Source organism: Budorcas taxicolor, chromosome 19 (genome assembly GCF_023091745.1).
Source record: "Budorcas taxicolor isolate Tak-1 chromosome 19, Takin1.1, whole genome shotgun sequence".
NCBI classification, from domain to species: domain Eukaryota; kingdom Metazoa; phylum Chordata; class Mammalia; order Artiodactyla; family Bovidae; genus Budorcas; species Budorcas taxicolor.
This window is the reverse complement of record NC_068928.1, coordinates 15,334,740-15,405,067: the sequence shown is the minus strand read 5'-3', so window position 1 is coordinate 15,405,067 and position 70,328 is coordinate 15,334,740. Positions and strand designations below refer to the sequence as shown.

Here is a 70,328-nt window from a genome sequence, read left to right as displayed (position 1 = left end):
CGGATGTCACTAGGTCCACCATGGTGGCAAGTCAGGCAGAAGAGGAAGTGGGGGCCAGATTCTGTGTGGGTCCCTGGTGGGCATCCATGCAGGGCACCGGGACCATCCTCAGCCCAGGTGCCTGGCAGGAGGCTGGGACTATTCCTGGGCCCATGAAGGTGGATCCACGTAGAAAGTAACTGGAAGAATCTGAGGCTGAAGTTACATTCTCTGATGACAGCAAGTTGCCTCCCCACAACACTTCCTGACTCTGGGCCTCAGTCTTCTCCGTAAGATGAGCAAGAAATGCTCACGTTTTTATGCAGCATATCTTATCACAGCTGTAATCAATCCCATGCTTAGTGTCTGCCTTCCCCCTACCCCCAGAATGGAAGTTCCATGAGGACAGGCTAGGTCTGTCTTGCTCACTGTTTTGAGCAGGGGCTTGACATCATAAATATGCACCATCTCTTGTAGGGACACAGGGAGGGAAGGAGGGAGGAGGGGAAACTGAGCGGACCAAGGAAGACGAGCTTCTTGTTACCTAAGGGCTGTAGGTGGCAGGGAGTGGAGAGAAGAACCAGAATACCGAGCTCAGTGCCCAGTCTCCAGAGGAGGCCAGGAGAGTGGGCTAAGGTTGCTGATCCACATCCTGGGGAAAGTGGGTCCTCAGCTCAGAAAAGCAAATGTGTCTGTCCTCTGGACTGGGCCCCTTCCTTAAGGAGAGGTGGGCAGAGGTGGGAGACCTCCCTACCCCCCAGTTCCTCTACCCCAGCAGGGTCTCAGGAGGTAGTTTGTTTCCCCCTTTCTCCCACACAGAGCCTGATTGCTGGCTTGCCTCTCAGTGGGATGGTTAATAAGCCCTTGGGTGACATTAATTGCCAGCAGGCATTAGGGGCCTAATGAGAATCATCTGCCTTGACGACTCCAGCACCTTCCATCCCCAGGGCCTCCAAGGGCCAGGCCAGCCGGCCCTAGGCTGCACCTCGGAGCTCCAGACAGATGTTGGGTGTTGGGAGGGCAGTGTGGAGCCGCTCTCTGCAGGCCCCAGTACTGAGCTGAGGAGCCACAGCCAGCAGGCTGGGAGGAGGGAGGCTTCTGAGAATGATCCAAGCCTATTTTCCAAACAGGAGATGTCACTTTTCTAGATGAAAAGGAAACTCACCGTATCGGAGATCTAGGACCAGTCAAGCAGACTGAGGGATGGAGAGGAAGCACCCCAGGGGGCCTTGCTCTGACCTGCCTCTACCCACATTCTCAGTCAGGATGGGTGAAGAAGTTTGGGGGTGTGACCCTAAAGGTCCATACACCACCGGCCCACCCCCAAAAGAGCTATGTCCATAGGACTAAAGACCCTCTTCCTCCAAATTAGAGTGGGATTGAGACCCAGTCCTTGGAGTGTTGGGGCTTGATACCCAACGAGGCTGTAAAATCATTTCTATTGATCCGATGCCTGGCTGACAGCTGACGGTTGACTTGTCTGGTCTGATCTGGGTTGCGCTCTAATGGAACGGGCCTGACGGTGGGAGAGAACGCCACCCCAGCCCCTCTCCCCACCCACCATCAGCAGATGCCTGGGTGAGTGTGCAGGAGGGCAGTTCCCCACCCCCACGCCACGTCCCTTTAAAGGTTTGCAAAACAACTTGTGGGAAGGCACATTCCCTCCTCTCCGCGCCCCCTCCATCCCCAGCAACCTAGAGGTTTTCCGGGGACCGGCGCCCCAGACCCCATCCCCAAACGAAGCTGGGCGCGGCCAGGCTGATTGCCATCCGGAGCTCTGGAGAGACCCCACAGCCAGACTCTGGGGGTGTGGATAGGGTACCCTCGCCCCGCGCCTCTGGCCGAGAGGCTGCAAAACGGCTCTGACGCCCGGTGAAGAGCGAGCATCCTTTGAAAAGGAACAGCGGGAGGCTGCGGTTGGCGTCTACCCGGGGCGAAACGCGGCCGCCGCAGCCGGCCGGCGGGCCCCACTCGGGCCCCAGCGCTAGCCTACACTGGGGAGGAAAAAAACAGGGGCTCGCGGAATCGCGAGGTCGGCCCTCGCCCAAGTCTCATTAAGGAACCGCGCGCGCCCCCAGGCTGGGAATGCGGAATGGACACGTGGACTGGGGAGGGGGAGTCCGGGCGGGGGAGGTGGGTCTCCGTGGCGCGCGAGTCGTGGGCCGCGCGCTCCGAGGCCACGTGACCACGGGGAATCTGGGAGGGGAGGGCAGCAGAGCGAGCGCGCCCGGCTCGGCGCCCGCTGCCGCCGCCGGGGTGGGCGCTCGATCCCGGACGGGGGAGGAGGGCGGGCGAGCGCTAGTGTGTGTGTCTCTCTCGAGTCATTTACGGCGGAGCAGCCGGCGCGATCTCCGAGGAGGTGGCGGCGGCGGCGGCGGCGGCTGCTTCGTGCAACTGTGCCCCCCCCCACCTCCTCTTCCTTTTTGCTCCTTGATTTTTCTTCTCCCCCCCCGCCACATTCGTCCATGGGGAGCCGGCCCTCCTGCCGGCACCTCCTCTCCGCTTGGCCCGGTAGGCACCAGCTGCCGCCTCCCCGGCCGCGGGCTGCGCCGGCGCCCGGTGCCCCGGCCCCTGGCGCGGCGCCCGGGTCTCGCCGCCCGCAGCCCAGGCTGGCGCGGCGCTCCGCTCACCCAAACTGACTCCGCGAGAGGAAGAGAGAGCACGAGCGGATGCCCGGCTGCACCGAGACCTCGGGCGTCCGGGGGCAGGGCGGGGGCGGCGGGGAGAAGGAGGCGTCGAAGACTCTGAACCCCGGAAAAGTTCAAGGTTTGTGCAGGCTCCCGCGGGGAAGGCGAGGAGCGCGGCGGAGCAGCGCGCCCCTCGGCTGAGACAGCGAGACCCGGGAGGAGAGGGAGGCTTCCCGGGGTTGCCGCGGGCTGACCGAACCCCTCTCCATCCCACTACTCTCGCGGCCAGGAGGCTGGAGTCGGCGCCCGGGGCAGGAAAGGATAGGCTCGGGCGATGTAGCCCGCCTTCCCGCTCCGTAGCTTCTCCAAACCCCATCTTCATGGGGCAGCTCGTTCCGGCCGCCCCACCCTCGCCCCAGCCGCGGTGCCGCTGCCCGGGCAGGCGGCGCTGAGCCTGCCCGTTTGGAGCCCGGGCCCTGGTCGAGACTGGAGAGCGAGCCAAGCAAGGGAGCTCGGCGAGGGGACCAGCCACTGGCCGCCCACCCCGGGGCCCTCGGTGCGGGCGTTGTCTAGGGTCGTGGCGACCCGCGCCGCCGGTCTCAGCACTGCACGGAAACTTTTCCTTCTCTAGATGGATTAAAGTTGCTTGGATTTTCTCTTTCATTGCGAAAGAAATTATTCATTTGCGCCTAACCTGGGATTTTTATGCTGGAGCTCCTGCTGCTGTTGCAGGCTGTTCGGGAGGAAGAAAGCCGCGCTATCCATGTGGGGTTACTACCGAAGCCGAAGAAACTGGGGCTTGCTTTGGAAATCTACACCCTCCAGCGAGTTCGGATTCGAGCTGGGCCGCGGGGCTGGGGAAACGGACACTGGGCTTTAGGCAAGCCTGCGAGACGCTAGTGGCCACCCGGCCCGGGGACCGCACGTGCGACTCCCCCCTCTACTAGCCGCACTGATCCTGCAGGGGGCACCAGACAGGGGGAGTTAGAGGCTCCTCCCGCCCCGAGCGGCGCCCCCACCAGCTCTGAGGGTGTAGCCGGCGGCGCCTGGGACGCCCCCTCCCCTCAAAGTGCCCCCGAATCGCACTCCCTGGCCCCCGGAGCCTCAGCAGAGACAGCCGGGCGCCCACGGCCACCTGAAGTTGCATGTGAACAAGCCCAGCCTGGGACCAAGTCGTCGTCGACCGCTGCCCCCTGCCGCCCCCTCCTCGGCCGGCCATGGCCCCAGGGATGCCGGGCCGCGGCGGCGCCGCCCTGCTCTGCCTCTCGGCGCTGCTCGCCCACGGTAAGTGTCGCGGCGCGGACTCGGGAGTGAAGATGCGGCGGGTACCGCTGGAGCCGGCAGACCGGAGCCTGGAGAAGACGCACCCCCACCCCCTGGACTCGCAGCCGCCGCTCCCGGCTTAGCATCTCGGGCTGCAGCTCGAGTTACCTCTGGCCCCCCGCAAACCCTTTGGCTGCGAGCCCCGCCCTGGGGAGCCGAATACGGCCCCGGAAAAGGGCGGGAGGGTGGGGTGGGGGGGGGGGGTATCCCTTCAACCCTCCCCGGATTAGAAAGAAAGGTCCAAACCCGGGAGTCTTGGGGGCGTGTCCACCCACGGAAATCTAAAGGGACCCGAGGGATCCGGCGGATCGCGTCCGGGCCACCCCTCCTGTCGCTCCCGACCTGGCAACCGGCGGGGCCCCGGGGAGCTGCTGGGGTCCGCGGGGATCGTGTCTAGCCCGCCACTGCCGCGCCGCCCACTGCCTCGCTCCCTGCGGCGGTGTTGGAGAAGGGGAGTGGACTGACAGGGGCCCGGGGAGCCGCGGCGACTCGCCCGCCCGCCGTCCTGTGAGCTGCATCTAAATGGCCGGCTGAGCCCAGCCGGAGGGCGGGGGTCTGGGCCGCGGGCGCAGGCCGGGGCGGCGAGCGGAGGGAGCGGGTTCCGTGTTCTCTCTCTCGCTCGGGTTCTGCAATCTGTTGCGTCTGCTCCCCAGGCTCGCCTCGGGCTCCGCGGTAAAGCGGGTGGGAGAGGGAGGAGCCGGGGTTGGCGCGCTTTGGCAGTGGGACAGCAGGGATGCGGATGGGGACCCGAGGGTCGCGGAACAGCACCCCCCACCCCCGGAGTGGGAACTCAGATCCGACGGAAGGAGGCTGCAGCGGGCCTTACGCAAGCTGGAGGCGCTCCAGGGGGTCGGGGGCGCTGACCAAGCAGGGAGGGAGAGAGCTGGGGTTGGGGAGGAAGAAGGAAGAAAGAGAGCCTCCGACCCCTCCCAGCGGGAGACGAGCGGAGCTGGGACACCCTTAGCCAACCCTCAAAGGGGTGGGGGACCTGGTTGCCCCACACCGAGGGGTGAGCCTGGCCAGCCTGGAGGGGGGCTAGGATAGAGAGGGCAGAGGGCTCTCCGCATGGGCGGAGGAAAATCCATGTGCCACGTTCAGCTTTTGCCCACGTCGACCGGGTTCTTGGGAACCTGACCAGGGGGGCCGTGAGCGCGGTCAAGGTCTCTAACCGGCGGCCTCTCTTACCCTGAAAGAAAAACAGGAATAGGCTCTGGGAATCTAGGGTCCTGAGGCTAGGAGTGGGTGGGGAACGGTCGACTTCCCTCTACTAGTAGATTGATTCTCCCCGGCTTCAGGGGAAGGGGGTGGCTCAGGGTGGGGGGCTATTTTGCGTTCATTTCACCAAGAACAGCCAACCTCGGTGCTTTATCAGAAGAATGGGCTGGGGGAACGCAGGTGGGAACAAGAAATCCGGGGCTCTGCATGCAAGACTGCGGGTTGGGGGGGAGCTGGGGAGGGGGGCCTCTGGATGCCTGAGCACTGGACCCGCAGGGGCTGTGCTTGTGGCCCGTTCCCAGGGGCTTTGGGGTGCAGTAGGAAGGAAACACAGCTCAAGGCTGGGTCTAGGCATGGTTCTGCCCCCCACCCACTGTGTCGTGCTACCAGAATTCCCTTCCAAAAGCCAAGCGAGGGTCCCACCTCCAGGCAGCTCAGACATTCTCAATAGGTTCCCACGGTGCACCCTCCTACCTCTGAGCCTCCTATTAAGGATCCTTTGGCCTCCCTCACCAGCTAGAATCTCACCTGCTTCCTAAAACCCAGCTCCAGTAGGGCCTCGGTGTCCTGGCTTTGCTTCTCTTGGAGTAAATCTATCTACCTTGCCTTCTCCTTGGATATCGGTGTCTTCTCTGTGCTCAGTTAGTTCTGAGTAGTGCAGGCAGGTGGTGGCCTTTTTCTGCTCTGTCCCACACACCGCCAGGGCTTAGCACAGTGCCCGGGACCCTTGGGGCCCTGGGTGGACAGGTGACTTGCTGTTGTGCAGTCTCTGACTCCGCGCAACCCCATGGACTGCAGCCTGCCAGGCTCTTCTGCCCTTGGGATTCTCCAGGCAAGAATACTGGAGTGGAAACATATACACGAACATATGTAAAACAGATAGCCAGGGGAAACTTGCTGTGAGACTCAGGGAACTCAAACCTGGGCTCTGTGACAACCTAGAGGGGTGGGAGGGAGTGGGAGATGGGGCGCAAGGCTCAAGAGGGAGGGGACATATGTATACCTGTGGCTGATCCATGTTGATGTATGGCAGAAACTATCACAATATTGTAATTATCCGTCAACTAAAAATAGATTTTAAAAAAGAGAAAACTGTAACGTGGACACATTTTGCTATAAAAAGAAAAGAATACTGCAGTGGGTTCCCACTTCCTTCTCCAGGGCATCTTCCCAACCCGGGGATCAAACCCTAGCGTCCTGCCTTGGCAGGTGGGTTCTTTCCCACTGCCACCAGGGAGACCCTAGACGGGTGGTCAGAAGGAAGCAATTTGAGGAGATGGAGCAGGGTCCCCCCCCCCCACCCCCATCGAGCAGGCATTTCCCCCTCCTGGTTTTATGTCTCCCTTTCCAAGTTTCTTCCCTGAATCCCCATCCCATGCCTCAGTCTCCACTTCCCTAGGGGAAGGTACCAGCAGATGTTCAAAGCTTGGGAACCACCCCCAGATGGATAAGGCCAAAGCAGTTCCTCCCCCCAAAATATCATCTCCCCTGGGCCTTCCTTCTTCAGGAATACCTAACACCCACCCACCGGAAGCATGCCTCTATCAGGAAAAGGATACATGGATTTAGTCTCATTTCAAGCTCACTCTTCGTTGGGTTCTGGGCTCTTCGAAGATGCTGGGGTGGAGGTGGGGTGGGCGGGGGGGGGCAATTGCAGCTTTTCATGCCTGGCAGGCTCCTGAGGCCGCAGGGCTCTGACCACACAGCCAGACTGGGAGCCAAATAGCCTGGGTTTCTGACTCTGGTGCCATCGGGTGGGGTGACCTTGGGCTGCCTCCCTCATGTTCCCCATCTTTCCCAAGCAGTGTGGCCTCTGGCCCATCCCTCCTCACTGTCTGTCAAGACTCCTGGGCCAATGGCGTCCGGGAACAGAGTCCTGCTACCTTTCAGGGCCCAGCTCGCCCCGGGGGTGGCAGTCCCGACGCTGCTGTCACTGGCAAGGCTTCTGCCAGAAGCCGTCTGAGAAGGCCACTTCCCTGCATCTGGTCTCTGGGGAGGCCTTCTGCTCCATTTTTAGTTTGGATAGGAGTTTAGTGAGGCCTGGTGGTGGTTTAACCTATTCAAGGACTGATTATGTCAGCTTCCCACTGAGTAGCCCTCACTGGTTCCCCACTCCCTGTACGATCAAGGATATACCCTTTGCTTTCTTAACATACAAAGCCTTTTCTGTTTATGTCTCAATTTACATCTTCACTTCTGTGGTACTGTCCTCTCTTCATCCTCCGTGCATCTTATGAGATATCATTCTTCTCACCTTTCTGCCTTTCTGCTTTTGCACCCACCAGCCCCTCTCTATCTGGAATACCTTGCCTCCAGAAATCCTTACGTTGCCTTCAAAGCCCAGCTGAAATGTCACCTCCTCCAGGGAGTCTGCCTAGATTACTCCTTGGCTTCTCAGCAGCAGCATCAAACCCCCAACAGAAATAATTGGTCTCTTTCTGGTGCGGCTTTGGCCCCTCATGCTGCCTTCTCAGCACTCCTCAGGGACAGCAGTGTGTGTGTGAAGGGTATGTGTGGGCATATTTACAGTAATATTTATATATGTACCCCTCCAGATCCCCACATACCTGCATTTGGGACAGGAGCCATGTCTTGTTTTTGCCCCACTCTCCAGTTCTTGACACATAGTAGGCACTCAGAAGAGATGAATGGTGTGGGAAGACAACTCTATTGTGGGGCCCTCACAGTTTTAATTGAGAAGGGAGCTCTGGGGTGTGGAGCATAAGAGGGCAGAAGGAAGGGACAGAGACACCAGGAAGAGAGCAAGGGGGTGGGCCAGGGCTGTACCACACCCCTTAAGTGGCATACACAGGATACACGTGTCTGGGGTGACATGTTACATAACACAGACGTGAAGGTAATGTCTCATGATGCTCCGAGTACGTGCCCTCAAGTGTCTGTGTCCTCACCTTTGTGGTCACCAGCCTGGCTTCTCTTCCAGGCCTGTGCTCTCCCCACCCCACTGATCACCCAAGCTCTGGGCTCCTTTGGAGATGCAGGAAGGACGTGGCAGGAGGACAGGGTCACCGCTGGCCTTGGGAGGCTCCTTCGCTGCTGGAAGTGAGAAATGATGCTCCCCTGCACCCCCCAACACACACACCCATCTTCCAGGCCACATGGAGCCCTACACAACACAGCCTTGTTAATGTTTAAGACCAGTAGGTGGGGATGTGTTATAAACTTGGTGGCAGAAAATGAGCTTTATTGGAATCCATTCTGAAGATAGCTCAATGCTTGGCTGCGGGAGGTAAGGCCACTTTGGAATACCAGGGCAGGACCTGGGTGTCTCCTAGGTCCTCAGTGGGGGCCTGTTTGAAACCCCAAGATCCCCCAAGCCTGAGATCAGTCGTAAGTACTTGTGATGCTGCAGACTGAGACCCAGAGGGGCACCAGGGCAGAGGGATGGAGTGACCGGGGGAGAGGGGTCTCTCTTTGTTGCCCTGCCCACAGTGATGTCCATTCACAGCCCTGAACCTAAAAGAGATCACAGAAGCTGCAATCCAGCCCTCGTGTGGAGGTGGAAATGGACACTCGGGGAAGGACCAGCCAAGGTCATCCTGCCAGTTCATTCTGGAAGCGGAACTAGCACCAGAGTCCAGCTTTTGAGACTGGCAGTCTGCTCCTGGCCCCGCGGCAGAGCCCTCCTCTGTCATACCCTCTGTCCGCGGCTTCGGCTTCATGCAAAGATACACTTCCGGCCTCAAGCTAGCCTCGGGTCCCACACAGTCGAGATAATCAATCACCAGTAGTGTTAATAAACCTTGCCAAGTACTCCAGAGGGCACGTGGATGGGCTCAAAACCTAGTCGTCAACTCCTTTTCATGAACTTGAAGTCCAGTTGGGGAGAGGAGAAAAAAAACTCTGATTCTGATGTTTGAGGCAGTCTGGAATCAGAGTCCCCAGGATCCGACAGACAGGGCTTCAAATCCGGACTTGGTCATCACCTGCTGTGTGCCACAGGACAGTCACTCCCTCTCCAAGTCTTGTTTTTCTCCCCTGCCAAGTGAGAGCGGGTGATGCCCAGCCTGCCCCCTTCCAGTTCATAGGCTGTGCCACGGAGAAGCCTCTGGTCACCTCCCTGGTCTGCCCATCCTTGGAGACCAGCCACAGATGCTAATGACTGGATACGACTCTTCCTCTTTGTCTCCTCCCCAGGTCTTCTTTACTTCTTCTTTGCCAGTGCTCAGCACAGAATTTTAATAAGACATGAATGAACCAGTTGTGGGTTTGTTGTGTTGTTTTTTTTTTGAAAATAATTTTTTTTTCCTATTTTCCTGTTCTGTCTTTTTAAACGAAAAGTGGGCCTCCTTATCATCAGTTCAGCTGGCGATGCCATACTCCAGCAGTTCCCAAGGATGGGGCAGTGTATCAGGGAGAGCCAACGCTCTGTCAGCTACCGCATCCATCTCCAGAGGATCACGAGGCTGCCAGGGTGGGGAAGGGTGCCCTAAGACAGATGTGGCCTCGTGGGAGACAAGCTGAGGGTTCGAAAGTCATTATCTCCTTTCCTCTGATGTGTTCACTCCTTTCTGATCCACCACCACCTCCCAGCTCCGCCTTCCCACACCTCCACCCCAGGCCCTGCTGGCTGGCAGACAACCCAGCAGGATGAAGTGGAAAATGGAAGCAATTACCTGGATTATTCAATGCTTGTTACACAAATGAATGAATGCAAGAATGAATAATTCAGTGCAAAAAAAAAAAGATAGAAAAGGTAATTGAAGAAAAAAACATTTGTGTCCAAATTATCTAGATAATTATCTGCTTTTGCGAAGTTCTGCTTTTTATCAAACTTGAGTCCTTTCTGCTTCATTCTCGCCCACACTTTTTTTGGCCCATGAGGGTGGACAACTGGTTACTCTCTTCTCTTGTGTGACTTCCTGGGCCTTTCAAGCTGTAGGGCAGTGGGCAGGCTGTGTGCTTGCTGGAGGAATTTCTCAGTTTGTGTCTGTTTCCTGAGCCCACCATTTAGGATCCTTGGGGCTAGGAGAGTCACCTGGATAGAGGATGATGCTCAAAATGGTCCAGGTTCTCAGAGGCATCTCATCCAAGGATCCAGGTCTGAACATCATCAGACCCTATAGGACGGGCCCCTCACTCTGGGAGAGAACAGGCAGCCAGGGCACCCTTAAGCCTGACCTCCTTCCCAGGGACACTACCCCAGAGGTGGTCAGCCCTTAAACAGAATCAGCCAGAGTCACATTGAGTGACAACCTCACTGCTGTTCTGAGGGAAGAGGGGAAATGATTCCTGCCCACAGGGAGTGCCTCCTATGGCAAGGGAGGCAGTCTCATCTTCAGAGAGGCCCCAGTCTGACGAGGGAGGCCCCCGTATGACAGGAGAGGCACTGCCCCAGCCCTCAAGGGTGGCCTTTGTCCTCCTGTACGTTGGGGGTCCGATGGTGAGAAACAAGATGGCCTCGTTGGCCCAGCAGTTGTAGGACCTCACTCTTCAGGCCTCCCTTCTCTTTCCCCCCAGCCTCCAGGGCTGTTGAGGAGCCTGGCTTGGGGCCAGAAGCAAGTGTATTTTTGGCATCTTGGGACAGATGATGCCGCAGACTTGTCACGGCAGGAGAACGGTGTCGGTAGGAGCTGGCAGTACAATGCGCTCAAACGCGCGCCCACAGTCACGGGCACTCACCCAGTCGCTTGAGGGTCCCAACAGTCCTTTGGAGTTTAGCTTCGTGATCTCATTTGATTCTCCCAGCAGCCGCCAGGTAAAGGCACCAACTATGATCCTATTTTACAGAGGGCAAAGCTGAGGCCCAACGGAGTCCTGGCCATACCAGTTCTTGCCGTCAGGTTTTCTGACCCTGAATATGGAGGTCTTCTTGCCCTACCTCTCTGTTTCATGCATACAGGGAGTCAGCCCAGACAGGGACCGACAGCCACATGCCCACATACCTGAGTGAGGCCCACCTATCCCACCCCACTCAGCTCACCAGTCCTTTAAATGAATCACATTCTTTTTTATGTCAGAGCCTCTGTACATCCTGTTCCCTCTGACCAGAACACTCTCCCACCCCATCTCCTACTTAGCCTTCAGGCCCAAGTGTATCCACACTTCCTCCTGGAAGCCCGCCAGATTCTGAGTTGAACACACACCCACCATCCCCTGCCACCCTTTCACTTTGCCTTCTTTGTAAACTGCACAGCCTAGCCTCCCTTCTGGCTATAAACTTGGATGGACCTGGAAGATACGGACCACTTGCCTGCTGCTGTATCCCCTGGGGTCTATCAAGATGTTAGGAATAAAGTAGGCATTTAACAGTTTGTCAGATGAGTCAATGAACATACAGTCAGTCACTCAAACACATGTGGTAGAGACCTCTTCCTTGTCTGTCAGCAAGTATTCAGCTAGTGGCCACTGTTCTAGCTACTTGGTCTTAATCCATGAATATAGAAAAAGTCCTGTACTCCTGGAGCCTTATTCCTGTGCAGGTGGAAGGGAGCCAGATAGTAAGTAATACATGTGAAAGTGCTAGTCACTCAGTCGCGTTCGACTCTTTGTGACCCCATGGACTGTACAGTTCATGGAATTCCCAGGCCAAGATACTGGAGTTGTGGGTAGCCTTTCCCTTCTTCAGGGGATCTTCCCAACCCAGGGATTGAACCCAGATCTCCCACATTGCAGGCAGATTCTTTACCAGCTGAGCCACAAGGGAAACCCAAGTAATAAACACATACGATAAATGAATTATATGATGTGTTAGAAGGCAATGAGAACCAAGGAAAATAAGAAAAAGGTAGGGTATGGGAATTGGGGATTCCAGTGTGTGTGAGTCTGTGGGAAGGGGTTGTGCAGTATTTAAACGAATGGTCACTTGATTCAGTGTCATTAAGCAGACATGAATGAGGCAAGAGGACAAACTAAGCGAATGCCTGAATATCACACTGGGACCCGTCTTAGGGCAGGGCTGAGTACCATTGCAGACAGCAAGAAGCCAGAGGGACTGAGCACAGGGGAGGTGTTGTGGGCTGGGGAGGGTGCAGGGAGGTTAGGGGAGCGGGGAGGCCCTTGGGAGAAGATGAACTGGTAAGCTGAGTGAAATGGGGAGACATAGCAGGATTTGGAGCGGGAGTGACCTGAGCTGCTGGGAGCTGCAAGCTTGCAGAGCAAGGGTGGAGACCCTACCCCTGGCGCCACAGAGAGGGACCTTCCTCTGCTCTCTTTATAACCCCTTGCCCCTCACCATCCTGGCTGTGACTGTCTTTCCTGCCATCCTGCAGCCATCCTGTCAGAGGCAGGACCACGGTGTGCAGGGGGCAGGCTGCTGCAGAGACCACCCAACGATTGACAAGGCTGGCTTCCAGACACGTCCGGCCAAATTGGCAGCGGCCATACAGGCCTATTCTGTGGGCTCAGGCCTCCTGTCTGTAAAATGGGGCTGCAGCCAAACCCAGTCTGTCCAGATCTCTGAGAAGTCCCACGGGCGACTCCAGATTACCTGTTGCTTTGACCCCCTCTGCCTGTCCCTGTTGCATGTTTGCCAGGGTCCGGTTGGTCACCTCCTCCTCCCACGTCCAGCCCCCTGCCGCCGCAAGACCACAGCAGCCCACGCCTCTTAGCCAACACGGTGACCTGCCCCCGGGCTGACCTACACTCTCCCCTGCCCTGCCTCCCCTGGGAAGAGAGAGGCATGTGGGGCCTTTGTCCAATAGGAAGAAACTCTCGGATAGGAAATAGGAAAATTTGCCATTTTCTCAGCTGCCAACACAGCAGAGAAATGATCTCAAATTTTCTGTGGCTATTCTCTGCGGGAGAAAAACTGCCAGCCACCAGCTCCTTCCATGAGGCCTGATGCTGGGGAAAGGGGGCTGGAACTGGAGGGAGTGGTCAGATGAGAAGCAGGGGTAAGGGCCAGGCTTGCTTGGCACAAAGGACCGGGCTCTCCACTTCGCTGCAACCCTCCTGTCTGGGAAGCCCTTCCCCACCCAGCCCCGCTGACCACACACATGGGTCTGAGCAGCTATCAGACTATCTAGCTACCTTCACAGTCACTCACTTCTAGCAGAGCGCCTAATACGTGCCATGGCCTGTGCTGGGCACCCTTGGAGCCAGCAGTCGGCTGTCCGGTTTCTCCTGACACTCAAAATTCTCTTTTTCCACCCCCACCCTCTCCCTGTACTGAGCTCTCACACCAAACTGCCTGGCTTTGTCCATCCCCTTGTGATTTCTGGGCCAGTTGCTTAACCACTATGCCTGATTCCCTCATCTGAAAATGATTATAAAAACATCCAGCTTAGAGGGCTGTTGTGACGATTGAGTCATTGCTGGTAAGTCACTTCAGTCGTGTCCGACTCTATGCGACCCCACAGACGGCAGCCCACCAGGCTCCCCCATCCCTGGGATTCTCCAGGCAAGAACACTGGAGTGGGTCGCCATTTCCTTCTCCAATGCATGAAAGTGAAAAGTGAAAGTGAAGTCGCTCAGTCGTGTCCGACCCTCAGCGACCCCATGGACTGCAGCCTTCCAGGCTCCTCCGTCCATGGGATTTTCCAGGCTGGAGTGGGGTGCCATTGCCTTCTCCGATTGAGTCATTATTCCAAGCCAAATATTTAGAATAGTCCCTGGCACAGAGTGTCCGAAAATGATAGTTCTCAGTATTATTGTTACTGATATTATCAGCGCCTGCCAGGCACTGTGTTCAAAATGCAACAATGAAGACAAGATGAGGCCTGTCCCACGAGGAGCTTCTAAGGTGGTGTCCCGAGGAGATGAGCCGTTTCTGTGCAGGCTGTGATGAAATTCTGCCACGGATGTGCTGGAAGGGATACAGAGTGCGTGAAGGGAGAAATCTTGAATCTGCTGGAGAAATCGGAGGAGGCTTCAGGGAGGAGATGCCGCTGCAGATGGCTTTACCAAGTTCAGGAATCCTGCCTCTCAAGACTGATCGATCAGCACCCACTGTGTATTCAAGACCCTGAGGGAGACAGAAACATAGGACAAAAGTGGTCCCCGGCTTACCGGCTCTGAGTCCAGCATGGGAAGAGCCGCAGCTGCCTGTGAGGGAGCAGCAGGCCGGGGGCTAAGTGCAGGGTTACCTGGATGATCTCTTCAGATTTCTCGGAACTTTGACCCTGTGTTCCATGGAGCACTAGGGAGCTGTGGAGCTTTGTGGAGCGAGGGAGTGGCTTGATCAAAGCGGAACTCAAACAACAGTGACTTGACTGGGGGCAGTTTGCAGATGGTAGCAATGCTAAGGAAGGTATTCCAGGAGCCGATCTCTGGGGCTGAGAGTAAGGGCTCTTGGGATGGGGGATGACCACTGGAAGTCATCAGAGGTGCCACCACATGGCAGAAGGACCCCTCTGAGAAGCAGGGAGGTGGATCTGAGAGCTGGCTCTGCCTCTTAGCTTCAGCCTGACCTCTTTTCTACTCCTTGGTTTCTGCCTCTGTGAGACTGGACGGTGGGCTTCCCAGCTACTGTGAGTGGTGAAGAATCCACCTGCCAACGCAGGAAAAGTAAAAGATATTGATCCCTGGATTGGGGCAATCCCCTGGAGAAGGAAATGGCAACCCACTCCAGTATTCTTGCCTGGAGAATCCCACGGACAGAGGAGCCTGGCGGGCTACAGTCCATGGGGTCACAAAGAGTCAGACACGACTGAAGTGACTTAGCACATTGGATGGCAAATGGGGAGTCTAGCATGTGGCTCAGTAGTTGCAGCTTTTTTGTTTATTATTATTATTTTAGCAGCCAAAGTCCAGAGAGCAGAAGGGCTTCCCTTCCTAGAAAAGCAGTCTCCAGCCTCGCCCCACCTTCTCGGGACCTCTGCATCCCTGAGTGGAGGAGGCCTTCCTGGGAATGCAGCTAGCCCCTGCCCACGCAATGCCAAGGTGGTACCTGGCCCTCAAGGCCACGGCATCTTAATATTTGCATCTCCTCCACAGCAGCCCCAAGCTGGGCGTAAAAGCTGCCTGTATACCATCATAGCAGGCAGCCGGTGCCATTGCCAGAAATAAGATCTAGGGGTATAAGAAGTTTCTGACAGAGCCCAGGGGCCCCTGAACTTCTTCCTCTGGTGCCTCCTGCAGCCTGAAAGCTTGTGGAGACCCCGATCCCAGAGCTGACTCCTCCTGCTTTTCAGTCTCAAGATTCCTCATCTGCAAGCGGGAAGAAAAACAAAAGCATCCTGTACGGTTGCTGGGGCCTGGAAGCAAACATCACCTTGCTGACAAAGGTCCATATAGTCAAAGCTATGGTTTTCCAGTAGTCATGTACAGATGTGAGTGTTGGAACATAAAGAAGGCTGAGCACCAAAGAACTGATGCTTTCGAATTGTGGTGCTAGAGAAGATTCTTGAGAGTCCCTTGGACTGCAAGGAGAGCCAACCAGTCAATCTTAAAGGAAATCAACTCTGAATATTCATTAGAAGGACTAATGCTGAAGCTGAAGCTCCAGTACTTTGGACAGCTAATGTGAAGAGCCAACTCATTGGAAAAGACCCTGATGCTGGGGAAGATTGAAGGCAAAAGGAGAAGGGGGTGACAGAGGATGAGACGGTTAGATAGCAACACTGACTCAATGGACATGAATTTGAGCGAATTCTGGGAGACAGTGAAGGACAGAGGAGCCTGGCAGGCTGCAGTCCATGGGGTTGCAAAGAGTTGGACACAACTTAGTTATTGAATAACAAGAAAAAATAGTTAGAACTCAGTCTCTGTAACCATTTATAATTCATCATGAACCCTTAGGAGTCCTCAAATGTCCCGATACACCCAGCGGGCCCTGGTCTCCCCAGTGTCCTACCAGGTTCTTCCTCTGCCTCGGGTGTTCTCTCAGCCAATTACTTGCCTTTGGACAAGTCCTTCCCTCCTTTTGGAGTTTAGCTTCCCTGCCCATGAGACCAGGGTTGCCATGCTGGGCCGGTGCTGTTCAACAGAAATGTACCATGAGCCTCATATATAATTTCAATTTTTCTAGTTATCACATAAAAAAGTAAAAAGAAACAGGTGAAATGAATTTTAACAGTATATTTCAACCAAAATATTCAAAAGGTGATCATTTCAATATGCAAAGATTTTTACATTCTTTTTTTTTTCCCCTTTGTGTTACATCTTTGAAATCCCCCATGCCTTTTACACATTGCAATTCCAAATTGGCCCCGTTTCAGCTGCTCAGTAGCCACACGTGGCAAGTGGCTGCCATCATGGAAGTTGCAGGCCTGGGTGATCCCCAAGGGCCCTACCACCTTCTTTCCCTTGAGAAGTAATTTTGGGAGTGAGGATTCAGTGCTCTGGGGACCTGTGAGCCCTGGGGACTCTCTGCGGTCCTTCTCGGAGATTCCCTGCCCAGCCTGGAGCTCACTCAGCTCCTCCCCAGCCCTGGCATGGTGCCTGCTGGCCTTGGGGGCTCCCATTCAGGCAGGCAGCAGCTCTCAGCTGCTTCCCCTCCTACCAGGAGATTCTGTAGACCTGTAGACCATAGGTCTGATCAAGTCACCCTCCTGCTCAGAACCCTTGAGCTCACTGAGAGTGAAAGCTTGAGTCCCTCGGGGCAGACAAGGCCACTCGATTGTCCCTTTCCCCGACAATGCTTCTCTGCTGTATCTTCCTCTCCCCTCCTCAGCTCCAGCTGCACTGTCCCTTTTGCAGTCCATACCCATGCCAGGCACCAAGCCCCAGGTCCTTGCTACCCCTCCACCTGGCCTTTTGCCCCACAGAAGCATGACTCACCACCCCCTCCCTCTTTCAGGTGTGTGCTCGAGTGCATCTTACCAGAATGGCTCTCCCTGGCCACCCTCTATATAAAACAGCCCTGCTCACCCCTTCCTCTGCCCCGACCCTGCGCTATTTTCCTCATTCTGACATACGATACAGTTATGTCTCTGCTTGTTCATAACTGACACCCACTCCCCTTGGAATGGAAGCCCCCGAGAACAGGGCAACATCTGTTCACAGCTGTACTCCCACCACCTGGACTGGCGCCTCACCCAGAGGAGATGCTCAGCATCTATTGTGTGGAATGAATGAACAGAAAGGTTGCTCCTTCCCCTCCTCTCAGCGTTTCTTCCCAGGGGACCACCAGGAAGAAACATCTGGGTACTGAGTGGACGACAGGGACCAGAGGGGTGATGTTTACTTACTTCCCCCTGCTTGTGCTCACTCAGTCATGTCCAATGCTTTGGGATCCCGTGGACTGAAGCCCGCCAGGCTCCTCTCTACCCATGGAGTTTTCCAGGCAAGAATACTGGAGTGGGTTGCCATTCCCTACTACAGGGCATCTTCCTGACCCAGGGATCAAACCCTCATCTCTTGCATCTCCTGCATTGCAGACAAATTCTTTATTACTAGCACCACCTGGGAAGCACCCCCCGCCTCACCTGCCTGCCTTCAGTCAAACATTCAGCTGCCGTGTCTTGGCTTTGAGGTCTCACGAAAATGACTTTACAACGCCATGGCTTAGTTTCCACACCTATAAAGTGGGATAATAAGAGTTCTTTCCTCATAGGATTGTAGTAATGAACAAATAAATAATTCATGGAGTGTGCTTGGAGCGGAGCCTGGCTTGTAGTACGTGCTCAATAAAAAGTAGCTTCAGGTTGACTCAGCGTGGGTGTTTGAGTATCTGCTCCATGCCGAGCACTGTGACAAATACCAGTCACGTGGCAGGACGATATGGTTACCGGCTGATGTGGGTGGAGGATGCAAGTAACTCCAGTGCAAGCGGGGAGAGGCGAAGTCAACCAGAGACTGGCTAACCTGGACTTCAGAGAGATGCAACCAGTGCCAAAATCTCTGTGATCTGGTGTGATGAGTTCCAGCAGCCACATGGGGTGACCTTTGTCCACCTGCTACAGCAGTGAAAAGTCCACAGCATGGCAGCCAGGAACCCCCACTCTGCCACCAACCCAGAGGGAGTTGCTTCTGTTCCCTAAGCCTCAGGCTTCTTATCTGTAAAGTGGGGAAACAGCAAATACCACCTGCATCTCAGATCACGGGAATTCAATGAGCCGATGTGTGTAGAGTGCCCAGCACTGCCCAGAGGCTGGATAGACAGGAGGTGCTATCAGTCCCCTCCCTGCAGAAGTACTGGCCAAAGGGAAGAGAGTGTGTGAACCTCTGTGGGCAGCGCCTGCGTGCAGCTGGCCCTCCATCAGCGCCTGTTGGATGCACTAGAAGCTGGTTTGCACCCTGAAATCCTCTCTAGACTGTGGCACACAGGGGCTGCTCAGTGGTGGGGGGAGATAGATGGGAGCTTCCAGCACCTCTCGCCCTGGAAACATCCCTATTTGGAAGGTGGGGAAACCAAGGTTCAGAGAGGGGACTGATCTTAGCCCCACACACACAGCAGTCAGAAGTGGCAGAGCCAGACCTGAGGCCCAGGTCTCTTCTCCCAGCCAGTGTCTTCAGAGGTTTTACATGAGGGTGTTTGAGGTTGAGGAGTCAGCAGGGCCAGCCACCACTAGAGGAAACTGATTGGTCACAGATCAGAGCACCACCCCCTCCCCACCTTCCGCTTCCCCAGGGGCGTTTCCAAGGGATGAGCCAGCTGGGATGCTGTTTACATGGAGTAACCAGATTCCATAGCCAATAATCACATCACAAGCAGCCTGAATATAAACTGCAGGGAAGACTTTGATAAATGATTGGCCGGTTTTCTCACTTTCCCTCCGTCTCCCTCCCTAGGATCTCACTCCTCTTCCACATCACATGCGTGTGGACACACACACCCACACCCCTGCATTCCCAAGGCAGCCCCATCAGGCCTCTGATCCCGGCTCGGGGAAGGCCAGTTGTGTCCTAGTCCAGCCTAGAAGTGTGAGTTCTCCATCTTGGGGGTGGGCTCGAGGAGCAGGTATTTGACCTAGATTTCTAATTCAGGATGAAAGAAATGAGGTCCTCAACCCTGAAGTTTCCCCCTGTTCTCCACCATGACCAAGGCTCCTGGAGCCACTGGCAGTTGAAAAACTGGCTACACTTTACAACCTTATCACAGGTAAGCCTCACCTGTGAGGTTGACATGCCCATCATGTGAATGGATGAGGAAACTGCGGCTTCGAGAGGGGAAGTGATGGGCTCGGGTCTCAGAAGAGAGGAGGCGGAGAGACTGTCTCCCACGCCCCTTGGGCCCTAATCTCCTGAGTCTGCAGCTCTAGGTCCCAGGGCCCCTTCTCTGGGCCCCAATATCCTAGAAGTGACACACCCATTCAGCTTGGTCCCCGTGTGGTTCGTTCACACCTGCAGGTGTCCTGATTACAGAGGAGGAAACTGAGGCAGAGTGGCTGGCTCACCCACCTGTGACCCCCCTTCCCCCTCCTCCTGAGTCTCTGCTCAAGGCACCCTCCCCACTCATCTCTTTTCCTCAGTCCCTGGCAGCTGCCTAGGGCGGGGGCAGGGTGGGGTGGGGGTGGGGAGTGCTCCCAGCCAGATTTATCAGACTGGAGTCCTCCCCTCCTTCCCACACCTTTAAGAATCCAGACTCTCCTTCCTTCTCCATATCCCTGAAAAACCCATCTGCATAAAGCCATCCCCAGGCCCTGCCTTTAAAAGTCTTCATCTTTTCTCTTCTCCCTAAACGGCCCCTAAATGATTTCTGTAAATTGCTCTAAGTAGCTCCAAAAAAAAAAAAAAGAAAGAAAGAAATAATAATAACTCAGCCACTGGCTGCCTGACCGGAATGTTGATGGCTCCCCTCCTGCCTGGCCGCAGCTTCCAGCGCCTTGCTGCCAGGCACCCAGATGCATGCTCCTCCGCCCCAAACCCAGGAAGGGGTGCATGGCCTCTGAGCCCCAGCCTCACCTCCTCCCTGAGGCAGGAGGCTGCCCATGTGCGTCTCTCATTAGATGAGGAGCTCCCCCCAGGCAGCAGCATCTTTCTCTTCCTTTCCCTCACCCCCACCAGACTGCAGACTCTCCCAGGAGACAGCTGGGTTCCATCATCACTCTGGGGCACCTCCAGAGAATGCTGTGCCTCTCGCATCAGACTAGGGGCTTCCCCAGGAGAGACTGTGCCTGCCAGGGGATTCTCTCTGGGCAGGGCTGCGGGGGGCACTCAGCAGCCCCCCTGATTCTAACTTTCCTGTTTCTGCAGCCTGCTCCCTAACAGGGCCTTGTCTCTTTCATCCTGGATTAGAAATCTAGGTCTTGCTTCCTAGACTGAGATCTGCTTTGTTTATTCCTTCCTTCCTTCATTCATTCTGCAAAGCTTTCCTTAATACTTGCTGTGTTCCAAATGCTCACCAGACATATGTCCTTCTGTAGATGTGGCCCCTTTGAGGTGCTCCTGTGACCAGAGCCCCCAGACTTGACCTGGTTCTCCATGGAGTAGGGCATCCAGCCAAAGGGCCCTGTGGACATGAGTCCAGCCTCAGCCCCTGGTCACCACCCATGACCTCCTGGCCTCTTTTCAGGGTGGACCAGAGAGGGGTCCCTCTTGGAGGGCAGAGGCCAGAGGTGGGAGGTAGGCCCCAGCCTGGCTCACCCTTTCATCTGATCCCCATCTCACCTCCTGCCCCTGGAGCGCCACCATCTCCTGGCCACTAGGGAGTGAGATCAGGGCCAGCAGACCTTGATCCAAGCAGCCTAACCTCTAAAATGGTGGTGGTGTGTGGACATGAACAAGTCCCTTCCACTTTCTGGGTCTGTTTCCTTTTCTGAGATGTGATAGCATCGCACTCAATCATTGATTTTCTTTTTTTAACCAGAAAAATGCATAGTACATAGAACATATAATACATTATACTATACAACATATTGGGCTTCCCAGGTGGCTCAGCAGTAAAGAATCCACCTGCAATGCAGGAGACTCAGGTTCAATCCCTGGGTTGGGAGGATCCCCTGGAGGAGGGCAGAGCAACCCACTTCAGTATTCTTGCCTGGAAAATCCCATGGACAGAGAAGCCTGGAGGGCTACAGTCCGCAGGATCACAAAGGGTCTTTGTGATATAGGTGATATATAATGTAGATCAGAGCAGAGCCGCTGGTTGGATGGAGAGCAGCAGTGTCTCCCTATTATCTGTCCCACGCTGTCACCCTGTGGCAGCCCTGGAGACCACGGTGAGCCCAGCTGTAACCTGTCCCTGGGGCCCTGATGCTCTGCCGTTCAAGGAATCTGGATGGTGCTGCTTGATGGGGGGAGGTCCCTTCACTTTGGCCGCTGATTCTTTAGGACCCTACTCAGTTTGAGGGGCAGGGAGCCCATAAGAAGAATCGGCTCTTGCCTGGGCACCCAGCACCCGCTAGGACCGTTGAATGAGTCCAGCAACCAGTTAGAAATGCAGGCCTGAGAGTCTCTCAGCAAGGGGCAGGAGGCCCCACCCCAGGACAGCCCCGCCTACCCCAAAAGAAGGCAGGACTGTTTCAGATTCACGAAGCCCTGTTTGGCATCCTCCCTGCACCCTCTTTGATGTGCAGAAGGAGGAAGGAGGGGAACAAACACAGACATAGCCCTCCACTCCCTCTCTGATTTAATGGGAACCCAATTAAGTGAGTAATTGTTACAAATGTGAAATCACCTTCCAGCCACCTGAGGATGGAAGCCCATGCTCAGCGTGAGCCTGTGGGACCCAGGCTGGGACCCGGCCCTGGCCCAGCAGTTGAGGGTTTCCACGGGGTGACCTACAGAACTCCTGACCATACCACCCCATGGGAAGAGCTTCAGAGCAATCCAGTCCAGCCCCTGCTGCTGGAACACAGCCTTGGGCCCCCAGCCTCTGGTAACCACACTGAGCCACACGGTATTGACCCAAGGTGTGGACCTGCCCTCCCAGGTCCCAGCAGATGGAAATAGGGTCATGGTGGAGGCACAGACCTGAGCCCCAAGGGGAAACAGAGAGGTGGAGGGGAGTAGGGAGAGAGGGCAGGGATGAGTTTTGGTCATCTGTGGATGCGGAGGTAGGGAAGGGAAAGCTTCTGTGAAAAATAGAACAACCCAAGCAGTGATTCTCAGGGTTGCCTACACAGTCAGGTTTTGCCTTTTTTTGGAGTATAGTTGCTTTGGGCTTACCCTGGTCGCTCAGAGAGCAAAGAATCCTCCTGCGATGCAGGAGACCCGGACTCTATCCCTGGGTCAGGAAAACCCCCTGGAGAAGGGAATGGCAACCCACTCCAGTATTCTTGCGTGGAGAATTCCATGGACGGAGGAGCCAAGGAGCCATGAGTCGGACACAACTGAGCAACTAACGCTTTTGCTTTTTCATAGTTGCTTTATAAGGTTGTGTTAGTTTCTGCTGTACAACGAAGTGAATCAGCTAGTCTCTACATATTCCCCTCCCTCTGGGCCTCCCTCACACACCCCCATCCCCACTCTGGGCCATCACAGAACACCGAGCTGAGCTCCCTGTGCTCCACAGCGGCTTCCCACGAGCTATCCGTTTTGCATGTGGTAGCGTGTATATGTCAAGCCTAATCTCCCAATTTATCCTTCACTCTCTTTCCCCCAACGTGTCCACACTCTGTTCCTGCCCTGGAACTAGGCTCTGTACTATTGTTCTAGATTCCACACACATGTGTCAATATACAATATTCGGTTTTCTAATAAATGCATGTGCCTTGGATCCCAGCCCCAGGGATTCTGAATTCACTAGTCTGGGGTACAGTCTGGTCTCCTGGGTGATTCTAAAGGGAAGCCATGATTGAGGCTCGCTACTAGAGCTGAACAAGTGTAGGGGCAGAGGGTATATGGACTTCCCTTCCACTTGGTTTTGCTGTGAACTTAAAACTGGTCTAAAAACTAAAGCCTAGCAACATCCCTGGTGGTCCAGTGGCTAAGACTCTGCACTCCCAATGCAGGGGGCCCGGGTCTGATCCCTAGTCGGGGAACTAGATCCCACATGCCTCAACTAAAGGGCCCATGCCATAACGAAGACCAAAGAACCCTAGCGCCAAAACTAAGACCCAGCACAGCCAAATTAATTAATTTTTTAAAAATCCTAAAGTCTGTTTCAAAAAAATAGCTCTGTATTAGCAAGTTATTCAGGGTTTTTTTCCTCCCTAAATATGAAACTTTTAGAACTATTCCAAAGGACATGCACTTGGGCAAACTCCAGGAGATGGTAAAGGACAGGGAAGCCTGGCGTGCTGCAGTTCATGGGGTCTTGAATTGTCAGGCATGACTTGGCGACTGAGCAACAGCAACAGCTAGAGCAAGACCCTCCAAATGTGGTAGGGGGAGTGGAAATGGAGTAGGAGTCCCCTCTCAGGACCCCCCCCCCCCCAGAAATTCTGGATTAATTCGGCTGGGGAGGAGCTTGGGAACCTGCATTTTATAAAGCTCTCTGAAACTGGGATGATCCTAGAGGGGCCATCCCAACGCTGGGGGTTCCACCGGGGAGGGGAGACTGGGAAGCCCCAGAGGAGAGGGCCCTGGGAAGGAGGAGGCATGTGGAAAAGGTGTTGATGATTGGACTTGTCCTATTTTTAAACGATTTGCAGGGAAACTTCTTTCTCTCTCTTTCCCTTTCTCTCCCTCACTTAGGCCTCTGTCCTGGGACCCAGACCAGTGTAGAACCACTGTTCAGTCTCATGATAATGCATAGTAGGTGCTCCATAAATATTTATGGAATGGATGATAAGTAACAGCTCTTTGGTGGACTACCCTGGGAGGTAGCTGCTATTGATAATATTGTCTCTATAGAGAAAGGGGTGGAAATGTGTTTCCAAATTCTAACAGCCAGTTTTCAAGTGGCCCATGGACAAGCTGGAGAGAGGGCTTGAGAGAATGTTCTGGCCTCATTGAACCTAGCATGGACTCCACCCTTGGGGGTCTGTGCTTTGTAATACCGGCACCCACATTGAACCCGACAGTGTTTATGGAGATGAAAAGAGGAATACAGCCAGAGGGAGGTGGGCCTGAACGATGGCTGGGGAGGGAAGCATGAGGGAAGAGCCAGGGAAGGGTTGGTCCTTAAAGGAAGGCAGACCTGTGGAAGGGAGGGGCAGGGGCTAGAGTGGGAGCCCAGGAAGGATCTGTGAAGTGCAGAGTATCGGGGTACTTTCCACACAGCCTCTGCCAGCAATGCAAGGACAGTCCTGGCAGATCAGAGATTCCCAGCAAGAGAAAGACACGTGCAGCTGGAGAGGGCAGCTGTGAGCTGGAGGCCCTGAGGTCCCAAGACCAGTGACCCGGTCGTGGGGCCAGCTGAGCTCAGGCCCAGCCCCCAGTGGGTGCCGTGGGAAGGGAAGGGAGGAGGGACAGTCCCCACCAAGCAGCAGGTAGACACCAGGAGGGGTTTGGGGGAGAGGGGGAAGTGTCCTGCCGGCCTTCTCATGATATGGGACTTGGGCAGTAATAGCCAAAAGTGATCCTGGTGACAGTGTCACCAGAGGCCAAGGAGAGCTCCAGCTCTAAACCTTCTAAGGGTTTGCAGGAGACTCCGGTTTGATCATCGCCCCAGCATCACCCCGGCCATTATGGTGGAAAGCGGAAGGAGAGAAGCGAAGCCGGTCTGGAGGCCCCGGCCACCTGCCCTTCTGTGAGCTTCTGCAAGGAGCATGCATTGGGCAGCATCTCGGAGAAGGTGCGCTGGCCAGCTGGCCCCAGGGGAGCCCTCTCGCTCCAAGGGGTGGCCGTGGAGCTCAGAATGAGGGGTTTGGGAAGAAGCCCCAGCTCCCAGGGCTGCCCTGTCTCAGATCAGGCTCTCTCTCCTGAAGCCAGGCTCCGCTCTGCAGGGTGCGCCGACTGCTGGCCACTAAGGCTGTCTTTGTCCTCAAAGTCCCAGCCCTACTTCCTGTTGACGGAGGACACTCCAGAGAGGTGGCTTTCATTAGGGAAGATGACCCTGATGGCCTTGGGGGAGGGGGCCAGCCCCGACCACACAGGGTGACAGTGATTAAATGTACCGGCAGCTGGTCCATCGGGGCCCTCCCTGCTGCTAATTTGGGTCAATTAAGCCAATTTGTCTTTGTCGACTTGAAGTCCCTCCTCAAGTAATGGCTCTGTCCCCTCTGGGGCCTCCGAGAAGGGAAGGAGGGAAGGAGGGGGCAGTGCCCTGGCTACACGGCTGCCTCTCTCCCCCTTCCTGTCCCAAAGCCCTAGGTTCAGGGACATTCCTGAACCTGTGACCCCTTCCGTGACACTGCCCAGGAGACTCCACAGCTCTCCTCCCTGCAACCGCCCTGTAAGGCAGGTCAGGCAGGGTTAATCCTCCTCAGGCAGATGAGCAACTGAGGGTCCTCCAGGGAGGAAGCATCTCTAGGTTAGCGGACGAGAAAGGATCTGAGCCCGGCGCTCTGTGCCCTGGGTTAGTCCTCCCCTCGCTGCGTCATTTGGGCTCCAAGATCACCTCCAGGTGCTCCGTCTATGGTCCCTGGGGAGTCCTGGCCCCGGAGGGTTCCCAGGAACGCAGTTTGGGAACCACTCCCCTACCCCATCAGGTGGTGGGGTGAGGGGGAGAAGAGGCTAGGAAGTGAAGTGCCCCCTCTCTATGTCCATTCCCGACAGGTGTGAGCAGGGGGGACACGTGTCACCTTGGGAGACCGGCAGGCATGAAGAAGATCCAGAGCTTTCCAGTGTCCCTTTCAGGAGCCTGAGTTCAAGTTTCAGCCCCGTGGAACCAGTTAGAACCTAACTCTCATTGCAGAGGGAGGGCACGAACCAGGCAGTGGTTTCTGAGGAGGTCATCCAGGGAAGAGAGTCTGGGAACCGTGCACCAGCAGGGCCAGCATCCACTATGGAATTGGCTAAGCTTCCCTTTCAGACCCTGCCAGTTGGCTGCCTTTAACCCATCTTGCGACCAGAATCATGTACATCAAGGGCAGAAGGTGGGGAAGCAGGGTCTAAGCGGGATGGAAGTAATCGGACTGTCCGCAGAGAGAAAAGAGCCACCCCTCAGGAGATCTTCTGGGAAATGCTGGTGCAAAACACCAGCAGCAGCTGCAGGAGGCAGGGCGGGAGTACTGCCTCCCGGGGCAGGGGGTCCTCCTGCAAGATGTGGCCCCCTGGCCGAGGCCTGGCTTGCATGTGATGGAGATGGACCGGGTGGTCTATGCAGGGCCCAGAGTAGTTTCTGAGGGTTAAGTTCTTAGATTGATTCATCTCTGTGGCTGCATCTTGGCTGATAGAGAGTGGGATCGGGAGGGTCAGGGTGCAGGATGGTGACGAATGGAGGAGACCGTTCCCTCCTGTTTATCGTCTCCTGGTTTATTCCCTTTGAGGATAAGCCAGTGCTGCATCGCAAACCTGTGTGAACTCAGAGTCCCCAGCCGATGGGTACGGGGACCACCACGGAAAGGGGCTTCAGGGTGACAGACCACTCAGAGCCCGAGGACAGAGGTAAGCAGGGCTGGACGGGTTTTCAGGGAACCCCCTCCTATTATTACTGGTGGGGAGACTGAAGCCCAGATGGTACACAGCCTGTCTGAGGTCACACCATACAGAGGTGCTCCCTGGAGGCCAGCTGATGACCCCAAGGCTCAGTCAAGTGTTGCTGTCTTAATCATATTTCATAAGCCTCCACGCCATGCCACAATGGACTGGTTTCAAATTGAGAAAGGAGTATGTCAAGGCTGTATATTGTCACCCTGCTTATTTAACTTAAATGCAGAGTAAGTACATCATGTGAAATGCTGGGCTGGATGAAGCACAAACTGGAGTCAAGATTGTTGGGAGAAATATCAATAACCTCAGACATGCAGATGACACCACCCTTATGGCAGAAAGTGAAGAGGAACTAAAGAGCCTCTTAATAAAAGTGAAAGAGGAGAGTGAAAAAGCTGGCTTAAAATTCAACATTCAAAAAACTAAGATTATAGCATCTGGTCGCATCACTTCATGGCAAATAGATAGAGAAACAATGAAAACAGTGACAGACTTTATTTTGGGGGGCTCCAAAATCACTGCAGACAGTGACTGTAATCATGAAGTTAAAAAACACTTGCTCCTTGGAAGAAAAGCTGTGACCAATGTAGACAGCATATTAAAAAACAGAGACATTACTTTGTCAACAAAGGTCCATCTAGTCGAGGCTATGGTTTTTCCAGTAGTCATGTCTGGATGTGAGAGTTGGACTATGAAGAAAGCTGAGTGCCGAAGAACTGATACTTTTGAACCATGGCTTGGAGAAGACTCTCGAGGGTTCCTTGGACTGCAAGGAGATCAAACCAGTCAATCCTAAAGGAAATCAATCCTGAATATTCATGGGAAGGACTGATGCTGAAGCTGAAGCTCCAATACTTTGGCCACCTGATGCGAAGAGCTGACTTATTAGAAAACACCCTGAGGCTGTTTTCCTTCCTCCAGGATCTTCCTGGAGGGGACAACAGAGGATGAGATGGTTGGATGGCATCACCAACTCAAAAGACATGAATTTGAGCAAGCTCTGGGAGATGATGAAGGACAGGGAAGCCTGGTGTGCTACAGTCCATGGCGTCGCAGAGAGTCAGACACAACCACGTCATGCCAGATGCCGTGGGAAACGGGGATGTGTCCTGTCCCACCTGCCCCTGCACGGGCATGAAGTGGACAGGACACGCAGTGGACAGCGCAGGTGGTGATGCTGAGCGGACCTCGGCCAGGACCCCAGAGGGAGCCCTCAGGGGCCAGTCCTTCCCTGGTGTGGTCTGTAGTGTGCTCCTCCTCTGGCTAGCTCTTCCCTCTGGGTGTCTCCATGCCCTCTGACCCTGCCTTCTTAGCCCCACCGTGGCTCCTCTTCAATGCCCACCACTCTCAGCCGTGGGCCTCTCTGGGCAGCCCTGCCCTGTGGCATCTCAGCCATGCTCAGAGCCCCAAGTGCCAGGCCTGGCCCCATCCACCATCTCCTTTGGGTTCCCATGACTTCCCCAGGCCTGGTCCCCCTGCTGTTCCCCCGTCTCACCCGGTGGAGCTGCCCTCCTTCCATCCAGAGGTCAAAGTGGGACACTTGCCCGTCACCCCCGCTCTCTCCCTCTCCCCCTTCCTCCCTCCCCACACCTGGCCTTGGATCTGGTCGATTGTGCTGCTTTAGTGAAAGTGAAAGTCGCTCAGTCATGTCCAACGCTTTGCAACCCCGTGGACTATACAGTCCGTCGAATTCTCCAGGCCAGGATACTGGAGTGGGTAGCCTTTCCGTTCTCCAGGGGACCTTCCCAACCCAGGAATCGAACCCAGGTCTCCCACCTTGCAGGCGGATTCTTCACCAGCTGAGCCACACGGGAAGCCCAAGAATACAGGAGTGGGTAGCCTATCTCTACTCTAGCGGATCTTCCTGACCCAGGAATCAAACCAGGGTCTCCTGCATTGCAGGCGGATTCTTTACCAACTGAGCTATCAGGGAAGCCCTGTGCTGCTTTAAAGTAACAGCAAAAGTAGTTGTCACTAGCTTGTGCTTACCCACTTCCAAGCATCTTTTTAAGGGCTTTGCGCATTAGCTCATTTAATCCTCACAACAGCCCTCCAAGGTGGGTCCCGGTGCTGTCTCCACTTGGCAGACAAAGAAGCAGGCCCAGAGAGGGTGGTAACCTGCCAAAGGTCACACAGCAGCAGTTAAGTGTGGAGCCAAGACCCGGCTCAGGCAGACAGGCCCTGGAGTCTGTGCTCTTCAGAATGAATGGCTTTACGGGAAGGGTCCTCTCCTTCCTCACTGTCACCATGCCACTCAGGCCCCCCATCTCTCCCCTGGACCACTGCAGTCACATCCATAGTGCTCTGCCTGGTCCCAAGCTCTCCCCTGGGACCACCCTCCTGGAGAACGTCTGTTTTTTTCTTCTTCTTTTTGCCTTGCCTCGCAGCTTGCAGGATCTTAGGGACTGGAATCCAGGATGTGGCTGTGAAAGCTGAGAATGTTAACCACTAGGCCATCAGGGAACTCAAGAGTGCTTCTTTGCAAATTGAAAATCTGACTAGGTCACCACTGCCCTTCCTCCTTTAATAGCTCCTATCTCCCGTTGCGTGTGTTTTGGATGGCTCCTCCGAGCTCGCCTTAGTGATACCTGACGCCCCATGATCCGGCCTTGCCTATTCTCCTGTGTCACCACCCATCTCTGCCTTCTCCCCTCCAAACACACACTCAAAGTGCTCCCCCCACACTAGTGCCTGAACGTACCGAGCTGTCACCCTGCCCCGCTCATCCCTTGCTCCTCCTGGCAGAGCCCTACTCACCTTCCCAGCTGAGGGCTCTGCTGACTCTCCGGGCCAATTCCATCATTCCTCTCTCCACACACCTTCAGCATCTTAGCTGCCTGTGGATCCGTCCCCCTCAGAGGCTAACCGTGACCTCTCTGTGTCCCACCCGGCCCATGGGAAGCCTTTAAAGGACCAAGTAAAGGAATGAATGCTTCTTGGGGAAGATAAATTCCCAAGTCTAGTGACAATGATTTATTATTTTTTAATTATTATAAATTAAATAAGACTGCAAGGAGATCCAACCAGTCCATCCTAAAGGAAATCAGCCCTGAATAGTCACTGGAAGGACAGATGCTGAAGCTGAAACTCCATTACTTTGGCCACCTGATGTGAAGAACTGACTCATCGAAAAGACCCTGATGCTGGGAAAGATTGAGGGAAGGAGGAGGAGGGGACGACAGAGGATGGGATGGTGGGATGACATCACTGACTTGACGGACACGAGTTTGAGGAAGCCTCAGGGGTTGGTGATGGACCGGGTAGCCTGACGTGCTGTAGTCCATGGGGTCACAAAGAGTCGGACACAACTGAGTGACTGAACTGAACTGAATTATTATAAAATTATTGAATAATGATGATTTGTTATTTTTAATGTTTATTTATTTGGCAGCATCAGGACTTTATTGCAGCACAGGGGATTGTCATTGCAGGATTCGAGTTCTTTCATTGTGGCGCTTGGACTGTATAATTGCGGCATCAGCTTAGTTGCTCCATGCCACATGGAATCTTAGTTCCCCAACCAGGGATCGAACCCATGACTCCTGTGTTGCAAGGCAGATTCTTAACCACTGGACCACCAGGAAAGTTCCTGGCTTATTATTAATAGCCCTTGCTGACATGTATCACCAAGCACTTCTGTGCCCTGCTTCACGCACAGGACCTGCATTCGTCCTCAAGGCAACCCATGGAGTGTCTGCTACTGTAGAGGAGCCCTTTAGAGGAGAGATGGCAGAGGCTTAGCGAGGGTGAGCTGCTTGCTCAGGGTCACACAGCTGGAAAGAAGCAGGACAGGTATTCAAAGCCAGGTTTATCTGAGTCTGGAAGCTAAGCTGCAGACTTCTGCTGCCTGCAACCTAGCTGCCCAGAATACCAAGGCGGAGGGCCAGCGAATGCTTTGGCAGCACTGAGAGAGATGTGCCTGTCCCCCGCTGCCTAAAGAGCTGCTTGCATTTCCTTATGTAATCAGCCGCGAAGCCCTAAGTGAGCAGACTCAGGTCCCTCGTCCCTGACTGTCACACGGGCAATTGAGGCCCTCGGAGCATGAACTGTATGATGAGACAGCACGGCTCCAGAACCACGTGGCTCTGCAAAGCTCAGCCCAGCAAAGATGCCTCCTTTTGGAATGAGAGGGGCCTCGGTGGTGGGGTTAGCGGCCCCTTCTGCATTATCCAGAACAGGCTCCAGTGGGCCAGGCTCCCCAAAGACACCCCCAGCCTCAGAGCAGCCTGGCCCTGTCCTGCTGTTCCCCTTGGGCTGCAGGGAACCGCTCTGTGCCTCCAACAGGCTGTGGCCTTGTCTACAGGCAGAAGGGCTGAGCCAACCCCTCAAAGCCCCCCCTCAGCACAGGATTCCATGCACCTAGGAAAGATGTATTAGTCAGCTATGACCATGATAACGCCACATAACATACTGCCCCCAAAATTCAATGGCATAAAATACTACACATTTATTTCTTGCAAGACTTCTGCTGTCTGGGGTTTGGCTGTTCAGGACTGGGATTGGCTGGCAGGACTCCAAGCTGATGTTTACTCCTTTTGTCCATGTTTCTTGCATCTTTGGACTGTGGGTGACTTGAGGCTTATTATTCTAATGAAAAGGCCCAACTGTGCAAGCACATTTCAAGCCTCTTTGTGTGTGTCATTTGCTAAAATCTCATTGGCCTAGACAAATCCCATGGCAAAGCCCCGAATCAGGACTTGGGGAAGTAAATCCACTCCCCACAGGCTGGGGCAGGGGCATGGCTGTGTCATATTATTGCAAAGCCCAGACAAATAGAGACGATAATTCTGTCTACCAGGCAGGGAGAGAGTGGTCCAGAGTCCGAAGTGGAAAGGGCCCGAGAGGTCACAGGTACAGAAGCTGAGGCCCCAGGAGGGGAGGGGAGGGGCCCATGTCACACAGCAGATGCTAGGCAGAGCTGGGCACCCAGGGCTCTGGTTTGGCTCTGCCTCTCAGGAAAAACTGAGGGGAGGAGGGGAGGGGGCCAACAGAGGAGCAAATGGATTCAGCATTGAAGAGGATATCTTCTGTGCTTGTACAGCCTCTTCTGGAATCTAGGGCTGTAGGGACTTCAGAAATGTCTAGGTGGGTATGCCCATGTGATGCCAGGAGCCAGGAGGGTGAAGACTGTGAAGATGTGATGTTGAAACCACTGTTCCCATCTGGCACTCAGAGCAGACATCATTCACTGATTGTCGCTCTCTTTTTCCCTGAGTGAGGGCTCAGATTCCGAACCACTCTCAGCTCAGGTTCTATTATAGCAGCCCAGACAGGCTTCCTGGAAGAGGTGGGATTTCAGCATCTTTTAAATTGGTGGGTGAATCACAGTGAGTGGAAGTGGGGAAAGCGTGATCTGGATGTGGAGTTTGGGGGGATGTCTGGGGAGCGTCCTGTGCTCGGTTCTGCACATGGGCTGGGGGACCAGCCTCTCTGCTGTCTCAGCACTCTCATAACAGGTGCTGGGCAAGGACAGAGGAGGGAATGGATTAAAGCAGGGTGAAATGGGGATGGGAGAAGGAGGAAAGGGAAGGCGACTGTGAGCAGAAATGGGGGGTGAGCTGGGGAAGGGGTCTGCCGGGGGTCTCTGCCCCTTCACCTCAGGATGTCAGGAGTTGAGCCCGGGGCAGGGAGCCCAGGCCAACCTGCCAGGTTGTTGAGATAACAGAAGCTCAGGAAATTAATCATAGTGCTTGCTTCTCACGCTGTGTATCAGCCCCTTGCGGCAGCAGCTTTATCCATCTCCCCTGCTTTTGCCCCGCTGTCTTGAGGGTATATGGCAGGGAGGGGATAGGGAGACAGGGCCAGGCACCTCCTGATGTCTCTCCCCGCTGCTCAAGAACCCTAGCGGCTCCCCATCATCCATGGCATGGTGGACAGACTTTCAAAGGCGTAGGAGCCATTATTTCCTAGGTGGAAATTCGCGACTACCAAAGCTGATGGCGATGCCTGTGAATCCTCCCTGTGCTGGGCCTGGATGCTTCCATGGAGCCTCAGAGCTCCACAGAATACAGTTTGAAAATCCCTAGGATGAAATCCACAGATGCCTCTGCCTGGCATTCGAAACCCTGTGCTCCCTGATGCCCACCCAGTCTCAGCTCTCCCTGGGACATGGCACTCAATCCAAAGCAGCCGTTAACCCCCCGGCCCCTTTGCCATGCTCTTCTCTCCACCTGAAAGGTCCCCAACACATCCAGGCAGCTGTTGAATTCCCACTTATTCTTCAAGACCCTATGGTCCCATCCCTCCTCCTCCTCCTCCTTCCTGCATTGCTTGTGTAGGCATCTGACCCTTCTTCCCATGCCCAGGGAGCTCTTCTCTTCTGGGAAGCCTTACAGCACTTCCTACCTTGTAGCATGGTTATTTAGGTACTTGTCTGGCCTCGCTGTTAGCCAGCAAATTCCTTAAGGGCAGAAACCATCTTCTTTATCTCTGTCTCCCTGGGCAGTTCCCAGCAGGGTCTTGCGCGGAGAAAGGGCTGAATAAATATTTATTTGTTGACTATCTTTATTGAGGGTTGGTTACGATACGGTACTAGGCAGTCAGGCTGCAGTGAAGGGCCCGCTGCCTGCCCTCAGCAAGGCTTCAGTCTAAGAGAAAGCAGAGGACTCGCCTGGTGGTCCAGGAGTTAGCACTGTGGAGCAACTGAGCCCCGCGCCACAACTACTGAAGCCCATGTGCCTAGAACCCATGCTGCTCAACAAGAGAAACCACCTCAAGGAGAATCCTATGCACCGCAGCTGGAGAGCAGCCCCTGCTCACCGCAACTAGAGAAAGCCCACACACAGCAACCAAGACCCAGTGCAGCCTAAATAAGTTATTTAGGAAAAAATAAGAGAAAGCAAAATCTGTAAACGAACAGTACAGAGGGGGAAGAAAGGTGCAGCACGATATAGGCAGGCGGGTACTCACACCACTGAGCCATCAGGGAAGCCTATTATACCGTGACAGTCTTGAGCAAACCAAGACAGACTGGTGCCCCTGGGCATTCTGCAGAAGGTGAATGGGAGCCCAGGTCTCTCCTTGCAGGTGGTGGTTCCCTGGTCCTTGAGTTTCTTCCAACACACACACACCCACCCTTTCCTCCTTCCCAACTGCCTAAGTGCAAGGGAAAAGGCTTCCATCTCAGGACTGCTGTCAAGACATTTGGGATGGTTCTGTGGACCAGCAACAAAATCTTACCTTCATAATCGTGCCTGAAGCTCCAATACTTTGGCCACGTGATGAGAAGAGCAAACTCATTAGAAAAGACCCTGATGCTGGGAAAGATTGAGGGCAGGAGGAGAAGGGGGCGACAGAGGATGAGATGGGTGGATGGCATCACTGACTCAGTTGACATGGGTTTGAGCAAGCTGGAAGAGAGTGAAGGACAGGGAAGCCTGGCGTGCTGTGGTTCATGAGGCCACAAAGAGTCGGACACGACTTAGCAACTGAGCAACAGCAACAGTCATGCCCACCTGCAGTGCCAGTCTGGGAACACAGTTTATTTGATCGCCTGGTCTCCAACCTCCAGGCTCCAATGCTCCTTCTCAATGAGGTCAGGGAACTCGGAGGAGCCGGTGGGGCCTCACCCCAGCTGTGTGTCCCTGGGCAAGCCCCTTAGCCTCTCGGAGCTTTGGGTTCCTTTATAGGCAAAAGCACGGATGCTAGTCCCCAGGGTTATCAGTGAGGAATCTGGGACCCAGTCCAAGTGCCTGCTCTCCATAAGCAGCCTCTAAATATGAACCCCGGGCCCACCTTCCACCACCCTCCGCCAGCCTCCACCACCCTCCACCTCCAGAGTGTGTGTGGGGGGCTGCTGTTGGCTACAGCCCTGACCCCTGACCTGATGGAATGAGCTAGAACAGTGATGTGGTTCTCCAGCTTCCCCTAGAGCCTTCCCCGCGGGAGCAGCAGGGGGAGGAGAATGTGTGTGTGTGAAGAGGGAGGCCCAGCTCCAAACCCACCCCCACTCACCGCAGGCGCACTCAGGAACACTCTCCCTCTCTCTCTCTCACACACACACTTTCTTTTTCTGTTGTTTGCGGCTAATTGTTTATTAGGAGATGCAGGCGGCTGCGCCAGTGGGAAGGCTCAGCTTGCTCCGCTATAATTAGGATAATGCACATTAGTCATTTAGTGAAACTCGGAGAGCAGCCCCCTCCCCCGGGCTCCCCTCCCCCACCGCTCCTGCTGCAGCCCCTGGCTGGGTTGTACCGGTTTGCCCAGGTTCCTGGGTTGTGGGGGGCCGGCGGTCCGGGGCCTGGGCCCCCAGCCCCCAGCCTCCGTCCTATGCCCACCCCTTATCCCCTGCCCTCTGCTCACCTCCTCCTCCACCCACTGGCCACCCACTCAGATGGAGTTACCTCCTTTCTGTCCCCCACCACTCTCCCCGCACCGCTGTTCCCTCCCACCTCCTGCCATCCTTGCCTTATTTCTGCCCTTTCTGTCTCCCTCCCCGAGCCCTCCCTAGCAGCCTGACCAGTGGTCTGGTTAGGTCGGTCAGTGAGCAGGTCAAGGCCGGGTTTCCATGCCCTTGGGGTGGGGCCGGTCCTCCTGGGTGGGGTGACCCCCCTCAGGCTTGCTCCCTTCAAGGGTACCCCGCTCCCGCCCCGCGGCTGTCCACCCCTCTTCCCTGCCCGAGGCCCCTGATGCTTGCTTGCTCAAGGACTGGACTGGCAAAGGCAGCCCTTTGTCTTTAAAGGGCCCTTCCCACGTCAGTGAGGCTCCGTCCCTCACTCACTCAGGGAGGGGCTTTCTGAAGTGGGGGCAACCAGGCTGCAGGAGAGGTGAGTGTGTTTGAGGTGAAGGCGGGGCTGAGTCCCCATACAGCCTTTTGCGGCACTGAAAAGGCATCACATCCGGCCCACTAGGTGGGGCAGACTGAAGTCTGGGGCCCGAGGTCGTGCCCTGGCGTTGCGGGTGGTCACCGGGGCCAGCGGTGAGGATGGGGTCCCTCCAGATTTTCAGAAGTAAATGAAAGAGCTGTTCCAGGTCGGGAGGGGGGTGGTGAGCGATGCTTGCCTGAAAATACAGGCCTCCTTATCTTCAGGAGCCTGTTTTGAGCCTCTGGTTCTGATCGTGAGGTCACAGACGCCGACAAAGAGACAGACATGTGCTCACAACTCACAAGGGCAGGCTCACGGAGCAGGCACTAGGGAGGTGGCCACCCGCAGCCCAGGCTCACCGTCTGAGTGGTCCATTTCTCAAGGTGCTCACCCCCCAGCAAGTCCGCAGCCCCACCTCCCAGGCTACCCTTTCTCACCCTCCCTCTATGTTGTGGGTCCCAAGGCTCTGCACCTCGGTGTCATGTATGAAAGTGAAAAAGTCACTCAGTCGTGTCCGACTCTTTGCAACCCCATGGACTATGCAGTCCATGAAATTCTCCAGAACACTGGAGTGGGTAACCATTCCCTTCTCCAGGGGATCCTCCCGACCCAGGGATCGATCAGACCGGGGTCTCCTGCACTGCAGGCAGATTCTTTACCAACTGAGCTATCAGGGAAGCAGCTTACAGGATTCCGTGAGAGCAGAAGCTGGAGGGGAAGGAATGATCTCAGCCCAACCAGTCTCTCGGGACCAGGAGACATTTCCTCAATCTCCCATTGGGACTGCTTCTGTCTAGCATCAAGGCTCTGGGGCCAGTAAGAAGATGCTTCTGGGAGAAGCAGTGCAATAAGAACCCTGTTCCCCTGGGCCTGTGGCCTACTTTACTGTGTACCCAGCAGGTCTTCCTTCCATCCTGGAGCCTCAGGTGCCCTCCCCCAGGCCCAGGAGCAGGACTAGACAGTCATTTCCAGCACACAGGGGCTGTCCCAGGAGCACCTCCTTGGGGGCCCGTGGCTGCCTGATCTTCCAGTGCCCTGGTCCTCTTTTGACCCTCAGGAAGCATCCCTACCTCCCACCTTAGCTGAGTTTGGTTCCTTCTTTCATCCACCAGCATCTATTCCTTCCCTCCTCTCTTTTTCACCTGTATCTTTCTGATTTCCTGCAGTATCTGGTGCCGTGGAATGATGGATTTTAGGCTGTGAAAGCAAAAGGTCAGGAGAGGAGAGATGGCCAGATCAGGAGAGACAGCCCAGGATAGGGCCACCCCAGCCATTGTTCATTCATTCATGGCTCTGTGCAGGGTGCCAGGGAGAAAGAAAGCAACAAGGCACCCGCCCTTAGTGGCACGCCAGTCAGCCGCCTGTCAAAGCATGAGACGATTAGGGTAGGGGTTCATGCATGGGGAAGGGGAGCCCGTCACTGAGTTTCCAAGATCTCCAGGCCTGGACTCAGGAGGCTGTGTGGGGATCCATTTAATGATGAAGATAGTAACACCCAAACAATAGCTAACATTTCAAGAGGGCTAACTGGGTGTTAGGCTTCCCAAGTGGTGCAGCGGTAAAGAGTCCACCTGCAATCCCGAAGATGTGGATTCGATCCCTGGGTTGGGAAGGTCCCCGGAGAAGGAAATGGCAACCCACTCCAGTATTTCTTGCCTGGGAAATCCCATGGACAGAGGAGCTGGCAGGCTGCAGTCCACAGGGTCGCGAAAGAGTCAGACACAACTTAGCAACTAAACAACAACAGCTGGGTGTCAGGCACTGTTGAAATGCTTTGCTTCGTATAACACTAGCATTTAATTATCAAAGTAACCCTCTCAGAGAGGCATCTCTGACTTTCCTGGTGGTCCAGGGGTTAAGAATCCACCTGCCTATGCAGGGGACCCCAGATTCAATCCCTGGTCCGGGAAGATTACACCTGCCACGGGGTAACTAGGCCCGTGGGTGACAACCACGAAGCCCATGCACCCTCGAGCCCAAACTCTGTGCCGGGAGAGAAGCCAGCTCAACAAGAAGCCCAAGACTGCAGCTAGACAGTAGCCGCCACTCTCTGCAAGTAGAGGAAGCCCGTGCGTAGCAGCAAAGACCAGCACAGCTAGAAATTAGTAAATATTTTTAACAGTTAAATTAAAAAAGAGACTGCTGTCACCTCGTTTTGCAATTTTTCAATGTGAAAGTGAAAATGAAAGTAAAAGTCACTCAGTCGTGTCCACCTCTTTGCAACCCCATGAACTGTATAGTTCATGGAATTCTCCAGGCCAGAATCCTGGAGTGGGTAGCCTTTCCCTTCTCTTCTCCAGGGGATCTTCCCAACCCAGGGATCAAACCCAGGTCTCCTGCACTGCGGGTGGATTCTTTACTAGCTGAGCCACCAGGGAAGCCAGGAAATCCAATAGAAGGATGTTAGGCCTCTTGGCTAAGGTCACACAACTTATAAATGACAGAGCCTGTCTGACCCTCAGTTGCTTTATCTGTAAAATATGGGGGAAGGGGCCCTGCCATCCTTCAGTTAAGACTCCCGGGAGTTTCCAGGCAGATGGCCGGAAAGGACCTGGCCAATCACCCAGTGCTGTTGGGACTAAGCAGGCCAACGGGATTTAGGGCAACGTGGGGGAAGAGGGCCCCTCCTACTTGCCCCTCCCCCAGCTCACTATTCCAGTGTTGTGCTCCTGCCCCATGGGGGGTGGGACAGTATTGGGAAGCTGCTGCCCCAGGATTTGCAGCCTCCAAGGAGGCAGCAGGAGCCCCTGGGGGCTACAGGGGCCACTGGAGACTTCAGGGGCCCACCCTGACCCTGCCCCCACCCCTGCAGTGAGTTGTTAACATATACTCACTGAATGGAAGTCCTCCCCACCAGCTCCTGCTGCTCCCAGCCCAGCCCAGGCTGCCGGCACACAGGGGCCCTCAGTGTTGGGGACACAGGGGCTAGAGGACAGGGAGCCTCCAGGTTGAGGGGGACACACAGCCCTGCCCCAAGGGTGCTGCTTTGGGAAGGGGTAGAGCTAAGTGGAGGAGGGAGGTGCAGGGGTGCTCGGAGTGGGGGTGGACATCTGTCTCGGGCCCCACACCTCAGGGTGCCTCCCTCTCCTCTGCTGGACTCCTTCTCCAAGGGGTGGATTATCACCGTCCCACCTCGAGTGGGGTCTTGCCTATATGGACCAGCCTATAAAGCATCTTTGTCAACTTGAAAAGAGACAGAAGCAGCCTCGCACTAGGCACTGGGTTTGATGAGCAGGGGTGGGGCTGGGTTTCAGCACCTTTGTGCAAGACCCAGACTGCTCTAGAGTACATAGAAGCCCTGTCTTAGCGTAGGGGTGGGGGTGGGAGGCGTGTTTGGGGCCTGCTGGGCCCAGCTGTCACCTCCCTTTTATCCGGCCATCCCTGCCTGGATGAGAACCCACCAGGATTCCCTGCACACATGGCTCCTGCCCAGCCCGAGGTCACCCAGGTGGCAGGCAGGGCAGGGACTAAGCCTCTTCTCTCAGATGAGGACACTGAGGCCCAGAGGGAGGAGGAAGCTGCTAAGGTCGGGTTCCTGGGCTGGGTTCCAGGGACCCCAACAGCGAGCCCTCGTTCCAGCCTCGATGCCACTTTCCAGGTCCTCGGGACATTCTGCTCCATGTGCCTGTCACCTCAGCACTTGTCCTGTTCAACTTAACGGATGTTGGCAGGGAACCTGCCAGGAGCTAAACAAAGCAGGTCAGCACTTCCCTCCTCTCAGAACCAAAGAACCAGTAAGTGATGAATGAATGAATGAAGAAGCACTGAGCACTGACTCTGTTCCAGAAACTATGCCAAGTCATCTGCTTATTTAGTCATGACAACTCTATGAAATAGAGCCTATTACACTCATTTTGGGCTTCCCTGATGGCTCAGCTGGTAAAGTATCCACCTGCAAAGCAGGAGACCCCAGTTCGGTCCCTGGGTCGGGAAGATCCCCTGGAAAAGGGAACGGCTACCCACTCCAGTATTCTTGGGCTTCCCTGGTGGCTCAGACTGTAAAGAATTCGCCTGTAATGCAGGAAACCTGGGTTGGATCCCTGGGTTGGGAAGATCCCCTGGAGGAGGGCATGGCGACTCCTTCCAGGATCCTTGCCTGGACAATTCCCGTGGACAGAGAAGCCTGGAGGGCTATAGTCCATGGGGTCGAAAAGAGTCGGAGACGCCTAAGCACAGCACAGCACATCCTCATTTTACAAATGTGGCAATAGAGGCTCCGAGAGGTTATATAACGGACTCAAGTTTACACAGCCAAGAAGTGTCAGGTCTGGGATTTGTATGTGAGTTTGTGTGGCTCCCAAACCACATAGATTCTTCTCCCTTTTATTTTTTAATTTCCTTATTTTTTTTTTTTAATTCTTGGAACAGCTTCAAACACTTTCCTTCATTTTTAATGACATTTATTGTTTTCTTTCTAATTTTACAAGCAATACATGTTCTTTGCAGACAACTAGAAATACATAAAAGCATAAAGTAAAAAATAACCATCGTGCATAATCCTCACCCCCAGAGATAACCACCATTAGCATTTTGATGTATTTCCTCCCAGTGTCTACATATTTTTATAAAAAATTGATATGCTGCCATATTGCCAGTTTTGCATCCTCCTTTGTTTAGTTCAAACTATTTGGGGAGCATTTTCCCACCTGAGCAAATATTTTTTGAAAACCTCCTTGCTCAGGTGCTTGCTTTTATTGAATGATACCCTGCTTTTAGACATTTAGCTTGTCTCTAATTTTTTGCTAATAAGCATAGCATTGTGGTGAATATCTTCCAGCATAACTCTTTGAACCAGTTTCTGCTTAATAGATTCCCAAAGGCAGAGTTACTGGGGCAAGGAGCATGAATGATTTCAAAGCCTTTAAAACATATTTTGAAATTGCGTTCTAGAAAGTTTGCCCAGTTAACCCCCCAGTAGTGGGTCATGTGAACATTGTATATGTTAAAGCCCTTACTGACACTACATATTACTAATTTAAAAAACAAAGTCTTTCTCAAGATGTAGGTTTTTCCGACTCCAACACTCACTTTGGAGTAACTAGTACGTGTGTGTATGTGTGAGTCGCTCAGTCATGTCCGACTCTTGGCAGCCCCATGGACTATAGCCCACCAGGCTCCTCTGTCCATGGAATTCTCCAGGCAAGAACACTGGGGTGGGTAGCCTATCTCTTCACCAGGGGATCTTCCTGACCCAGGGATCGAACCTGCGTCTCCTGCATTGCAGGCAGATTCTTTACTGTCTGAGCCACCAGGGAAGCCCGGTAACTAGTACTGCTGCTGCTGCTACTGCTGCTAAGTTGCTTCAGTCGTGTCGGACTCTGTGCGACCCCGTGGACTGCAGCCTACCAGGCTCCTCCATCCATGGGATTTTCCAGGCAAGAGTACTGGAGTGGGGTGCCATTGCCTTCTCCTAGTAACTAGTACATTTGTTCCTAAATCATCATTTTGCTGATGGGGAAATAGGGCCTCAGAATGCAGAAATGACGTGCTTGCACTGGATCAGATCCACCCATCAGCCAGGCATCCCTCCTCTCTCTTCTAGTTCTTCAGGGTCTCAGTGGAGTTTCCTCCACTGCCAACCCCTGGGCCAGGGGAGTGTACTCTGCAGGTCATACCCCTCCTGTGGGCCTGGAGGTCAGGGTTAGGAGGGGTCACTGGATATAGCCCATCCATGGGCTCTTGATTCTGGACCACACAGCCTCCAGTATTGTCAAACCCTGGTTCATGTGCCCAATACCCAGTAAGGCCAAACAAACTAAAATGTTGGCATTTGGGGCAGAGAAAGTTTTATTGCAAGGGCCAAGCAAGAAGAATAGGTGGCTTGTGCTCAATAGACCCAAATTCCTGAATGGTTTCAGGCGAGGGTTTTTAAAGATGATGTTAATGGAGAGGTTTGGAGGATGGGTGATCAGCTCACGGACCTTCTTCTGATTGGTTGATGGTGAGGTAATAGGGTGATGTTTTGGGAATCTCAACCTTCTAGTCCCAGCCACTCTGGGGTTTGCGTGCTTGTGGTCAGCATATAGTCACCATCGTCCACCTGGGTCAGGAGGGGAGTCTTAGTTTCTGCAGAACAATTCAACAACATACATCAGACTGTTATGTTCATCCTTGCAGCAGGACCCAGGAGCTCTGTGACTCTATTCTCCGAATCATTAACTGCTTGTGCCTGCTCTTTAGAACTCAGGGAAGATTTCCCCGAGTTCCAACTGGGAGACTGAAGCCTTTTTCCTACAGACAAGAAACGAGGGGGCAGGGAGAGGCTTTTGTACCCAGAAGGGTGCTGCAGGGCCCTGCTCAGTTTCACCAGCATCCTCACCACCTGCATCAACCCCGCCTCTTGCTTCCTCTTTTCTGTCATTCATCCGCCTGTAGATTTGGCACCAGTGTGTGCCTGGCACTGTTCTAGGCTCTGGATGCTTCATCCTGCACCGTCAGCACTGCCACATGATGGCATGCCGGTCGCAACCCTTCAGCATCTCCCAATCCCTCCTGCTTAGTGCCCTGTGGTCCAAATGATAATGGCAATGCCTGGGAGGCTTAATAAGCTATAAGGGACCAGATCTCTCCCCTGAACACTGTGACTGTGTCACCCTGGGTCCAGCCCTTCTAGAATCTGTTTGCTGTCGCTGTTTTATTTTCTGTGGCTGAGTCTTACATTCAGGCAAGTTCAAGAGTAAGTGTTGAAGGATCCCTAAGCACCAGACATTGGGTGTGGTGCTTACACACACACACACACACACAAAACACACGTGAGCAGGCCCTCTCCCAGCACAAACCTGCATCCTCTGGCCTTGCTGACATGCCCTGCTGTGACCCCACAGCCTCAAATTTATAAAGCTAATAACAATCTTTTTTTTTTTTTCTGATTTGCAAGTGATTAGTTTTAATTTGGGGACAATTAGAGATAGAAGCAGGAGGCATCTAATCTTGATTAGAGACAGGGAGATGGCCAGAGGTGCCCCCTCTCCTGGCCCTAGCCTCCACGCACATTCATTTATAGATTTGGAAGGAGGTGGCCTTTGTGTCTGGGGAGAAGGTATGACGCATATCTGGGGGTAGCAAAGGCCCCTACTGCCCTCCTAGACACCTAGAGCCAGGCTGAGGTGAAAAGGGAGGGCCTATGTCCCAGCCGATGTCCCTAAGCAGGTGCCCCAAGCCTTAGAAAAGGATAGAATTGACATTCGTTAAGCACATACACACACCTACGTGTGTACCAAGCCATGCACTATGTGAAACTGGTTAAGTCCAGTGTCTGCCCAGATCCCAAGCCAGCTGGAAAGGTGAAAGCATAAATAAGTACCTGCCCGCTGGTCCTGGAGGTGACTTGAGAGACGAAGAGCCACGTGGACCAGCATCCTGCCCACTCCACCCTCCAGGGAGCATTCACAGAGGTGACCAATGAAACACAACATCGATTTTGCATTTCACAGTCATACCAGGGCCAAGCTCCAGATCAGCCGGAGCTGGAGCTGCACAGAACAATTAACCACCCAGGTGGTGGCAGCGGAGATATCAGGAAGGCTTCAGGGAGGAGGTGATGCCTGAGCCAGGCATGGCAGAATGCGGGGTCCTCACTCCCCCACCCCCACACCCTGTGCAAATCTCCTCTTCGGTGCTGGTGGGGTCCAGTGTCGTTCTCGCTCCAGTGATGCCTCAGTCTCTTTCTGGAACAAGAGGGGAAGGATGAAGCCTGCTGCCTCCCAGCTGGGCCTTGTCCTGAAGCGGCCTCAAGGATGGTGCTCCCAAGGGTCCCCAAGCCTGGGCAGGTTCAGACCCCAGGGGAGGGGGCGGGAGATTGATGGAGGTCGGGGGATGGGAGTTCAGACCTCTTACATTCACAGACACCCCATCCTTAGTTACTGTCTGAGCCACCAGGGAAGCCCCATCCTTAGTCCCCAAATGGTAAAGACCTGGATGCACCCTCCCGGGGCTGCGGGAGGAAGGAGTGAGCTCAGCTCAGCTGGGAAGGGTCCCAGGCCAGGCACAGTCGTGGGAGGGGGCTGGGAATGTACCATCATTATCACCGAAGGAAAAAGCTGCATGATTCCAGGGATTTCCCTGGTGGTCCGGTGGTTAAGACTCCACAGTTCCAACACAAGGGCTGCAGGTTCGATCCCTGGTAGGGAAACACACGCCAAGCATCCAAGAAGAAAAATTGGATGGTTCCAGCCTGTCTTCCTCCTCCACCCCCCTTACAGTGTCTCCACATCTCACTGGGGAAACTGAGACTGTGAGGGGCGGAAATAGCCCATCCCTCTTATCATTAACCTGCTTGGGCTGCCAGAACAGGGTGGCAAAGCTCAGGAACTTACGTCCTTGCAGTTCGGGAGGCTAGAAGTCTGGGCTCAAGGTGATGGCAGGGTGGGTTCCTTCTGAGGCCTCACGCTGTGCCCTGTAGACGTCCGCCTTCTCTGTGGGTCTTCGTCTCGTGTGTGTCTGTGTCTTAATCTCCTCCTTTAAGGCCACCGGTTCTACTGGATTAGGGCCCACCCGTATGACCTCATTTTAATTTAATCACCTCTTTCAAAGATCGCCATCTCCGAACACTGTCACATTGCGAGGTGCCGGGGGTTGGGACTTGGACGTATGAATCCTGGAGGGGGCACAACTCAGCCCGTAATGCTGATCGTGAGATAATGATGATGGTGAGATATGATGAGACGGGGAGAACTGCCTTCCCAGGGAAATAGCAACGGGGTCTGGAGCAGATTTTGCAGGCCCAAGGCTGTGTGGATGGTGGGGTGGGCAGGGGAGAATCCAAGTGATGCTGCTCGGGGAAGGGAGGCCACTGACAGGAAGACAATACCGTCTGGTCCACAGGGCGAGCCGAATCAGAAGTCAGCTGGTGGAGTTTGGGGTCTGGCAAGTCGAGCGGAACCAATGAGAGCCGGGGCAGCAGGGGTTCAGAACCACCTGTCAAGGGGTGCCTGCTGTGGGGCTTGACAGACAAGTGTGTTCCCAGCTCTATGTGAGCACGAGTGTGTGTGTGTGTGTGTGTGTGTGTGTGTGTGTGTGTGCTTCCCACTAGACTGGAGGAAGTTGAGCTGTTTCCAAGGCAGGGTGAATCCAGGCCAGCACATCCACCCCTGCAGGGCCTCAGGACCTAGCTCGAGATGGAGGCCAGCGTGCACGTCGGCACACGCACATGTGCACACACATTCACACACCGCGTCCCTGAAACTTGATCTGTTGGCAGCTCCACCGGTCTCCCCTTCCTCCCCGCAGCCCCACCGGACTGCTTCAGGGCCTTCCCCACCTCCCTGGGGAAACTGAGGCCCAGAGAGATCAAGCCACCTCCTTTAGGCTCCAGAGTCAGTGAGCGGAGAGCAGAGATTAGCGCAGGGGTCTCGGGGACACCCCCATCCCCACTCAGCCCACAGAAAGTCCTCAGGGCCCCAGAGGATAGAATGATTCATGGTGGTGATGGGGGGCAGTGTTTGCGTGTCATGATGCCATCAGCACAAACACTGTGGTACCCCAACACCACCTTTCCTGGCTCCCTTATCTAAATGCTAGTTGGTTTCTTAAGGTAAGTTGCTTCCTGTTTCAGAAGCACAGTCTCCTTATCTGCAAGGTTGCTGGGAAGGGTCAGGAGTCCCAAGCCTAGGGCCAGCAGCCCTCTGCCCACTGGCCATCAGGTCTCCCCTGGAAGCCACATTGAGGGTGCTCTCATTAGCCCGTGGTTTCCCAGTTGGTGCTGAGAGGTTCATTCAGAGAACTGCATTCGTCCAACTAAACTCTCTTGAGGGTGGAGGAGGGCAGGCAAGCATGTTTTTCCAATCCCTTCCTCCATGCCCCTCTGCGTCTGCTGCCCATCTGACGGTCCCACCCCAACTGTGCCTCTAGGGGGTCCAGATGGCCAGCCCTCAGGTTGGGACAGTGAGCGGGACTAAGTGCCACTTAGCAGCCTTCAGGGTCTCCTGGGGATGATAAGCGAGGCAGGGATGGTGGTTCTGCCATCCATGTCCCCGCCCTGTCCACCCGGCCTGAGCACGGTCCTGACAGCCTCTGCCCTGCTCCAGCCCCGCAGGACGGGCACGGTGGCCTCTCCCCATCTCAGCTCAGCACCCACAGGCCCTGGACATCCCATCATGTGGAGCAGTGCCCCACCCCTCCCCCTTGGTCTTTCAGCTACCCTCAACATCTCCATGAGGGGCCTGATGTTACCACCTCAATTTTAGAGATGGAAACTGAGGCTCAAAGTAGGAAACAAGCTGCCGTTTGAGTGTGGCAAGGATAAGCCTTGAATTTGAGTCTCGAAGCTTCTGTCTGACTGCTTCCTGCTACTTCCAAAGCAGTTGGTTGGCTGTGTGCCCTGGCCCAGGTCACCATCTCAGATCCCACCTGTGTGCCTGGGACCAGCCCCTCCACACACACACCTTCTCAGAGACTCCAGTGGTAACCATCGGGCAGGGATTCCAGGCACCAGCCAGGAAGGCTCTGTCATCTCTCCAGACACCTTCCCATCCTCATCTGGGACCCGGCCCCCACCTCCACTTGGTGTAAATCAATCGTGATTTGTTAAAGGCTTGCTGAGTGCAAGGCCTCACAGATAACTGTCCCACCAGACAGGATGAGAGGTCCCCACAGAGAAGGGCAGAACTCTGAAGAAATTCCCAGGAGTGGAGGTCATATCTTGGAGGGCTTCGTGGAGGAGGCGCCATTTGAGCAGGGCCTTGGAGGAAGGTTTGGATTTGGATGTGGGCAGATAGGAAAGGAGAGAATCCAATGCGGAGGGCACAGCATGCACATAGGAGGTGCGAAAAGGCAGCATCATGCTAAGTCGCTTCAGTCGTGTCCAGCTCTGTGCAGCCCTATGGACTGTAGCCTGCCTGACTCCTCTGTCCAAGGGATTCTCCAGGCTAGACTACTGGAGTGGGTTGCCATGGCCTTCTCCAGGGAAGGCAGCATCAGCAAGCACTAAAGCCAGAAGTTGTTTCGTTATGCCAGCAGCAGGGGCTTGGGAAGAGGAATGCTGGGGAATGGGAAGCCTAGAGCCCCATTAGAGGACCCTGAATGCCATGCTCAGGCGCAACGTGAGTTTCAATTTTATTCTGTAAGAAGGAAGAAGAGAGTCTTTAACAGTACACACGTGTGCATTGTGTTGCATGAATTATAGGGGGATTTCTTGATTCTCAAAAATGACAACAACATCAAAAGTGAAGAACACAGCTCAAAGGTCCATCGGAAGATCCAGAACTGACTCTCAAACCTCAGACCTCCCCATATTGGTCCTTCTTGTCCCCTGACAGTGTCCAACAGGTGCTGAGCTGGGAATGGGGAGCCAAGAATTGGTGTCTGGGGGAAACAAATCCTTCTGGCTGTGATGCAGGGAGAGGATGAGAGAAGAGCCTGAGAGAGGACAGACCCAGTTAGATTCTGTTATGTTGTCATAACAACAAGAGGGAAGCCAAAGCTGGACCAGGAACCTGGGGAGGGGGCCAGCAGTAGGATTTGAACCTGCACCCACTTGGCTTTCAAACCCAGAAACAGCACCAAGAGGTGGATTTGCTAGAACCTGGCGCAATCCTGCAAAGATGGGGAGAGGGGCCAAGAGGAGGGAGAAGTCAAGCCCAAGAACCCGAGGCCCACGCTTGGGTTTGGGGAGTGGCGATCCACTTCCCTGTGTGTATCTGTGGGCTGGCAGGGCTTCCCAGGTGGGTCAGTGGTGAAGAATCCACCTGCAATGTGGGAGATGTGGGTTCGATCCCTGTGTTGGGAAGATCCCCTGGAGGAGGAAATGGTAATCCACTCATGTATTCTTGCCTAGAAAAATCCCATGGACAGAGGAGCCTGGTGGACTGTAGTACATGGGGTCACAACTTAGCAACTGAGCTTGCATGTAAGCATAAAGGGAGTGGGGAGGGCCACGTGGAATCCCTGGGGACCCTGCGCCACCTGAGGCAGCTGGAGCCATAAAGCCTTGGGTCTGAAAGCCAGGTGGCCCCAGGTTCGAATCCTACTGCTGGCCCCTTTCACTCAAGTGGACTTGAGTAAGTTAGTTAAGCTTCCAGCCCCTTCATTTGTAAGAGCTAAGTACAGGCCCTCAAAAAAGAGAACTTGCTGATAGAAAACTGGTTGAATCAATGGAGATCATAATAATACTTGGTTCAAAGGCTTAATTGGAGGATCAAATAAGTCATTGCCTGTCATAATAATACACAAATAATCATTTGATTTTAATAATTTTAAACCATTAAATATGTACTGTGTGTGCGTGCTAAGTGACTTCAGTCGTGTCCGACTTTTTGCGACCCTGTGGACTGTGGCCCACCTGGCCCCTCTGTCCATGGGGTTCTCCAGGCAAGAGTACTGGAGTGGGTTGCCATGCCCTCCTCCAGGGGATCTTCCTGACCCAGGGATCGAACCCACATTTCCTGAGGCTCCTGCGTTGCAGGCAGACTCTTTACCGCTGAGCCACTGGGAAAGCCGGTAATATGTACTGCACTGCACCATTAATAACGGTAAGAAGGAAAACTCACTGCCTCAGCACCACACTGTGCTCTGGGCCCCCTACACACGTGACTCTGGTAAGTCCTCACAATAGCGCTTGGAGGCAGCAACAAGTTTTATAGTCATTTTACAAATGAGGATGCGGGAGGAAAAAGCCTCTTTAAAGCTTCCCAGCGCTTTGTACAGGGATTACCTTTACCCTTTCCTCGGGGATGAAGGAATCAGCAAAGAGGGCAATTAACAGGCCAGTAAAGGCGGGGCCAGGCTTGGAGCCGCAAGGATGGAGAGCATGGTCTGGCGGGGAGGGGCCAGCCCCCTGTCAAGGTGAGAGGCCGGAGTGCCCTGGGGTCCGAGAGCCCCCTCTCCTGACCACTCTGGGGTCTTTCTTCTGTCTGTCCCCAGCCTCTGGCCGCTCCCACCCGGCCAGCCCCAGTCCGCCAGGGCCGCAGGCCAGCCCTGTGCTGCCGATCAGCTACCGCCTGTCGCACACGCGACTGGCCTTCTTCCTGCGCGAGGCACGACCCCAGCCGCCCACCGTGGCCAACGGCTCCCTGCAGCGCTCCGAGCCCTTCGTGGTGTTCCAGACCAAGGAGCTGCCCGTCCTCAACGTCTCCCTGGGGCCCTTCAGCACCAGCCAGGTGGTGGCCCGGGAGCTCCTGCAGCCGTCCAGCACTCTGGACATCCCCGAGCGCCTGACGGTCAGCTGGAAGGTGCGCGCCTTCATCGTCCACTCCCGCGTGCCCGCCTCGCAGCCCGTGGCCCAGGTGCTGTTCTACGTGGCCGGCCGCGACTGGGATGACTTCGGCGTCACCGAGCGGCTGCCCTGCGTCCGCCTGCACGCCTTCCGCGACGCCCGAGAGGTCAAGAGCTCCTGCCGCCTCAGCGGGGGTCTGGCCACCTGTCTCGTGCGGGCCGAGCTGCCCCTGGCCTGGTTCGGGCCCCCGGCTCCGGCCGCGCCACCCAGTGCCCGCCGCAAGTCTCCGGATGGGCTGGAACCCGAGGCGACCGGGGAGAGTCAGCAAGCCGAGCTCTACTACACACTTCATGCCCCCGATGCTTCGGGTGGGTGTGGGGGGACCCGACGGGGCGCCGGGCCCGGAGCGGGGGCCCGGGCCGAAAGCCCCACCCAGCACCCGCTGCTGCGCATCGGAAGCATCAGCCTGTTCCGCCCGCCCCCCAGGAGGACCCTGCAGGAGCACAGGCTGGACAGCAACCTGATGATCCGCCTGCCAGACCGGCCCCTCAAGCCAGGGGAGGTGCTCAGCATTGTGCTCTACCTGGCCCCCAACTCCTCCTCTCCCTCCAGCCCCAGCCTGGAGCACTTCACTCTCAGGTAGGGGGCTATGGCTGGGAGGTGAGGGGCGGGGCGGGGGGGAGGCTGGCTGGCCTCCTCCCAAGGTCTGAGGTGCACCTGAAAACCTTGTAGGGGGCATGCCCAGACCTGCTCCTCCAATATCCTAGTCTCAATTCTTCCTGTTATTACTTTAGCAACTTCAGAAAGACAACTCACTGATCTGAGCCTCAGTGTTCTCATCTGCCTAATGGCCACAAAATATCAGCTCTGACCTCCCTGTCTCACAGACATAGTGTCGTGGTTGGCCAGTTCAGTCATTCAGTCGTGTCTCTTTGTGACCCCATGCACTGCAGCACGCCAGGCTTCCCTGCCCATCACCAACTACCGGAGCTTACTCAAACTCATGTCCATTGAGTCGGTGATGCCATCCAACCATCTCATCCTCTATCGTCCCCTTCTCCTCCTGCCTCCAATCTTTCCCAGCATCAGGATCTTTTCCAATGAGTCAGTTCTTCACATCAGGTGACCAAAATATTGGAGCTTCAGCTTCAGTATCAGTCCTTTCAGTGAATATTCAGGATTGATTTCCTTTAGAATAATTGACTGGTTTGATCTTGCAGTCCAAGGGACTCTCAAGAGTCCTCCCCAACACCACAGTTCAAAAGCATCAGTTCTTCAGTGCTCAGCTTTCTTTAGTGACATGGTAGAGAGGAAATATCTATTTTCACAAGCAAGGACATCCAAAATGATAGAACTGGGGCTGGAAGGGCCCTTAGACAGTAGTGGGTGCAACTCCCCCATTTTACAAATAATGAGACTGAGGCCAAAGAGGAGAAACGGACATGAGAGAGCAGCCCCTTGACTGCAAGCCAAAATAGGAATAGGAGAGTGTCCGCGTGTCAGGACATTTGGTTAATCCTGGGGTTAGGAGAAAACCTGGGGGGAGTCCCAGCTTCTTCTATACCCTGAGAATGATACAGTTCACAGATTCAGAATTGCCTTCAATCATATCACATCCCCACAAAATATAATGATGTCTCACAAGCAGAATCCATGGTTTGAGCCTTACTGAGTGATTCTGAGGATATAAGAAAAGCCCCACCAAAATGCTCCCCACCAACCCAAGCACACTATACATGGGGCCCAAAACAGCACCATTAACCTCCAGCTTCTTCAAGTATTGCCTTCTCTCCTGAATGTACTACCCTGAAGTACAGATATTCCTGGAGAGCTGCTGCTTAGTTGCTTTAGCTGTGCCCGACACTGTGCCCGACACTGTGCGAACCTATGGACTGCAGCCTGCCAGGCTCCTCTGTCCATGGGATTCTCTAGGCAGGGGTACTGGAGTGGGTTGCCATGCCCAGGGTGATACCTAATTCAGTGATTAATACCTGAATGTGAATGTGAGTTAAATCAGTCCTCAGAGATCTCAGGCTACTTTAATAGGAGTAGAGAGTGTAGAATTAGGGAGGTGATAATCACTCTGCTTTAGTTCGTGTTAATTAGAGCACCGCTGAAGACACTAGGTATATCTCAGAGTGTCCAGAGGAGGGTGACTAGGCTATGGGTGACTTGAAACTATGGCCAAAACTGACAGTTGGAGGCCCTGACGATTTCAGGCCTGAAGAAAAGAATACCTGCTCACCTCCCCAGGTGTCTATTCAGGTGGAGGAGAACTGTTCTCTCTTGCCCCAACAGAGCCCATGACTGTTCTATTTCAGCTAATTATAGGGAAGAGGTTTCTCCTTTTAGGGGCTTTCTGAAAACGCAATGTGATGTGTGCCGAAGTAGTGAGTCCCCTGTCACTAAGGTATGCAAATAGAAGTATGGCAAGACCTGGTAGAGATATAACAGAAGGGACTACAGCTTCCACTGAGGGCCAGAGGTTGCAGCTATGTGATACTAGAGTCCCCAGATTAGTTTCAAGCTTTGAGTCGAGAACTCGGGGTAAATTACTCACCTGCTCCCCCTTCTCCCAGCCCCAGCCTAAGCGTGGTAGCCAGGTGGGCAGCCTTGGGACCCCAGGCTGACCCTCTCCCTCTTCTTCTTCCTGCTTTGTCCCAGGGTGAAGGCCAAGAAGGGTGTGACCCTTCTAGGAACCAAGTCCCGGAGTGGCCAATGGCACGTGACCTCGGAGCTGCTGACTGGGGCCAAGCATTCAACAGCCACCGTGGATGTGTCCTGGGCCCAGGGCACACCGCTGCCCCCCTGGTGAGCCAGGGTGGCTCCTCTATCCACCTCTTTGCAGGACACCATGGGGAGTGGGAGGGAAAGTCTTGATGGAGGAGGCCAAGCCGGCAGAAGGGCTGGGGCTTAGTTTCTGGGACTCCCCAGGCTGGGGAAGGCTCAAAGAGCCCCGGGGCAGGCCGTTGAGGAAGGATAGAGTCCCCAGCAAGGGTTTCGGAGCCCCTGAGCTGCTCCCAGCCCTTCTTCCTGGGCTCTCGTCCCTTCCCCCACCACGCAGGGAGGGCCAGGGGCCCCTGGAGATTCTGCAGCTGGACTTTGAGATGGAGAATTTCACCAGCCAGTCAGTCAAGCGCAGGATCATGTGGCACATTGACTACCGGGGCCACGGAGCCCTGCCGGACCTGGAGCGGGCTGTGACCGAGCTGACGGTCATCCAGCGGGACGTGCAGGCCATCTTGCCCCTGGCCATGGTGAGTTGCCCTCGCAGAAGGCAGGCAAGTTCTGTGCCTGGTACTGGAGTGGGACAGTGGCTGCCGAGGGGCACGGAGGTGAGAGATGTCACCATGGGGGGCTTCTTGGAGGAGGTGAGCATACAGTGGAGCCTTGAAGGACTCATGGAGGAAGAACTCACACAGCGAAGATGATGAGGGTGCTCTAGGCAGGGGATCTTGTGCACAAATGTGCAGCGATGGGAAAGGGAATAGTTTATTCAAAGAAGCAATGGGTTTTAGGGAGAGTGCACTGGAATGATTGTCTGGGACCAGCCCAGGGGCATCTGGAATGGCCAGGAGGAAGTGGAGCCAGCCTAGGGGAACGTGGAAGAGCCAGGCAAATGTGCTGGATATTATTCTGAGTCTGGATGAGCATCAAAGACGTTGAAAAGACAGTGCGGAATTGGGGAAGCATTGCTTTCTGGCAGCAGAGTGGGGGAGACCCTGAAGGCACCCATGGGAGTCCACGTGAGCAGAGCATCAGAGAAGACGCATGAGGCTGGGCAGATGCGTCTGTCTGTGCATGTGTACCGGTGTCCTTCCAAGGACATGCATCTGCGGGGTGGGGGCAGCCAGGAGCCGGGGGCCTTGGCTGGTGGTCCTGGGAGAGCAGGGGGCCTCAGGCAACTCACAGAGCCCACCCTCCTCTCCTCCCTGCAGGACACAGAGATCATCAACACAGCCATCCTGACGGGCCGGACAGTGGCCATCCCTGTCAAGGTCATCGCCATCGAGGTGACCGGCCTTGTCCTAGATGTCTCCGCCCTGGTGGAATGCGAATCTGACAATGAGGACATCATCAAGGTGGGCTTCCTGGAGGTGGGGGCCCTGGGAGAATGGCCTCAGACCTTCAGGGGGCGTAGGACACCAATCCAGACAGGAATTCACATCTCAGACAGGTTCCCTTGGTAGACAAGAGGAGGGAAGTGGTAGGGGATGGGGGAGGAAGAGCATCCCACGTCCAGCCTGAGCAAGGGGATGCCCTAGAAGAGCCCTTCTGGCAGGCTGACGGGAGAAGGCAGCGTTGACAACTTGAATTCAATCCCCAAGTCACTATGGAGCCTGCTGTCTGGCAACCACTGGGTAAGAAAATAGGGGAGGGGTCCTGGGGGGACTCAGAGACAGGCCCTAAACCTGGGGGCTGGCAAACAGACGGAGATCCAGCCCAGGGTGGAAGCCTCCAGAAGAGCATGAGTTAGGGGACTTTCCTGGTGGTCCATTGGTTAAGAATCTGCTTTGCAACATAGGGGACATGGGTTTGATCCCTGGGTGGGGAACTAGGATCCCATATGCTGTGGGGCAACTATGCCCATGAATAGCAACTAGAGAAGCCTGCACACCGCAACTAAGACTTGATGAGGACAAATAAATAAATATTAAAACATTTAATAATATTGTTAAATGTTTACTTTAAATATTTTAATTAAATTTTAATTAAATATTATTTTAATTTAAATATTCAATACTATATTTGATATTATTAACATTATTTTAAATAAATACATATTACAAATATTTTTAAAATGAAGAAGCAGCAGCTCATGAGTTAGGCCAGGAGTGAAGGTTGTATGAAAGGACCCACTCTGGGAACACCCACTGCAATCCCTCCAACTCCCGGAGACCTCTCTCTGAGCTCCTCCCCAGAGACCCCATCTGGGCCAAACATCCTCCATGGATGGTGGTCATGGACGGCCAGTGAGGGCCATCTCACCCAGTTTGCCATCTCATCCCTGAAGACCTTCAGGTTTCCCCTGGCTTTAGACAGTGCTCGGAGGAGAGGTGTGGGGAGAAGGCAGTGGAGCAGGCAGTGATGAGAGGCATCCAGCTCCGGTACCTGGACGTGGGCGAGCTGCTTGCTATGGCAGCCTCCAGCTGGCGTCAAAATCAAATGATCAGACAGCAGAAGCTGTCTCTGTTCCTGTAAATCCTTCAGTGGGGGCACCTGGGATGTGAGTTTCCTTCTCCCTCCCTGGGAATGTGTGCTCTCTCTCCATGCTCTACACTAGATCCCTCTTGGAATGGGGGTGCCCGAGGCTCACCTCCTCCTTCCCCCGAATTCAGGAATAACGTCCCCAGAGTGAGCCAAAGCAGATGGCTGGGCACCACACCCCCACAGCCTCCTGAGGACCAGCTTTGCCCAGGCCTGTGGGCTCTCCACTGCTTGCAGGCTGGGATGGGGAGAAGTGGGCCTGCCCCCGAGAGCCCTCACCCAGCACCTTCCCTGCCACCCAGACTCCCCCAGCCCACCCCAGAGTGGACCAGAAGACTCACCGTGGCTTAGACACCAAAGGGAATTAGCAAAGATTCTAAATGGAATTAGTTTCCATTCTCAGCGAAATATGCTCAGGTTCTTTCTGGAGTTTGCCAACATTCTAAATGGGATCTGCCAGCCTTCAGCTGGATTCTCTGCCTTCCAAAGTGGGAAATGAGCATTTCTGGCGGGGTCACCATCCCACGCCCCTTCACCCACCACCCACCGCCAGATGACTAAGAGAGCTTTGAGGAGCTTGGGACCGTCAGGGGCTCTTCTCCACAGATGATCTGCCATCCCAGCCCCCTCCCCACCACCCCCCACCGGAGACTTCGAGGTGTCATCAGCCTACAGGCTGCCTGATACACGCTCCTCCAAATGCAGGGATGGGCATCCCTGGGTGTGCACAGGTAGAAGCACCTAAATGCATCGCACGCAGGATTCTCTCCAGGTGTGTACATGGGCATTTCCACACACACCAACTGCATCTACCCTGAAGTACTAGCACGGGCACCTCAGTGAGTGGGCACAGCTCTCCGCCAAGATGTGTTCATAGAGCATGTGCTCACCGGGGAACCTCTAAGAATGCAAGGTGGTGTCCCGGTGGGCATGCATTTGCAAAAAAGCTCCTCCCATTGATGGCAGTCATCCACCTGTCTGTGCTTAGGGTTCTCTGGTCCTGAAATTCCCTCTCTCTTCCCCTCACCTCCACCTCTGGCTGGAACAGCCTCCCTCCTGAAATTAACCAGCTGGCCTATCTCCTGGGAGCCTCAGGGCCAGAGGCACCTCGGAGGAGCTGTTGGCTTGCCCCTCCGCCACCCTCTCCTCCATGACCTCCTCCCCACCCAGTCACACCCGAGTGTCCTGCTCAGGACAGGCCACTCCTCTGCCCATCAGACACCTGCTCCAGAGCCCAGACGGTCATGCTGGGGAGGGGAGCCAGTGCATGGGACCCTCAGCATGCAGACTTGCCCTCGGTGTGGCCTGGCACATCAGAGGCAGCCCCTTTCAAAGCCCCATTGACTTCTTGCCAGGGAGCAAAAAACCTCCCACAGGAGCCACTAAGAGATGATCTCTGGAGACGAGGAAAGCTGACATCTCCTCCCAGAGGAGAAGGAAATGGCAACCCACTCCAGTACTCTTGCTTGGAAAATTCCATGGATGGAGGAGCCTAGCGGGCTACAGTCCATGGGGTCGCAAAGAGTCGGATACGACTGATCGACTTGGACGTCACTTCCTGCCAGAGGAGTTAAATTAGGAGCCTTCCCCCCCCCCAGCCCGGTCCCGCCCCTTCAGTCTCTTGTGACTGGCACTTTCTCTACCCAATGGGCTTCTGGCTGACTTTCCGGGTTAGACTTAAGTCCCTCCCCTGCTCTGCCCCCAGGATGACCTGTAGGGCAAAATAGGCCAACCAAGCTCTCTCCCCACCCCCCAACCCCCAGGTATCCAGTAGCTGTGACTATGTGTTTGTTAGCGGAAAGGAATCCCGCGGATCCATGAACGCCAGGGTCACCTTCCGCTACGACGTCCTCAACGCCCCCCTGGAAATGACCGTCTGGGTGCCCAAGCTGCCCCTGCACATCGAGCTCTCGGATGCCCGCCTCAGCCAAGTGAAGGGCTGGAGGGTTCCTATCCTTCCCGACCGAAGGTACGGCCCCGCCACACACCACAGATGTTGGGAAGATTCATCTGCATGTGTGTGTTATGACCCTCAGTGTACACAGTCGGCAGGTCAGTTATGCAGTCAACAAACTTTTATGGAGCAGCTACTGTATGCCAAGGCCCTGATGGGGGGAGGGGGGTCAGTGTGGCCAGAGCCTGACCCAGCCGAGCTCTGGGTCCATCAGGGAAGCTGTCATATATATGCTGCTGAGCAGTGGATGGGGGAAGCCCCAGAATCAAGTGGCACAAAGGAAAAAGCCACCTCTTCCTCCAGAAGAAATCAAAGCAGGCTTCCTGGAAGAGGTGACTCTAGAGCTAAGTTTTAAAGGATACGTGAAAAAGGAGTTGGCCCAGTAGCCGTCAAGGAGCAGACAGAATGGAGTAGAAACACCAACAGAGGCATACCCACAACTGTACATGCGTGCCCCAGCCTGGGCACACTAGGGACACACTTGTGAGTATGTCAGCCAGGTACACAGTGACTCACACTAGGCCCCCTCACTGGGATCCAGGCTCACACACCTGGATGTGTGCCCATCTGTGGGGCAGACCCATGGGTACTCAAGCAGGCTCACTCACCCACTCATCGCTGCTAGAGAGAAAGCCAGCAGAGAAGAGAAGAGAGGCAGAATGACAGGCAACTAAGCGCAGGAGGGGTGAGGCTGGGGAGAGAAGCAGGTGGCACGTAAGAATTGGGCTCAGCTTTGTTCTGCAGAGATTTGGAAAAGCAAGGTGTGTAGACCAGAGCCTCTCAAACTTGCACATGAATTACCTGAGGACGCTGTTAAAATGCAGATTCTGATTCTGTGAGCCTGGGACGGGGCTTGTAAGTCTGCATTTGAGGCCAGCTCCTGGGTGATGCTGAAGCTGCTTTGAGTAGTGAGGACCCTAACCCTACAAAATTTGAACACTGGCCACCTGGGTCTCATAACTAGTTAGCATGCCAGACTCTCATTCATTATCAGAATTAACCAGAATTCTGAAGCCAGATGGCCTGGATTGAAATCCTGACTCTGCCATTTGTTAACTGGGCAACCTAAGGCTACTGTGTCTCGGTTTCCTCATCTCTGAAATGGGCACATTAACACTTAACTCAGAGGACTGCTGTGAGGATTAAATTAGTTAACATAAAGAATCCTCTATGTGAATGCATTTTCCAGTGGTTTGATCCTTGTGAAGCACTAGCCACACCCTCTTCTCTCTCCAAAGCCCGCTTTCCTGGGTGAACCTCCTGATTTTCACATCTTTTGGCAATCTGGAGAGTTTGAGAATTTCCCCAGTTGTCAAGTCCGGGTTCCCTTTTGCTTGCCGGTTCCTCCCTCCATTTATCCCTCTCCTCATGCATTTCACTGTGAGCAGTCACAGGAAGCCAGGACATACCTCCCACACGCCGCTTGGAAATCTCATCAGCTAAACATCCAAATTCTGCCTGCCACACAGCTGTAGGTAGGACACGAGGCAGCTAAGCCTGCTGGCACTCGAGCAAGGATCGCCTTTGCTCCAATTTAGAGCTGAGCCCAGGCCCCAGCATGTGCTTAGTGCTGAGAAAGAGGCAGTATTTGCTGATATTTGATGCCAGTTAGTCACAGGTGTGGATTCAGCCAAGCAGGGGTGGAGAGGGACCTGGGGTGGATGGGGAGGGTCAAGAAGTTACCCATCTAGGAAAGCAAAGCCTGAGACTCTGGGCTTCAAGCTTGGCAGAGACAGAAGAGATGAGCCCAGGCTTCCACCCATGGGAGCTGGGGAGGGGCCGGCAGGGCAACGGAGAGAGTGGGACCTGTGCAGGTCCAAGCCAGGTGGGGAGCCCTGACCTCCGGCCTCGCCCACCCAGGTCAGCCCGGGAAAGCGAGGATGAGGACGAGGAGGAGGGGCGGCCACAGAGTGCGAGCCGCGGCTGCACCTTGCAGTACCAGCACGCCACCCTGCAGGTCTTCACCCAGTTCCACACGACGTCATCGGAGGGCACCGACCAGGTGGTCACCATGCTGGGCCCTGACTGGCTGGTGGAGGTCACCGACCTGGTCAGCGACTTCATGCGGGTGGGTGACCCCCGAGTGGCACGCATGGTAGACAGCAGCACGCTGGCTGGGCTGGAGCCGGGCACCACTCCCTTCAAGGTAGGCATGGGGTAGGGAGTTCACCATGATACAGATATCCCCAAGACAGGGTTTCTGGGGCCTCAGCCTCAGGGAGTAACCCCAGACGGCCCCCGAAACACACTTGCTTCCCTGCCTGCCCTTTTGCTGGGAATTCCATCATCGAAGTTCTAGGTCAACTTCACCTTGGTGAAGGTTCTCTCTCCCAGACTCATCAACCTTGCATGGTTCAGTGTGGTCCCTGAGAGTAGATGGGGATGAGGAGGGGATGGGGGCAGGGGGGAGGGCTCAGCCAACCCAGAGGCCAGGAAAGGGAATTTGGAGATCTAGGAACTCAACTTTGACCTTCCTCCTTGATAACTGGGTGCCTCGGCAGATATCATCCACCTAAAGGATTATAAATAGTGACCCATGGGCTGGAATATGCTTGTGGACATATTTGGTTTAAAAACCAATGGATCCGCCATTTAAAAATTGGGAGATTCCCCCCCCCTTTTTTAAATGTAAATTTCTGATTTTAGATAGTATGACTCTGGCCACACTGGGTCTGCATTCTGACCTGGGAGTCATCAGGCGGAGTCAGTACTGATGCCTTTTTGACATGGTCACAAATTCTCCCATCTGCCCCAGTCTCCACCACTCGTTTTTGTCTCCCTGACATCGAAGCTGACCACCAATTGCTATTTACCACTGTGGGGGTTGGGGGAAGGGCTGTTGTTTTCTTTAAAACTCAACCTACCCCTCTCACGGGTCACCCACTCTCACCCCACTCTGCTGCAGGTGGTGTCCCCTCTGACGGAGTCTGTGCTCGGGGAGACGCTGCTGACGGTGACAGAGGAGAAGGTCAGCATCACACAGCTGCAGGCCCAGGTGGTGGCCAGCCTCGCCCTCTCCCTGCGACCCAGCCCTGGGAGCAGCCACACCATCCTGGCCACCGCTGCCGCCCAGCAGACCCTCAGCTTCCTCAAGCAGGTAACTGGATGCCCAACTGGCCAGCCGGGGGCTTGGAGTGTGGAAGGAGAACCTGCAGCTTCTGGCTGCGGGTCCCCCCAGATTGGGGCTCTGATAATGGAAGATCCGTTTACTCTTCATGCCCAGCAAGCCTGCCCCACCCCATCGCCCTGCCATCTGCACAGGAGTCTGGCCAAGGCCTCGCATCCTGCACCTGCCACCTCGAGCCATTCCAGCGGAGGATTCCCTCCTGGATTCTCAGAAGGCCCATTAGCTTTTCCTCCATCCCCATGAATCACCCTCACCCATCTCTGGACGCCCCCCCCCCAACTATAGCTGCCCCGCCCCACAGATATACCAGGACACTGGCCGTGGTCTAAGGTGAAAAGTTACATGTGGGGACACAGGGAGGGCAACAGTGGGTATTGAGCACCAAGCCAGGAGTCAGGACTCAGGAGTTCTCGGCTTTAATTTGCTTTGTGACCCCAGGCCAGTGGCTTGTCTCTGGGCCCTGCTTCTTCATCCACAAGGAGGTCAGTTCTCAGGAGGTGTAACACACAGAGGACAAGGCTGAAGTTGAGTATGTTGTGTTCTCGATGTCCACGTGTCTGCTGGGGGTGATCCCAAAGTCAGGCATGGAGATGGGGTGTGGCTCCTAGAACAGGAAGGAGGATTCGAGTTAGACCCAAGGTGGGATTTACCATCAGCTCATCCAGGGGAGAAGGGTGAAGTGGGAGAGGATATCCTCGGGGAGGTACGAGTCTATAAACTTCTATGTACCCTCTCCACCACCTCCAAAGGGGAACTCCCATGCAAATAATGGTTCCGAGCACTGGCCACCCACCAGGCTCTGTTCCAGCACCGGGAATACAGCAGGGAGCCAGAGCACCTGGGCCCCACCCTCAGGGAGCTCAGGATCCAGCAGGGAAGCCAGCCCTAGTTCTCTGACTCCTGTCCTCGCCTGCTCCTCCACCTCCAGGAAGCCCTCCTGAGCCTCTGGCTCTCCTACAGCGATGGAACCACGGCCCCACTCTCCCTCTACAGCCCCCGGGACTACGGGCTGCTGGTGAGCAGTCTGGATGAGCGCGTGGCCACGGTGACCCAGGACCGGGCCTTTCCGCTGGTGGTGGCAGAAGCCGAGGGGGCCGGAGAGCTGCTCCGCGCGGAGCTCACCATCGCCGAGAGCTGCCAGAAGACCAAGCGCAAAAGTGTGCTGGCCACGACCCCGGTGGGCCTGCGGGTGCACTTTGGGCGGGACGAGGAGGACCCCACCTACGACTACCCGGGCCCCAGCCAGCCAGGGCCCGGCGGGGGCGAGGACGAGGCCCGAGGAGCTGGCCCACCGGGCACGGCGGGACCGCGACCCGAGGCCGCGGCCACTGGCACTGCCAGCCCGGCTGTGCCACCCACAGAAGACTTCCTGCCGCTGCCCACCGGCTTCCTGCAGATGCCCCGGGGGCTGACGGACCTGGAGATCGGCATGTACGCGCTGCTGGGCGTCTTCTGCCTGGCCATCCTCGTCTTCCTCATCAACTGCATCGTCTTCGTGCTGCGCTATCGGCACAAGCGCATCCCGCCCGAGGGCCAGACCAGCATGGACCACTCTCACCACTGGGTGTTCCTGGGTAACGGGCAGCCACTGCGGGTGCAGGGGGAGCTGTCGCCGCCCGCCAGCAACCCGATGGAGACCGTGCCCGCCTGCTGCCACGGTGACCACCACAGCAGCGGCAGCTCGCAGACCAGCGTCCAGAGTCAGGTGCACGGGCGGGGCGACGGCTCCTCGGGCGGCTCGGCCCGGGACCAGGCCGAGGACCCCGCCAGTTCGCCCACCTCCAAGCGCAAGAGGGTCAAGTTCACCACCTTCACCACGCTGCCCTCGGAGGAGCTGGCCTATGACTCGGTGCCCGCCGGCGAGGAGGACGAGGAAGACGAAGAGGACCTGGGATGGGGCTGCCCGGATGTGACGGGCACCACGCGGCCCGCCCCGCCCTCTGACCTGCACAATTACATGCGCAGAATCAAAGAGATTGCGTAGAGGTGCCGTCCCGACTCCCCTGCCCCACTAGGGCAGGGTGGGCTCTGTATGATTCACAGCCGGGACCCTGCTCACATGTAATGCGGGCTGGCGCGAGCGAGTGGATTTTATAGTCGGGCCCCTGCAGCTTTGCTCCTCCAGGGTGGGGATGGCCGCCCCGCCTCACGGTGGTGGTTCTTCCCTGCCTCCCCCTACCACTCCTCTGCCCCCAAAGGTGGAGGCGCCTTCCTCCTGGAGCTGGCTAAGAGGAAAGCAATCCCAGCCCTCCTTCTCCCCTTTCCAACCCTCCTCCCATCTTAGACAACCCCCCTGCCCCAAGTCAGGGGTACGGAAGTCAAGTTTGGGCCGAGAGGGCCCCGCCCCCCCATATCTCCTGCTTCCCCCATTCAGGGGGAGGGGTTCTGGGGGGAGCCTTGTGTTACAAGCTGCACAAAGACTTTTCTCAAACCACTATTCAGGGATTTCTGTCCTGCAGGGTGGGGAAGCAGCAGCTGCCTGCCCTGCCGAGGATCTTGCTGTGGACAAAACATTTAGGGGGGCGGGGGTGGAGGCAGGGAATGTTTGTAGCATCTGCTGGCTTCCGGGTGCCCCCCCACGTCCCTTCCTAGGATCTGGGAGCTGACTCTATAGAGAAGTCTGGGGTCAAGCCAGGCCCCTCTCTGAGATCTCAGGACTCGATCCTCTGCCCCCAAGGGCTGTGGGCAGGTCCTCAGGGGGAGGAGTCCTGGGTCCACCCCAGAGCACTGTGGTCTGGGCACCCAGGAGTCCTGGGTGCCTCCCGCCCACCCCTCAGCAAGATCAACACCACGCCTTAGCCGCCCCTCCCGCTCCGCCCACTCCTCCTTCCTCTCTGCAGCGGTGGCCACCCCCTTCCCACAGGGCAGCATCCCGTGGGAGAAGACGCCCAACTGCTGGGAAGGACTGTGGGATGAGCAAGGCAGAGGGAGCCGAGGCTCCCTGACCCCATCCCACGGCCGCCCTTCTCTCGGGTCTACCCACCACTGTGTCGGATTTTTCTTAAATAAACAGAGGCAACAAGACTGGGGGTGGGGCAACAGCTCCCGGAGAACAGACAGCGCATGGTGGCTGGCTCTGTGTCCCTTCCTTGCGGTGCAGGTGCGTGCACGCGCGCACGTGTACACAGACACGGAGGTCACACTAAATGACGTGAGACGGAAACACGGCTGAGCCGCCTGGGGTTCTGCGCCTCCTTCTCCTACATCCGGGTCCCTTTAAACCCCCTGGTGCTGGAGGGATGCTCACACGGGGATGGAGGACTCTTAGACCCGGAAGTATCCCCTTATAAAGAGATGCCTCCTCTCGGAGAGGGGTAGGGGAGACAGAAGACTAAGGAGAGAGGTGAGAGGGCTGTGTGCACAGCTGAGCTCACTCGAGTTTCTTCCTCTGCCTTCAGTCCACCTTTCAGAGGGTGACCCTCCTTGTCACCATCAACCTCTCCCAGGGGAGCCTCTCTTCTCCAGGGATTGATGGGGACAATCTGGGGGACTCCGGGTCAGAAAACCACGTGGGAGAGAGCAATGGCTGTTGGGTGAGCCCCTCTGCAGCTACTCATGGCCTGCCTTGTCCCTGTGAGACCTCTCTCCAGTGCAGGCCGCAGCCCTGGGGACCACTGGAAGCCTGGGGGGAGCAAGAGCCCAGCCAAGGCGCCCTGGCCAGCCTTCAGCGCCCTGAACAGGTGGCTCCAGCTGGTTGTATCTGTCCCAGAAGGGATCAGGGGCAGGACGAGTGCTGTGTGTGCAGCTGCCCCAAACGGCTGTTGCCCACGACCAAAGGAAGACTGCCGGCCAGGATCCTCTGCTCAACCAACAGGGGCAGCCCTGGGGTTGGGGTGAGGACTGGATGAGATCATGTCTATAAAGTGCTGTGCACAGTGCCCAGCAGCAGGCAAAGCTGTGGGCACAGATCCTAGCAAGCAGAGATGTTCAGTAAACGGAGACTGCAACATTCAGGTCTTTGTGTTCAGGTAACATGTGAGCCTGAAAGAATGCTAGCTCTGCCCCAGATGTGCTGGCAACAAAGAACAGGTGTGGCTCAGCAGCAGGGAAGCTGGGAGCTGCCAGAAAGCCATGTAGGGCATAACCATAGGTGGGCTTGGCATGAGGGCGCTCCTGGAATGTCCAGGACATCAGGTACCTGCTGTTCCAATGTGCCCTGACGGTGGCCTCCTAGAGGGTCCTAGAGGAGCGGGGAGGGGGGCTCTCTGTCATTTTCTTTCACCCATGGTGCCCACAATTGGCAAGCGCTCAACAAATATTTGGTAACTAAAGTCCAGACGCAAGCTATGAGTGGCTTTCCATTTCAATGGCTTCCCATTTTTATCTCCATTAATCCCCATCCACTCTGCCACTTCACCACTTCTCCACGCAGAGTTTCAGAGAGAAACAAGAAGGACATAGGTGTGTATCAAGGGAGGATGAACATCTCAGCTGGGGTGTGTCTGCATGGGTGGTGCTGGTGTGGAATCTGGAATGAGGGTCCAATTCGTTTATTTGACACATCAAGCTCCTACTGTGTGCTGGGCCCTGCCAGGGAGAGAGGAGGAAAAACCGTGGGCTTGTCCCCAAGGAGCTTCAGCCCCACAGGGATGACGGACATGTCATCTGACCACAGTCACCTGGGATGATTGATGATAGAGCTTTGCCCTGGGTTGGAGGGATGCAAAGAAGGGAGGGGCAGACATACTCAAACTTAGTTTGTTGAGAACAAGGCCAAGGGCATTCCTGGAAGGGAGAGCAGTGGGTGTGGGGGTCCAGAGGCTGCATATTCGACATCCCAGGGGCATTGTTTTGTTTTTGTTTTTTTTTTGCTGCCTCATCTCTGTACGTGCCTGGACCATGGGTCTCTGGTGATGGAGAAACACACAAAATGTATATACCAAGGAGTGGACGCCAACAGGTTCAAAATGGACTGGGGAGTCAGGTTTAGGCTTGAGGTTCAGGTCATTTCCCTCTTGCTGGGTGAATGAAGGAAGGGTTGGAGGGGCAAGGGGACCAGTTAGGAGGAGGCTACAGCAGAAAGGCAGTAGCGGCAGAGAGCCAGTGGACACCGTGGCATTTGCTGCAGAATTTGCCAGCTGCATCACCCCACGTGAGGATGAAGGGATGAGGCATGAGACGCTACTAACACCGAGACCTCCTTCCTAAAGGAGCCTCAGAGAACTGGCTGCTCCAGGGACGACCGTGGAAGCGATGTGGTATTTGTCAGCATCCATGCTTTCACAAACAGGGAAAGAGGACCCAGAGAGGGGGAGCGCTCGGGCGACAGTCACACAGCCACCCTAGCAGCGGAGCCCGAGCCTTGCCTGCCACCCTGGCTTGTCATCTGGGTTCCTTTCTCTTCATTCTTCACCCCCCTGTTCTAAGGCAAGGACCCAGAGAAGCAATTGCTGGAAACGGCGAGTCCTGACCCACACAGGGATCAAGAGGCAGGAAGCCTGGAGGGAACGAGGCGGGACATTAAGTTAACAGCCCCTCTGGAATGGCCTGGACGCTAAACTCTGCTTTAAAAATTTGTCTTCAACCCCAAAAACGAATCAAGGGAGCTTGTAAAGAACAGTTATTGACAAGAGAGCTGCTCAGGGAGCACCGGGGAACCCGGCCCATGAATCAGCTTAGTGGCCAAATGAGATTTCTCAGGCAGCCAACAGCTGGGGGCGGGTGAGGGCAGAGCCAGGGTGCAGAAAAAAATCCTGAGCTCTCCCCGCTTCCCCACCTGTTAGTGCTCCCTGTCACCGCCTGCACACTGGGACGCACCTCCAAGCCTGTCTTCACTAAATATTAACAGGCGCCTACTGTGTGCCGGGTACTATGCCCCCCTTAAGAGAAGGGGGAGAGACTTGGAGCCAAACTGAGAGCATGGGAAATACAATATAAGGGCCAGAAAGAGAAATTCTCATTTAAACGGATGAAACTTCCTCAGACAAGTGAGAAGGACCCCTGGGGTCTGACAGTGCATTTGCTGTGTGACCTTCAGCCAGAACATGACCAGCTCTGGGCCCTCGTTTCTCCAGCTGTGCAAACATGGAAACTGCCACTATATACCAGACAATATCCACTGATCTTTCCGCAGGGGCTCAACGCCTGTATTAAGCAAAAGTCCAGGGAGATAGGAACTACTAACTCCTATTTTCTAGGTGAGGAGAGGGGCACACAGAGAGTGTACAAGTAACTTGCCCAAGGCCTCCAGCTTAGAAGTAGGTTGCCAGGCAGCTACAAACCTACTGTCTTTCTGCTACAACCTAAAGCAACTGATGATATTAACAATTGAAGGTGGAAAGGGCCTCCAAAAGGTGGAGGATAGAGGGCCTTGTAAGGATTTGATGTGCTCGGTGATAGAAGCAGGTGGTGCCAGTGGTAAAGAATCCGCCAGTCAATGCAGGAGATGTAAGAAATGGGGGTTCAGTTCCCTGGGTTGGGAAGATCCCCTGGAAGAGGAAATGGCAACCCACTCCAGTATTCTTGCCTGGAGAGTCCCAGTGACAGAGGAACCTGGTGGGCTACAGTCCATGGGGTCGCAGAGTCAGACACTACCGAAGTGACAGCATGTGATGGGAGCAAGGCTGTGGGACTCCCATTTAAGGTATAGATTGTGGATACTGCTGAGGGGCAGATGGGACACGCTGAGCACTATGGCTCCTCTCCCATTGTTAGAGGGGACACACTCCCTCCCCTGCTAGGAGCTCCTCCCCCAGCTGACCGTCACAACAGACTGCCATCCAACCCTCTCCTGGTCACCCTAGGAGCAGGGAGCCAGCGGGGCTTTCCCAAGCAAGATGCTGAGCTGGGCTTGTTAGGAGAGCGGGTCCCACAGACAAGGAAGTGGGTGTGAGTTGTACCTGCCCTTTCCCTTGGGGAACTGGCAGTCCCTTCAGCCTGCAGAGAGTAAGAAAGAGATGTCGGGAAGTTGAGGCCAACCCCTATGTTCCCACCCCGGGCATGGTAGCACAGTGGATGTTTATTAAGCCCTTGTCATGGATCCACTGGTGTGCCAAGCACAGAGGAAGGAAAAGGATTAAATAGTGATCGCTAACATTTCCTGAGCACTTACTCCATCCATTGTTGTCGTTATTTTTGTTGTTCAGTCGCTCATTCTTATCCAACTCTTGGCAACCCCATGGACTGCAGGACTCCGGGCTTCCCTGTCCTTCACTGTCGCCTGGAGTTTGCTCAAACCCATGTCCACTGAGTCTGTGATGCCATCCAAACATCTCGTCCTCTGTCATCCCTTTCTCCTCCTGCCTTTCCCAGCATCAGGGTCTTTTCTAATGAGTCAACTTTTCGCATCAGGTGGCCAAATTATTGGAGCTCCATGCTAACCACTTTACAGTCATCATTCCATTGACTCTACACAATATGCAAGTAAGGTAGGTGGTTTCATTATGCCCATTTTATAGATGACAAAACTGAGGCCCGGAAGTTGTATGACTTGTCTCACGCCACACAGCGAACAAATAGCAGCAGAAAGATTCAAACCTAGGTTACACTGGTTCAAGCTTCCCATCTTTCCTCTGCCCCACACTGCCCTCCTCCGTGGGGACCAGGAGCTCAGAGAATCATTCCAATGCAGTGTGTCAAGAGCACGAGGCTAGGAGTCCAGCAGTTTGGTGGGAGTTCTCTCTCTGCTATTGACTTGGTCACGTGGCCATGAGTCTGGCACCGCCCGTGTCTGGGACAAGCCAGGACCTCAACTAGAATCCAGAGCCAGATGGTCCCTCGAGTGCCTTCCATTGTGATGGTCCTCAGATCTGGAGGTGTGAAGCCTGGAGCACCAACCAGCCCTGCCAGTTTGCACCTTCTCCCTCCACCCTCTTAGAGAGATGCTATGGGCAGGAGGTAGGGTAACAGCTTTGATGTCCTCAGCAGCTCTCCAAGCTTTGCCATCTCTGCCAACCTCTGCTTGATGCTGCTGCTGGCAGTTGCTTCTGTAGGTTTGGGATTTGCCGGATTGTGGGTGAGGGGGTCCATAGGGATGGAGTTTGCGGGGAAGGGAATGATAACTGTCCCTGTGTATGCCAGTGAGGCAGCGAGTCTTGGGGCTAAGACAGAGCTGAAGCATTCAAGTTGTCAGTCCCCTGCCCACAGGGAGCTCTCAGTCTGATGGAAGGGCCCCATAGTCTGTTCCACGGGAGATCCCCGTCTGATGGAAGAGGAACAGGCCCTGTGCTATAACAGCTCCCATTCTGAGAGGAGAGACTGACACACTTGAAGAAATGCCATCGAGCATTCAGCAAAATTTAGGAACACGTGCAAATAAGCACAAAGTAACCTACACATACACTTAGCCCACAGAGCAGAAGTAAAATGCACGTGGAAGCTGGGAAATTTTATCCAAAAATGAAGCCTGGACAAGGCTGTAGGCGGCGTTGAGGGAAGACATTAGGAGGGGTCTACCAGATGGCTGGGAAGTCAGAAACAGACATTTGGGGATGAGGAGGTAGGATGGATTTACCCTGGTAGCTGGGGGATGGGGTCTGCAGGGGCCTGGCTGAGAGGCATGCACAGGGGAGGTGAGGAAGGGACTCTCCCACGGGTGGCCCTGGAGAAGCCCTGTGCTGCTGAGCTGCTTGGGTCCCAGTCCCCTGCCTGCCCCCACCACTTGCAGGGTGACTTTGCATGAGTCTCCGGCCCTCTGCTGCGAGATGAAGGGTCTGGACTAGATTCTGACTGAGGCCTGTCCCTGGACTGACCCTCTGCGCCCTTGTCTGGAACCCAACTGTGAACCCATCTGTCAAGCAGATTCAAACACAGGACTCACGGTGCCTGCCAGCCCCTCCCTGGGGCACAGAGGGGTCTTCAGGCCCCTGTCCCATGGGGCAGGCTGCCGCGGGGACCCCAGAAGATTGAGGTCGGAAGGACTTGAGCCCCAGGTCCGCTGCCATCTCCCTGTGCGCACTCAGGCAGCCCCCCGCCCAGCTCTGTTTGGGTTTCATGGAGGTGCCCTCTCCCTCCCAACCTCCTACAGTTCTAGGGTGACTTTCCTTCTCCTCCACTGCAACAGCTCCCAACAGACCTCCTACGATTTGTCCTGCGGTAGGGTCTCTGGGGTTGCTTCCTGTAGCTTCTCCCATTAGGAGGGGTCCTGCCAGTTAGGAGAGTTGACTGGGAGCGAAGGTAGAGAGAGCAGTGTCCTGAGAGTGGACCCCCGTGCTTCCATTCTTTAGTGAAGCTAGCAGCTGAGCCCTGGTCCTGAAATGGTCTCCACCTGCAGACCCCCAGCCCAGACAGATCAGAGACGAAGGAGGCTGGGGGGATACCGAAGGTGCGAGGGAGCAAGGGAAGGGTCCGGCATGCCTTCCCCTCTATGCCCCTTCTGATTTATTCTTTACCGCTAAGAGTCAGACACGACCGAGCGACTTCACTTTCACTTTTCACTTTCATGCATTGGAGAAGAAAATGGCAACCCACTCCAGTGTTCTTGCCTGGAGAATCCCAGGGACGGGGGAGCCTGGTGGGCTGCCGTCTCTGGGGTCGCACAGTCGGACATGACTGAAGCAACTTAGCAGCAGCAGCAGCAGCCACCTCGACACACAGTCCACCCCTCCAAGGGGCAGAGTGGAGCCCAGCCCTCGCCTGATGAGATGCAATTCATCAGCATCGACAGAGGCTGAGATGCTGTTCCAGGGTCTCCTCCTTCACACGCACTCGCCCACGGGGTCCTCCTTCCGCAGCCTGTTCCCCACCCCATCTGGGCTCCATTCCAGATTTCAGGTCCCCTGTGAGATGGCTGTCTATCAAGGGAAATGGCGGGCCCAGGGGAGGGAAGCTGGACCATGGTTAGCGCACCAGGCAGGGACCACATCTCCCAGGGAGGGAAGAGAAGGGAAGGAGGGGGAGGAAAGGACATTCTAGCAGCTGCAGTGTCTCAAGGAAATCTCCAGAGATGCCAGAGCCACAGGCGACCCTCCACCCCAGCAAACCTGCTCCAGGAACAGACACGACAAAGCACCAGATACATCCAGTGATTAAAGTGCTGCCTTTGTTAGAAGAGAACTCTTGTGGGCGGGGCACCTAGAGCATGCGTGCACACCCGCCCTACCCGCACACACAGCACGCATCACAAATGCAAACTCTCTAAGCATCCCTACTCATTCACACGCCCTTCAACCACACAGATGTGAGCATGCCCCTTGCACACTCACACACACACACTACGCATGCACGCTGGCAGCTGGAGCCCATAGCTCCAGTGCAGTGATCACCAGAGGTGTGCTTGATCACACGAAGGGGCAGAGCCACAGAGCCCCTCTACCCTGCCAGGAGGGAAGGCGGAGATCACAGGAGTGGGGGCCAGATCCAGAGCTGTGAGCCAAGGATGGATGGGTGGACCCAACAAAGAGAGGCTGGAATAAAGACAGACAGCACTCTAGGTTCCAGTGTACCCACGGGGTGACTGAAGACAGGGGCGGCTGCGCATCCTGTAAATAACCTACAGGGGCAGTTGTTTGTATAAGAGCTTGTCAGAGAGAGGGATCAGGGGGGTGTTTACCCTACACTTGAAACAATAACCAAATAGTCTCACAGCATTCAGAAGAATACTTACATACAAGCCATCACTGAGTTAATTACAAAGATTCTTATCTGTTCATTAAAGCAGACTGGAGGGCCTTCTATTTGGAAACACTTTGCAGTTAAAGGGACTATGTTATTAACCCTAATGAAATGATTTATTTGGGGATCGTGCCTGGTGAGGTAAAACCAGAAGCCTTCACAGAGAGGGTGTGCCCTGGAGCCTGGGCTGACATTCTTGGCATAAAAGCCAAAAAGACTTCTGGGAGGAAAACACCAGGTGGAGATCCTGGAGAGATTATGAAAACACCTATGGATGGAGCGAACCCTGCAGAGGCTGGCTGGGAGAAAAGGGCACCCTCGGTGAGCTTGGGGGTCACCTTGGCCAATCTGATCCAGCTTGGAAGGCAGTCGAATTGACTCTTCCCTGATCCAGTTCCCTGTCTATGAGGTGGTCTGATGAAACTCTGTCTCAGGCTGGTGTCCACTACCAGGAGCATCTCCCTTGCACTGCGGAAATGGAATCCACAGCCTCTAGGCAGGCATGACAGGAGCTGTGTTCAAAGACTGGATTGGAAGAACCCTACCCTGGGCTGCTCAGGCTCACCCCTACCTGTGACACAGTCTCCTGTGAAAAAAGGTTCTACAGTCTCACCTGGATGGTTTCCCTGGGGAGGGAGGAGCCGGGGTGACAATGGAAGGATGGGAACGAACAAAGTCCAACTGGCCAAACGGGAAAAATGTCAGCAAGGCCAGAACTTTCTCCAGAAGCAACGCAAGGAGGACCTGTGCTGGCAGCGGAGGAAACCCAGAATCGAGCAAAGACTCAGAAGCAACAGAGGGTCCCGGGGATTTTTGGAAACTCACAAGACTTCTCCCCATGAGCTCTTGAGCAAACTGGCAAGGCAGGCATGATGTGCCTCAGTGGAAACTTGTACAGAGTGATCCAAGAAGATTGGGCTTTGGATTTTGCAGGACTTCCCTGAAGGTCCAGTGGCTAAGACTCCACACCCCTAGCACAGGGGGGCCCAGGTTCAATCCCTGGTTGGGGAACTAGATCCCACCTAAAAGTTGCCTCGCAGTGCGACTAAGACCTGGTGCAGCCAAATAAATAAGGATAAATAATAAATTGGTTTTGGTTTTTATTAAGAAAAGAAGATGAGGGTTTGGA

The 70,328-nt window shown here is 55.1% G+C and overlaps 1 protein-coding gene across 1 annotated transcript; it reads left to right on the top strand.

Moving 5' to 3' along the window:
- The first annotated feature begins 26,293 nt into the window (after window positions 1-26,293).
- On the top strand, window positions 26,294-60,632 carry TMEM132E (transmembrane protein 132E). The gene is made up of 9 exons (XM_052657803.1): window positions 26,294-26,360; window positions 48,068-48,998; window positions 51,024-51,170; window positions 51,424-51,616; window positions 52,298-52,441; window positions 55,331-55,536; window positions 57,382-57,667; window positions 58,427-58,618; window positions 59,577-60,632. The coding sequence occupies exons 1-9, from the start codon at window positions 26,294-26,296 to the stop codon at window positions 60,630-60,632; spliced, it is 3,222 nt and encodes a 1,073-aa protein (XP_052513763.1).
- Window positions 60,633-70,328: the final 9,696 nt, after the last annotated feature.

Coding starts and splice junctions, on each gene's coding strand:
- TMEM132E (XM_052657803.1), top strand. CDS start 26,294: ATGGGTACGGGGACCACCACGGAAAGGGGCTTCAGGGTGACAGACCAC. Junction 51,171..51,423: donor GGCACACCGCTGCCCCCCTG/GTGAGCCAGGGT, acceptor CCCACCACGCAG/GGAGGGCCAGGGGCCCCTGG. Junction 51,617..52,297: donor CCATCTTGCCCCTGGCCATG/GTGAGTTGCCCT, acceptor TCCTCCCTGCAG/GACACAGAGATCATCAACAC.